At 37.5% G+C, this 72089-nt stretch overlaps 2 protein-coding genes and 1 long non-coding RNA gene across 4 annotated transcripts; all 3 read left to right on the top strand.

Annotated features, from left to right (window-relative positions):
* The first annotated feature begins 19490 nt into the window (after positions 1-19490).
* LOC128541030 (uncharacterized) lies at positions 19491-21281 on the top strand. Its single transcript, XR_008365616.1, has 3 exons — positions 19491-19533; positions 19718-19810; positions 20085-21281. It is a non-coding gene; the product is annotated as an uncharacterized LOC128541030 (long non-coding RNA).
* A 26504-nt stretch (positions 21282-47785) lies between these two features.
* Positions 47786-50993, top strand: rpl38 (ribosomal protein L38). 2 transcript variants are annotated; one of them, XM_053511107.1, is made up of 5 exons: positions 47786-47832; positions 48023-48039; positions 48664-48724; positions 49180-49302; positions 50920-50993. In XM_053511107.1, the coding sequence occupies exons 2-5, from the start codon at positions 48037-48039 to the stop codon at positions 50943-50945; spliced, it is 213 nt and encodes a 70-aa protein (XP_053367082.1). In that variant the 5' UTR covers positions 47786-47832; positions 48023-48036; the 3' UTR covers positions 50946-50993. The 2 variants fall into 2 exon arrangements, with proteins under 2 accessions (XP_053367082.1, XP_053367083.1); XM_053511108.1 differs by having other exon boundaries at positions 47820-47937.
* Positions 50994-54895: 3902 nt separating this feature from the next.
* On the top strand, positions 54896-61569 carry LOC128541028 (uncharacterized). The gene is made up of 2 exons (XM_053511106.1): positions 54896-54998; positions 57271-61569. The coding sequence occupies exon 2, from the start codon at positions 57408-57410 to the stop codon at positions 59217-59219; it is 1812 nt and encodes a 603-aa protein (XP_053367081.1). The 5' UTR covers positions 54896-54998; positions 57271-57407; the 3' UTR covers positions 59220-61569.
* Positions 61570-72089: the final 10520 nt, after the last annotated feature.

The following is a 72089-nucleotide window of genomic DNA, read 5'->3' as shown; positions in this document are numbered from 1 at the left end:
TTGGGTGCTGTTACCATCTTTTACAACTCTGTTGAATGTAGATTCCTTGGTGATGTTTGGTTGCGCTGATTGCAGGATCCTTTCCTTGTTGCACTTTGTCTCCCTATACTATTCTCCTTTAACTTCCTGATTTGGACAGGTGTTTATGTAAACATGTAGAGTGGCGTTTAGAGCAGAAGTCACAGACCATCTGGTTGCTACAGCTCTTAGATTGATGGCTGGGACTCAAACATCCAAAGCACAATTTCTCATTCTAAATAAATTTGACTCTATCAGTAACTGGGTTTCCAAGTAATTTACGGCACTTGTATAAGACATGACCTGGTTTCTTACAGAACAAACATGTGACTATGGCTTTGTCAGCAGTGTTACCTATAATTTTTTTTAAGGGTGGTCCAACCAGTTACTAGGTTCAGGGGGCAATTACTTTTTCACACAGGGCCATGTAGGTTTGGATTTTTTTTCTCCCCAAATAATAAAAACCATCATTTAAAAACTGCATTTTGTGTTTACTTGTGTTATCTTTGACTAATAGTTAAATCTGTTTGATGATCAAAAACATTTTGTGTGACAAACATGCAAAAGAATAAGAAATCAGGAAGAGGGCAAATAGTTGTTCACACCACTGTATTTCTGAACAAAAAACAATTTCTCTGAGGTTGGAATATTTTTCCTTTTAATTAATGTCTCAAAGGATGTCTTCCAATGATTGAACCTAAGTGGATTCCACTAAAGATTGTAGGTTCAGAAATCGGTCGTCTGTTTGCTGATATAGCCGAAGCCAAGACTTTAACAAGCTCCTACTTCTCATCTTGTGGTTCACTAGGTGCATACAGTATGGGCATTGGTGCTTAGCATTCACCCAAATGGCCCAGCATTCTACCCAGGTAGCTTAAAGCTCTGTGGAGCATGCTGATTCACATCTTCAAATTTAAACACTTTGTAAACTTTAATACAAAGGTATATAACAGGTAACAAAATAACAAGTAGTTCAGTTCTTCACATTCAAATCAGAAATCAATTATGAATTTGCATGTAACGTTTATTAACTGCAAAGTGCAGCTTATCTGTGAGTCTCGAAGGGCTGTCCGGTTAGGGCATGTTCGAGCATGTCTGCTGTTTACTTCACTTCGCATGCCATTAGCTCCACATCTGACAGCACTTTTGACCATCACTCCCCCTAGGAAATACTCAACACCGTAGTTGTTATTACTGATGGATTTAATCTTTACTTATAGCCCTTCACGGTCAAATCCACCATCAAATTATACAAATGAACAAAATACACATAATAAGCACACATTTGTTCACATAAACAGCTTTTAAACTAAATATAAATATTAACAATAATAAAATAAAATAAACATACATCGCTGGCTGCACATAACCAAGAGCGAATGAGTACACTTAAAAAAAACTTACAAATACAGTGGAACCTCGGATTAACGCGGTTTACGAGTGTTCCGCAAAGATTTTTAATAATTTTGACTTAAAAACGAGCATTGTCTTGGTTTATTAGCACTGAGTATCATGTATCACGCATGCGCTTCTTGTTTTGACGCGCGTAACGTGATCACAACTGAGTTAATGATTTTTCTCTCTCTTGTGCTGCGGAATTGTAGGTAATCGTCTCCCCTGCTGGGTCTTAGTGCTCGTCTCTTAATGGTATACTCAACATCCGTGCACGTGTGTACTGTTTATTATAACACTGTGACCACATGTGTGTGTAAAACATATTTTATACCATATTTTAACCCTAAGCCGAGAGGAGGAGGGGGTGTTAGGGGGTTGTAAAGACAAGAGTGTGTGTGTGTTTGGAATATGAGCCCGCTTCTTTAACAAATTATGCTCGTAATCCTAGGTTCCACTGTAGCTTCCTTAACTTGTCGCGACCCAACTTCACTTAAGAACACTCACTTCCCTTTAACTTGTTTACCCATTTCACGTGGTTCTTAGCAGCGTCATAACAAAAAAAAAAGGTGCAACATAGCCAGCGGAACGTAATAATAGTTTCTTTTCGTGAAAATACAAGGAATATTCATCAACAGAACAAAATAAAACAAAATCAATATAAATTTTACATATACAATCATTTACAATCATACATTTTAAATAATGACATAAATAATGTGTTTGTCAGCTAAAGGGGTGCATGCCATCTCAGGACACTGCATACTGGAGTTCCTGCCCTGGATTAAGTAAACCAACCTTCATCATGCACAGATCTGTCTCCCTTCCAATGTTGATTGGGTTACCAACCACCCTTGTTTCCTTACCTAGAGGAGAATGTAGAAGTTTCATTATTATTTTGATTCATACAAATTCACATTTCATACAAACTTAAATAATTCTTTTGACTGTGTAAAGCTGCTTTGCGGCAATGAAAATTGCTAAAAGCGCTATACAAATAAAATTGAATTGAATTGAATTGGAATTGAAAATTATTAACACCACACTTTACATCCTGCAGTTGCTTCATTTTGCCTCATGCTCACTATCTCATCGTATCTCCACTGTCAATCCCCTGCGACGGGATTCCTTACGCCAATTCCAATTGAAGCTGAACCCTGAGTGTTTAAAAAATCCTAAAACACAAACAGTGTAATCAGAACGTGACTGTTGTATTCAGATTCTATAAGATTTTTACAAGCTTTATGGGAGATTTATAGTGTTTATAAAAAAATGTTTAATAACAAAAGTCTTTATCTGTTCTTTAGATCAAGCAGAAACTGAAGGATCATGATTTACAAAGAGAAAGAAACAAACATCCAGTCTGCTGACGAATAGTGCTCAAACATTAAACCTTTTTTTTTTTTTTACTCAGGTTAGTTTAAGTTTATTTAGTGAAAAACTTTGCACAATTTAACTAATAAACTGTAAATACAGTTAAACCTTGAATTGTGAGCAAAATTCGTTCTGGAAGCATGCTTGTATATCAAATCACTCATATATCAAAGTGAATTTCCTCATAAGAAATAATGAAATCTCAGATGATTCATTTCAAAAGTATTAATTTCAAAAATAATATTCAAATAAAAATAATTAATACAAAATGTAAAGTAAAAATAAAACAAATTAACCTGCACTAAAAAGTGCATAAAAAAAACCTGCATTAAAAAGAATCCTGACAAAGCAGTGTGTGTTTGTGTGCGCCTGCACAAGTGTTTGGACGACTTTCACACACACTAGTGGAATCGCTGCTCTCTAACTGTGTGTGTGTGTGTGTTTGTCTAACAGAGTGAGACTCTGGAAACTGGATCTTTAACAAAAAAACTCTCTAATGACACATGCTTTTGCTTTATGCATGCAAAAACGGACCAACCAGACATTCTTGAGATGAGGGCATGAATCTCTTCTTCTATCTCTCATTTAATTGGAAAGACAAACAGGGGCGAGGGAAGAATGCTCTCAGAAAGCTCCAGAGTTTCTTCCATTTCGTGGTGACGAGAAAGAGCATCAGCCTTTACATTTTTTGTTTCTGGTCTTTCAATTTTTTGGTACTGATTCCTATTAGACCCCTAAATGCAGATGTTCTAGATGAAGTGACTAACAGCATGGGCACAATTCTTACCAGTACATTAGACACTGTTGCTCCCATCAGATTAAAAAAGTCAGAGATGAAACACTTGCACCATGGTACAATAGTTATACTCGTGCCCTAAAAAAAAGGGGGTAGGGCATTTTCATATTTAGTTTTAAAGCTTTGGAATAGCCTTCCAGACAATGTTTGGGGCTCAGACACAGTTCCCCAGTTCAAAAGTAGACTCAAGACACATCTCTTTTAATCTGGCATACACGTAACCCATCCCATAACCTCATACTCCATTACATCTATCCTGAATGGCAACTACGCTAATTCCTTCCATATGTTCTTTATTTTTCTACCCATCCTGGGGCATCTGGAGATTGTGCCAGCTTCAGAAGACAAAGGCCAACCCCAAGGATCCTGAGGCATACAGAGAAGGACCAGCTCCAGCTGGATTTTGGTCTGAAGCTACACATGCTGTTCCTGTGCTTCCAGTGATCCAGACCTCATCTGCCCTTTGCTTCTGCTGACTTGTCCCTGTGCCGAACTGGACTTCATGTTAATTTAAATAACTTCTGTCATATTGAACTTTTTCAGCTGCATAACACACATTATGTTACAGTGAAACCTCGGATTACAAGTAACACGGTTTATGAGTGTTCCGTGAAACAAGAAAAGATTTTTATTAAATTTAACTTGAAAAACGAGTATTGTCTTGGTGTATGAGCACCGAGTATCATGTTTTACGCATGCGCTTCTTGTTTTGACGCCGAGTGTCACGTGATCACAACTGAGCCAACAATTTTTCTCTCTCTTGCGCTGCGGAATCGTCTCCCCTGCTGGGTCTTAGTGTTCGTCTCTTACTGGTATAATTAACATCTGTGCAGGTGTGTACTGTTTACTATAACACTGGGAATACATGTGTGTGTGAAACATATTTTATTTTGTGTTTGGAAGCGCGTGTGTACAGCGCGTGTACTGTTTCTTATAACACATGTGTGTGCGCGCGAGTAAGGCAAAAGAAATTCTCAATACAGAGGTTAAAAGTCTATTTTCTTCCTCATCGCCGTGTGTGTGTATGTGTGTGTGCGCGCGCGAGCGTAATTAGACACTGTGCCGGCTGTGTTTGTGTGTGTGTGTGTGTGTGTGTGTGTGAAACCATCCATTCACAAAAACACACACGCGCACAGAAATGAAGGCCAGACACACACACACTGCTCTCCAGGAAAAACTCTTCGCAAATCTTTTCAGAGGTGAGGTGCTGGGTCATTTGTTTGTTTGTTTTACTTTACAGCAGTGATTCTGTTAGTCTGCACTCACACGAGTGTCTTTAGCAATGTTCATCCCTTTTTTTAGATAAAACAGTGTAGCGGGAGAGAGACGTTGATTTATGACCGCTGTTTACGGAAGTGTAGTCCAGTGCGGGAGATGCATTGTGGGTAATGCAGTCCGGTGTGTGTGAACACGAAGGCGAGATCTAAGCTTTTTTTTTGTTGGATTTAAGTGCGGGATCCACCTAAAAGTTTGTACTATAACCTGACAATGCAGCAAATAAAAGAACGGGCATCGACCAGTTTGTGTTTCTCTTCATTACACGAGCATGAATTAACGGGCTGTTAAGCTGTACATTAAAATGAAGCAGAGAAGCTTTAATTATTTAAGGGAGAACAACAGTCTTTCCGTTAATGTGTGTGTGAGTGTGTTTAAACGAGAGAAGAAAGTTTTAATGTGTAAGATGAGGAGGGAAAGACTGGAGGGGTTGAAAGCAAGAGTCTCCACTTACTCTAGCCACGCACACTTACACACACATACACAGCGCCTGCGTGCACAAAGGGAAACGCTTATCTGCTGGGATTTATTTTTTTACTTTTTTGAAAGGTAAAGTGCAGGTTAATTTGTTGTATTTTTACTTAATATTTTGTATTACTTATTTTTATGTATTTATTTTTTTGGGCTGTAGAACAAATAATTTAAGTTTCCATTATTTCTTATGGGAAAATTTAATTTGGTTTATGAGTGTTTTGGAATACGAGCTCACTTCCGGAACGAATTGTGCTCGTAATCCGAGGTTCCACTGTGCTCAGAACTCGGGTGATTAGGAACAGAGACTGATAGTGGAGCCTGGTGTTTCTGTGACAATGTATAGTGTACAATATTTACATGTGTATGTATATTTGTTGTATGGGTACAAATATATGTGTATATGTATGTGTATGTATGTTTCTATATGTACTGTACATGTATGTATGTATACATATATAGTATTTTTGTGTAGGTCCATATGTTTGTATGGGTATGTATGTATGTATGTACAGTATGTATGTATGTATGTATGTATGAGTATGTATATATGTTGTAATGATCAGCTTTGTTAAAAAACCTAGTTACACTATAACGGGGTCTAGAATATAACTTCTGGTGTGGTGTAGGCCTAGCGGTAAAAAGACAAACAACAACAATTCAACCAAAACCCAAAGTGTATTAAGTGACAAACAAAACCAGAATGGTGCAACAAAAAACACAATATTTACAAAATATATATAAAATACAAAAAATGGATGTTTTGTGTGTGGATGGAGTGAAATGTCCAAGGTCCATGTTATTACTGAGTGTGTTTGGCGGGAGAGATGGCTTGGTCTTACCAGTGTGTGTGTGTGTATATACCGGTGTGTGTGTGTGTATATATATATGAACTCAAAGATTTGAAACATTTTCTACATACACATTGAAACATTTTCTACATACACAAAATAACCATATCTCTCAAATATTGTACACAAATCTGTCAAAATCTGTGATAGTGAGCACTTCTCCTTTGCCGAGATAATCCATCCCACCTCACAGGTGTGCCATATCAAGATGCTGATTAGACAGCATGATTATTGCACAGGTGTGCCTTAGACTGGCCACCTGTAAAAGGCCACTTTGAAAGGTCCAGTTGAATCACACAGCACAATGCCACAGATGTCGCACGTTTTGAGGGAGCGTGCAATTGGGATGCTGACAGCAGGAATGTCCACCAGAGCTGTTGCTCGTAAATTGAATGTTCATTTCTCTACCATAAGCCGTCTCCAAAGGTGTTTCAGAGACTTTGGCAGTACATCCAACCAGCCTCACAACCGCAGACCATGTGTAACCACACCAGCCCAGGTCCTCCACATTCAGCATGTTCACCTCCATGATCGTCTGAGACCAGCCACTCAGACAGCTGCTGAAACAATCCGAGTGCATAACCAAAGAATTTCTGCACAAACTGTCAGAAACAGTCTCAGGGAAGCTCATCTGCATGCTCGTCGTCCTCATCGGGGTCTCGACTTGACTCCAGTTCTTCATCGTAACGGATTTTGACAGATTTGTGAACAATATTTGAGAGATATGGTTATTTTGTTTATGTAGAAAACGTTTCAGATCTTTGAGTTCATCTCATTAAAAATGGGAGCAAAAACAAAAGTGTTGCGTTTATATTTTTGTTCAGTGTATATATATATATATATATATATATATATATGTGCATATAAAATATGTATACTATGTGCGGCAAAAATTTACTGAAATTGACTGAAATTGAAATTGTCAAGTAGTCAAAATGGGGTTGGATTAATACGTTTTCTTCCTTCTCCTTATCAAACATATTTATTCTGCTTGTTTATTTAATTTTGTTTGTTATATTGTTTCATGTTTAAAATAAAGTATTCAAATCAAATCAGATTTTAACTGCAGTATGTTTGCAGGGTTCCCTAGAGGTTGGTGTTTCTATGAACATTCAATAACAAAAGTTTTCATCTGTTCTTCAGATCAGGCAGAACCTGGTGGATCATGGGATGGCAGTGAACATCAGAGTGAATTGGAGAGAGCAACCAAATGGAGTGATTTTTCACAAAGAGAAAAAAGAAATAAGAGCAGGAAGCTAATGTGGCCCTGTTGCTCCACAGATCCAGAACTGGGGGGTGCAGATCTTGCCTATGGACTGTGTGTTTGGGGTTTTCATTCTTTGTGGGTCTCCTCTGTGTGCTCTGATTTTGACAGTTTGTTGGTGGAAAGGTCTGAACCCATGACATTCTGTTCTGTAATTCAACACCTTAACTGTTCAGTTATCCCAGCCCCTGCCTAGCAGTTAATCTCTTGTTATAAAATAACAAATACTTACAGTATAAATGTATACTATACAATCTGTCCATATTTTATAGCCAGATTGTATAGTATACATTTATACTGTTAGTATTTGTTATTTTATTTTATTTCCCTTATTTTTATCTTATTTTACTTTATTCTGTTGTTTCTTAATTTTTAACTTTGTACTGAATGTGCCGTGGCAAAACAAATTTCCCACTTGTGGGACTAATAAAGGTTTATCTTATCTTATCTTATCTTATCTTATCTTATCTTATCTTACTATAACTAATAAGTGGCAAAGCGGACATGTGCATGCAGGCTACAGTGGATTTTTAAAAATGTATACAAACATGTTTAAAATGCATGTTATTGAGTTGTACAAATTTAAAGTGACAAAGTGATATTCAAGTAAAGAAACCAAACATTTTAGGAGGTTTTTATATTGAAAAATACAATTTATATAGTATGGAACAATACATGAGGACAGCCTCCAAAAGGATACAGAGAAGATAGCAAGAGATCGAAACTTCTGGCATGTACTAGTCATTTCCTGCATAGACCAACAATCTCTAACTCACTACAAATTATGTGATACATACTGTAAATTACAGTCTGAGGAAATCAGGTTAAAACTTAGTAAAATTATGTATGGTGCAAAAACAAAACATCTCATCCCCAAAGAATGGCATCATCACAGTGGGACAGATGGCTGCATAGCTTTATGAATATCTTCAACTAATTCTACTTTGGTCCAACACTTCAGGCCTCTGCTGGGCAGCTGAAGAGAAAGATATATTAATATTTATATTAATAGGTTCAAGCACAAATCTAAATCAACAAAGCAACAGCTTCAGAAGCAGTCTAGTAATAGCCCGATTTAAATCATTATCAAAACCTGTGGAATTATTTGTAAAGGATAAGGGAAGGTCAAGGAGAAACACTGACTATGAACTGGATTATTTAACGAGAGCTAATGCTAGTACAAGAAACACAACAGATATGAGATAAAAACAAACAGACACCCAGAACCTAAATGCTAAACGTGTAAATAATAATACAATAAAATGTCTAATTAAAAAATACTATTAGATATTTACATGTCGATTAAAATGCATACAATAGATAAATAAATAATTCTACTTGAAAATATTTATTGACATATTATGTATTTAATATCGTCAAATTCCAACTTCCATAGAAACCTGTAACATTTATTTACCATGAATGTTACACATCCTTTCAAAATACCTGCTGTCTTCTATACTAAAGGAAAATTGTAAAGGAGAAAATGTTTAATATAATTTTTGTAATTTGTACATTAGCCTTTACTAAAAAATGTTAATATGTGATTTGACTGTTGCTTGTTTTAAAGCTATGTCCATTATCCAATATATCATTTCTGTCACTTTGCTTTGTGTGATTGTGTGTCGTGTTTTCTTCACACAGAACATCCTGCTGTCCAATTCTGTACTTTGCATTCTAACCCACAGGCATTTAAATTATTTTATTTTATATGCTTTTTTTCTATATGCTTTTTTATTCTTCCATGTGATAAACTTATACCTGTCTTACACCTGCTAACTTTACCTAACTAGCTAGGTAAATTGTAATGTAGCTATGTACGTTAAACAAAGAATAGTTCAGCTACAGCATGAAACTGCTTATACAAATATTAGGTAACAAATTTAATGCTAACCATGCAAGCTTCATGGTGAGTTGAAATAAACCAAGAGCTGTTCAGATTTCATCTGGAGCAAATATGCCATGGCCCCTTCCATATACGTAGTATTATAATATTAGCATAGATTGAGACAAAGGTCCGCTGTGGGGAACTATAATGGAAGCAGCCAGAAGAAGAAGAAGAAGAAGAGGAAGTTGCAGCATATTACTGTGTTTAAACGTTTATTTTATTTATTTTATTAACAAAGAGGTTCTTTGCATTTTTAGAGTATAATCATGTTCACCTGGTGATGTTACCAGAAGTTGTTCTGTAACTTCTTCTTAACTTAAAATTTTGATTATTGGAAACAGCTAATAAACTGCATTCAATACCAGTATCATAGCTCTTTTAACCAATAATAAAAGAAGCATTATAATCTAACATTATAAAATTTTAAAATACTATATTATGGCCCAGTGAGAACTCAAATAATGCTAGAGGGTTTGTAAAGTGCACATAGTCCTCACTTCCCAAACAAAACAAGCAAAAAGAAATGCAAATAATTACCGAACAGTCCCTGTGCATAATTTTTTGAACATCAGTAAGTGCTTTGCTTTAATAATTTGTTTAGATACTTAACATTGATGCATCCCTGCACATTTCTTAAACAAAGCTTAAAGTAAAGGGAACAGATAAGAATTTTTTACAAGCATGTGAAAGACTGGTTTATTTTTAGCATTTGTAAAATACAAAATTTTATATTGTGAATTAAATAAACAAGTTTTTAATTGCTTTTGTAATCACATTTTAATTATGGATTAAGTCTAATCTTTGTAGTAATTGTAGAAACTATGGAAGCTTTACACCTGTCTGCTAACACATAGGAAGACGAGGCTAAGAATAGAACAGAAACAAATTGATTGTAGTTGCCACTGAATAAATAATGAGGTGAAAACATTTGGTCGGAGTCAGATAAGGAAAGTCATGAGCTTAAATACAGGAACATCATGTACAGGGCGCAGATTATGTTATCAGAGATGTTTGTGTATAAAATGGGAGAGCTGAGAGGAAGAGATCACCTTTCTCCATCCTGCAACTGAGACTGGTCCTTCTGCATACAGTTAGTTATAATAAAAGATGTTGTACTTTGCTCCTATCCAGTGTATGAATTACTCATCTTTATAGTGTCTCCAGGATAAATATTATTAGCTATTTTGCACTACTTATTATAGCATATGTGAGCACACAGGGCTCCTTGCACCTACCTTGCACAAACATTTTAATCAGGAGCCCTAGTTTGTGGGTCGATTAACCTTGGTGGTTCCCTAATTCTGATTTGTGTACTGTACAAAGCAGGCTAATGCTGGGGAAGGTCTCTCACTCAGAACCGAAGTAGAGGGGAGACATGCCAGATAGACGTCTGTACCCGTATTCATAAAAACTCTTACTGCAAAGAGTTGCTCCTAGTGACAAAATTATGAATTGTGGCCATTTCATAAGAAATCTACTTAAAATTAAAAAGTAGATTCTAAAAAGGTAAGCCATTTGTGAAGGTGAAAAATGTAAAAAAAAAAAAAAACATTAGGAGAAGTTAGAAGAACATTTTAGAAGGAGTGTTTTAAGCAGAGGAGAAAATGGTGGAAAAACAAAAGATAATGTATTTGATCAAGTAGGACAGGATAAGTCCTGAGCAGAAAATAATGGGCATGATAAATCACGGCAATGGCTGAAAACTGAGAACAAAATTAGAGACCTCCCAGCCTCACAAGTTCCAAGGCACTGGTAAAACATTTGTTCCATCACAACAAGGTGAGAAGTCGACTGATCACATTCATCTCTGCCCAATGGACTACAAATGTACAACCAGCTAAGAGCCTTAAATGAGGTACGATACATTTCTTCATTTACCACCCTCGCCCAAGCCAAGGTATCTCGGCCAGATCACCGGAGTCCTAAACAAGACACACCGGCCAACAATTACACATGTGTACTAATAAATGATCTTACTAAGCCTTATCTATTTTACTGCCTTACAGCAGTGGTTCTCAAAGTGTGTGGCGCCCCACTAGTGGGGAATACAGATATGACAGGTGGGGCACAATGAACAGGAGGGATTTAGTGGAAAATAATAGGAAAGTACATATTCTAATTCATGCTTTTCTTTATTGATTTATTTAATCTTTATTTTCTTTATCGGACACTCGAAACTAAATAATGACACACAAAGAAATGGATCATTAATACACATAAATTAAAATAACATCAGAGAAAAAGTGGAACCATAGAGCAACAATAACGGTTTAACATCAGCATGTTAATTGCAGAGGAACGATATATAAGGAAACATTCGGTATTATATATGTCATTTTATTTATTCCAGTGTGTATGCTGATGTTTATGTATTTTTGTTAAACATTAATATTTTATCAGGCAGTACTAGTCTGGCGTTTCTAGTTTCCAGTGCGGTAACAAAGTTACTTTTTGATCCTTCAGGCGCTGAACAGAAGGGAAGATCAATATCGTTCTACGCTTCTTGTTGCTGTGCGGCATTTTGCGATGATCCCTAAATCATTCGTTGCGCCGTAGAGAATAATGGTGTTTATGCTTTTAAACATGTATAATTTAAGGCGGATGTAGATTAAAGACAATGTAGAGAGTCAATATATCTGGGTATCTTATTCACCGGTTTATTTACGCAGCTATTGAATTCGGAGATGTGCATATCAAACTAACTTTACCGCGGACACAAACACGTGTTATTCGCTAAAGTGCCACCCCCCCAACACACACACACGTAATCTCTATCAAATATTATATTAGGACATACATTCAAAGGTTTATTTTTATCAAATATATTATTACTATTTTAATTAACCCTAGGCACGAAAAATTATAGGAAACGATTTTTATTATAAAATAAGTAATATAAAAATATACATGTTGTATATGAACAAAAATATATAATTTATATATTTTGCCCCCTATACAACCTTTTTTTTTATATTGCTTACTTTATAATCAAATTCATTTGTTATGATTTGTAATTTGTAAACCATAAACCTATGAATTTAGGTGGGCAATCCGTGGCCTAGGTTTTAGACCATAACACAGTAGCGTACTGTATGTAGTGAGCATAATAACATCAATGGATACATTTGTTACATGGACCTCAAAAAAGCAGGTGATTCAGCATCATCAGCCTAATCAACCAAAAATCCAGCCGAAAGGAAAACATGATGAAGCCTACTGTATGTTGCGCTTGGATTCATGGTGGGGATGGTGGGGGCAGAGGAGAGACCTCTGTGTGTTTTGTGTCTTAAACCGCTGGCAGCAGACAGCATGAGACAAAGTAGGAAGACACTTAGAGACAACACACCCCAGTCACGTTAATAAGCCACTTAACTTTTTTGAAAGAAAGCTCTAGATAAGTGACGTAGTAAGCCTGTTATAACAATTGCACGTGTATTTTATCTGTTTTGAACTTGGTGTTATTTGATCTTATTGGTTTAGAAATTTATTTTTCAATAAATAGTACACTTGGCCGTTTTCGTTATCATTTTGTTGACAAGTGGGGCTTGAAAATTCGCCCACCACCTTAAGTGGGGAATGACAGAAAATGTTTGAGAACCACTGCATTAGAGTCACGTGTTTGACTACTGACTGGCCACATTGTTTGCTGAACGACTGACCTTTATCTGTCTCTCTGACTTTGTTATTGGTTATTATTATTAAACAATTATTATTGTAGACCATAGTCACATCGGTACAGAATGCTTAACGTTATTAGTTAATTGGTTTGAACGGTGACTCCATGAGTCAATTTAAGATTCAAATCAATTCAATTTTATTTGTATAGCGCTTTTATTTAAGTTTGTATGGAATGTGAATGTGTATGAATCAAAATGATAAGACTGAGATGGAAATCAGTGTTGGCCGTTCAGAGTTAAACCTCCTGTAAGCACTTGATTCTATTATGTGGGTGAGAAAAGCAGCTATTTTGCATGAGACTGCTTGCATAATCAGGTGAGAGTAGAAGTTGTACAAAATAAACAGAGCATAAGCTACACATCAGGGATGAAGAATCTTCTGTTTCTGTTAGTGTTTTTCACAGGTAAGATGAATATTAAAAATGTGTGTGTATGTGTGTGTGTGTGTGTGAAGTAGTGAGCATGAATGTGATAGTCGTAACCTACTGTGTGATATTTTACACTTCAAGCCATAGAGATAGAAATGTTAGTGAGATAAATAAATGATCCAAACTCCCGCCCTCAGAGGTAACTTTACAAAAACAAATGAGCAGGTGATCATCATTAACACTTAAATTACTATAATTAACAGCCAACAAATAATGTTTAATGACTTAGGAAGCATGAATGATGTAGTTTAATGAAAATTAAACAGTAATTATTGATACTGGATTTCTCTGTCAGAACTACTGACTCCCGTTATTTCTTTTATATTCATACTTAATTAATAATGGAGTGTGTAATATTACCCCAGGTATTAATGATTACCTTTCTCCTAAAGTTCTGATAACTAGGATACAGTAGGCACTGGACTCCACCTGTGAATGCATTTATTTGGTATTATCCATAAAGTCTATTTATTGATGACTCCTAAATTACTGATTGCAGTAACATGAATATGAAGTTTAGCAGATGTAGAATAATCTCAGAAATGTCTGGTTTACCATTTAAGGGTAATAAAGTGACATGAAAATGATCAGTGGCATTCCTTTATGGAAATCCTTCTCTCATAATTTATAAATGTCTGTTGTGAATTGGATCACAGTGGTTTGTCATTTTTAAACAGTGAGTTCAGACAAAAATGTTTGAGAGGCTGCAAACATAAGACATTTCAACTGCTAGAAATGTGGTTATGGATTAGCCACCTCCAAACCTAAATCTATTGGCTGCAATTTTGGACAAAATATTCCTGTGGTGTTATTTTTCTGTCGCAATCTTGACCAAACAATTTATGTATTTTTCGTTTCTTTTTTTATTCTCAAAATCGCTCTCATGCTTGTTAGTTTTCTTCATTTTTTTGTGTACTTGACTGATTGTTTATGCTGTTATTATGTGTGTTAAGGAAGATTGAAAATGTCTAGGATTGAGAGGGGAGGGACACAGATGGTCGCATACACAGAAGGCACATTTATGGCATAAATATGGCCATGCAGACACATTCAGGATCAAACAGTGCAAACAGGAACAGTGCACGATGAAAAATCGTTGTTACGTTTGTAAAGATATAAGAGAACATGGCATACCTGACATTTCCATTAGTATTAGTGGAGTTTCGGTTCATTTTAGTGATGCTTTTCAGAAAGATATTGACAGAGACTGAGACAGCTGAAAGCGCACTTTGTTTATTTATTTATTTATTTATTTATTTTCATTTTACAAAAGCACAATGTTTTGTGGATATTGGGAATGTACATAAATAAAAGTGGACCCTTTACAGATGTAAATGATTTACTACACTTATGTATATGATCAGAAATCGTGGGGCATTTTAAATTCTTTTTATTGTTAACAAAAAAAAATCCAAGTAAACCCTCCAGCAGTACCGCCAACCCCTAAGGCGTTTAAGTGCGCAGACACTTTTACAAATGTGCAGTACGCTGTCAAAACGTCCATTTTAGAATCTGCTACATAACTGCTAATAATTCGTGATTGGTTTAATTTATAACACAGGTTTAACTTCAGGCAAATACCAAAGTAATGCCCAAGTTCATTAAATGATGTTTAAGTGATGTTGTGAAAAATTCTGGATGAATAGACACACTACGATCAATGCACCAGGTTTAAATACCACTGTATATTTCAGTTAGAATTGTAAATAAGATAAGATATACCTTTATTCATCCCACAGTGGATATCTCTGTTTAGACAATACTGTAGTTTATATTTTTGTTTGTCTGTGTTGTGTGTTCAACTTGTAAATGATTTTGAGAAATACAACAACAATGCTTCTACTATGGACAGGTTTTATCAGCTGAACTATTTATTGCACTTCAGCAGAACTGATTTCCCTGAAGGCTTTTGGGTACAGGAACATTCACACCAGAACCATCAGGTTTAGCTCCTTAAATTATTTTTCATCACACTACAACGCACATCCAATTACACAACCATCACGCTACTAAACCTTACACTACACCATTAAACCACTTAAATCATGTGTGCCTTATTACTTGTAATACATCTTACAACTCTATTATTCTGTACAATTTCCCTCATCTATTGTCCACATATATAACATATATGTGGGGACATATATATGTGTTTATACTCTCTTTATATACACTTTATACAAATTATACAAATTATACTGTCAAATACCCAGAAGATTATCTTGTCTATCCTTGCAAACTTTGCCTCCTATCTAGAAGATTGGTCTTATGAGGTGACATGGAAGGGATCCAAATCTGCTCCACGCAGACTCTCCACTGGTGTCCCACAAGGCTTAGTACTTGGTCCTTTTCTGTTCTACTGCTATACCCAATCTCTTGTTGAGGTCATATCCTCACACAGCTTTTCATACCATTTTTTATGTGAATGACACTCAACTCATTCACTTCCTTCCTCCCTCAGACACACAGGTTTGCACCCAGATCTTAGCATATCTGCTATCCTGGATGGCAGCTCATCAATTGAAAGTTAATTTCAGTTAAACTCTCAGTTAAACTGCTGTTCATTCCAGATGATTCATGCCCCTGTCAGAATCATATGATCTCATTAGACAAAACTCATAGCATTCCTTCAGTCACTGCCCTTAACCTTGAATTAACCCCGGAAAATAAACTGTCATTTTCCTGTCCCTACGCTAACCTTTTTAGCACTTGGTGATTTCTTTTTTAGAACATTTTTAAGGTTTTTTAGACCATTAGAAGAATTCTAAATTTTTCTCCACACAGGCAAAAATTCTGGATGAATAGACACACTACGATCAATGCACCAGGTTTAAATACCACTGTACACTGTAAAAAATGTCAGTAAATTTAACGGTAAAATACGGTATAAATGCTACAGAATAAAACCGTATTCCACAAAACATGTGATAACCGTAAAATTTACAGTCAAAAAACGTAATTAGTTTTACAGAAGTAATACCTTACATTTAACAGTTAAAAAACATATGAAAATACGGTTAATTGCAGTAAAACCAACAATATACTGTATTATCCCTTACAGAAAATACATGAATTTTACATGTTTTTACATGTGTAAAAATGTGTTTTTGGAACATTTTTGTGTGAAACCATGGGATCACATGTGAAAACCATGAGATAAACATGATGTTATTATTTTGTTAAAAATTAAACCTGCTTGTGTTGATTTCAGTCAATGCTCTCTAAAAAACATCCTGGAGAAAAGCGTTTCAACATATTTTTGCTTAGAATTTTTGTAATCTGTACAAATTAGAAAAGAATTTAGTTGAAAAATATTTAGTTGTTATCATAAAATATTGTATTGTAGTGTTTAAAAAAAAACAGTAAACACAAAAAAAATTACAAGACAGGTTGTGAACTTTACATAATATATTTACTTTCATATACTTAAAATAATAGTATTTGTTGACGTAAAGTGTTTTTTTTTTCGATTTAGGGTAAAGTAATTTTGTAATTACGGTCAATTCGACCGTACAAATTCTTAATACGTTGTCTAATCACAAACCATTCATGTTAAGTCAACATTTCATACAGTACAGCAGGGGGCAGTAGCGAGACCGCAGCTGTCATGAACCGCTAATGAAACAGAAGAACGAGACAATTCAAACTACACCTGCGCTGGAGTTAATTGACTCTCCGCCCGTGCGCGCGTTACCCCCTGCAGTTCTGTCCGTTTTAACAGAGGAGGTCAACACACGAAAAAGGTAAGATATTAGATTTATTTTTCTCCAGTACATATTTTTATATGTGATAATATATATATGGTATTTATCTTTGACCTGCTTCTGTAGTTTTAGAGAGTGCTAGTGTTTTAGACTGAAGTAAGCTAACGGATTTAGCCACGTGTCACAGACGAGGCTACAGTTAGCTCCTTATTCGCCTCGTTACTAACGGGAGTGTTCACGTTGGCGAAAGCTGCGCAGTTTATCAATAAAACGTTATTTTGGTGGCTTAAACCATTCTGGCCAAGCGAATATGTACTATACCATACCTAGCAGGTACCCAACTATATAGTAAAGGTGAAATTGTCCTGGCCCAGATTGATTTTACACTTTAAAAAGGATGAAAATATTTTACTTTAATTTAATTGTATTATTAAATCGACTTTTTAATTAAATATTCGTTTTATTTAATTTTTTTCATTTTTTTTAATGGTAGTGATTTTAATGTCAATTAAACTTAAGAACAGAATTTTTCAGTGTATCGAGCGCTCTGACTGATTAATGGATATGTATTAATTATTCAGCAATCACTATATTTTTACTATTTGCCTATCCCTTACTTGCTATATACACTCGCTTAATTATAAGTAGGAGAGTATGCTACTATTCAAACTGATAAATGTTAATTATTTTATACAGCCCATTAATGATTGTAAAAATGTTGCACATAGCAATGATAACTAATAATATTTATTAAAAAATTACCCAAACGGGTATTAATAATACAGAGATGCACATCCAAAATGCAATGACAAACTATATGGGATTTTCCTAAAAAAAATTTTTACAGTAAACTAATTTAATTTTCATTATCTCTTACATTTTCCAAAAACACCAGCATGAGGTGGCGCAATGAAAATAAACAGCTTTTCTGGTGGAAATGTTGCTTCACCTCTTGTACATGAACAAGGATGAAGCAGAGACGGCCCTGTGTAAATTTGACACACTAGAAAGTTGGAGAAGATGAAAAGGAAGATATTCTAGTGAATTTTTCATTTGTCTTCTCTAAAATGAAGGACATGCTGGTGTTTTTGGAAAATGTAAAAGATACAATGAAAATTAAATTAGTTTACTGTAAAAAAAATTTTAGGATAATCTCATATAGTTTGTCATTGCATTTTGGATGTGCATCTCTGTATTGTTAATATCTGTTTGGGTAATTTTTTAAATAAATTTTATGATTAGTTATCATTGCTATGTGCAACATTTTTACAATCATTAATGTCCTGTATAAAATAATTAAAATTATTAGTTTGAATAGTAGCATACTCTCCTACTTATAATTTAGCGAGTGTATATAGCAAGTAAGGGATAGGCAAATAGTCAAAATATAGTGATTGCTGAATAATTAATACATATCCATTAATCAGTCAGAGCGCTCGATACACTGGAAAATTCTGTTCTTAAGTTTGACATTAAAATCACTACCATTTGAAAAAAACAAACAATGAGAAATTAAATAAAACGAATATTTAATTTAAAAGTTGATTTAATAATACAATTAAATGGTCAAATAATTCCATCCTTTTTAAAGTGTAAAATTAATCTGGGCCAGGACAATTTCACCTTTACTATATAGTTGGGTACCTGCTAGATGTTATATAGTTCATATTTGCCTGGCCCAGAGAGATTTAAGCTACTAAAATGGACTTGGAAATCTGGCTTCTTATTCACACCATTGTGCATAATAGAATGACATATTTCCATTTAATTTTTAAAGTGTAAAATCAATCTGGGCCAGGACAATTTCACTTTTACTATATAGTTGGGTACCTGCTAAAATAACGTTTTATTGATTAAACTGCGCAGCTTTCGCCAACGTGAACACTCCCGTTAGTAACGAGGCAAATAAGGAGCTAACTTCAGCCGCAGAGTGAGACGCTGCGCAATAAGAAGCCAAACGAATCGGAAGCTGCGAATAAGGAGCTAACTTCAGCCTCGTGTGTCACAGGTCCACTGCATATATTTCCATTATTTGGCAAAAAGTATATAATTATATATAGTAATAATTATGTTATCTTAACTTATCTGTGGTTTGAACAAAACAACATTGTAATAAGATGCTTGATAAAAGGGCTGGTGGTATAATTACCAAATTTTAAGATACCATGAATTAAACATTGGCCTGTTTTTACTTTTTTTTTTATTTTTTTTACAAATGCTAAAATAATGGTGTACAATATGAAAATGGTCTTGCAATAAAGTATATTTTTGTGTGTAGTGGGCAAATTTTTATACTTGATGTTAACCTAATTAAAATGTTAACGTCTTTATAATTTTTTTTTTTCCTTTGCAGTTTTTCTGGTCCTTAATAAAAGGTGTGCTTTACTCGCAACAGGTAAGATCTATGTCTACCAATGGAAATCCTGTTTCTTACATGACAATTCATTTGTTAGTTCTGAGTAGCTTGTTACTTTTTATTTAGTTTTATTTACAACATGTCCCTAATTTTATAGTGAAATGTTACTCACTTAATAGGATTGTATTAAGTATATTGAGTTTTTTTTTTTTTTTTTTTTAAGAATGCAACTGTTGAGAAGAAGAGGGAGTGCCTTATCAAGGCACTTTGTGTCTACCTAAATGAAGAACTGGACAGTCTCTTCAAAGAATATCTGGTAGGTAATGCTAATGATTACTGCAGAAGTAATGGTATCATTGGGCTCTTCAGAATATCACAATATCCATTCAGTCTTCTTAAATTATAAGTTAAAGCTGCTATTAAATGGCATCAGATCACAGGTGTACTTGAGAAAGGAATGTGAGAAATCAGTGTGGACCAAATGTTAGTGATTTAAAGACTAGAAAAACAACTACCGGGAAAAAAAACAGGCTCCTTGGAATTCTGTATTAGTCTAGTGATTTCATTTTTGCTTTTTTGTGTATCAATAGGATACAGATGGCTGTGCTGCAGAGAGGATCTTAAACATGTTGTATTTGGCATCTACAGCATCAATGTTGGAGGTGATGCCACTACCTCTCGAGCTGATGTTGGAATTGTTATTAAGGGGGTTGAAGTGCTTCATGACTTGGGAGACATCGCTACTGCATGTACGGTCTTAATGTCTCTAGTTATTCTCAGGAACTGAAAACATTCTCTGAGGTACTGCAGAAGATCTTCCTCCAGCTGGATGCTACCAGACTTTCACCAAAAGTACAGATGCTTAAAAACAAACTTTAAGTATAAACCAACATCAAGCACCTGAGTTGAGTTCCCAATGAAGGCCTTTTTTGCACTTTTTTGAAAATGTTTGGATGTTTTGTTTTGGATGCAATATATTTGGGCTTTGTTTGTATTTGATAGAAAAAATAGGGGTAAATGATCTTAATTTTGTTAATATGGTAAAAAATTGTTTAGTTGATGTTATTGACATTAAGGACAGGGTTGTGCATTTTCCTTAAAAAAAAACAAAAAAACTTTTTTTTAAAGATTCATACAGTGAGCTTGTCACGTCAAAATACATGCCCGCTGCAGACATCTCGAAAAGGTTTAGGATAAGAGATGATCGCCTTTACAATATACTGGAAAGACACCTGCTTAACTCTGATTTCACAATAATATTAAGCGAGTATACAGCAAACTCAAGTGTCTCTTTTATCATAAACCCCTTTGATGGATCTGCAGACATGTAGCAATGTAACTTCTATTTTTCCTTGCTCCCATCTTATGTGATAAAATAGTGCTTTGACAGAATTGCTGAATGACTTCACTTATGTTTAATTTATTTATATTAAAAATACGTTTTTTCCTCAGTTTAAATGGTTTTCTGTCTGCTTTGTGAAGTTATTATAGGTTTTAACTGTATGTAGTACAATATAAACCTTTAAATTAGACAGTTCTGAACTGTAAAAAAGATGTTCATGAACCGTAAATATTACAGTGTAAACCCTGGAATTTGACGGGTATAAACAGTTTTTTAGCAACATAAGTATGTTAATTAGACAGTTATGAACTGTAAAAAACTATTAAATAATCCGTAAAATATACAGTACAGTGGTTGCAATCCCGTAAAACTAATAACGTTGCTACCGTATTTTTGACGGTAAAGTTCTGGCAACCACAGCTGCCAGTTTTTTACCGTAAAATTTACGGCTTATTTTTTACAGTGTATATTTCAGTTAGAATTGTAAATAAGAAAAAAAGGATGCCTGCTTATTCTTATGTTATTTGAAGGATGGACTACTGCATCTCTGTGCACTATTCGCCCCATCGAGAATGCAGCTGCAAAGCTTGTTTTCAACCTTCCTAAGTTCACATCACTCCACTTCTCCACTCCCTACTCTGGCATCCTGTAGTTGCACATCAAATCCACACTCCACATTGTAACACATTCCCTCCAATCCTCCAGCACTGAATGTCTGGTCCCACCATCTCTCAAAGATCAAGAAAGTAGTGATGGGTCGTTCATGAATGATTAGTCCTTTTTGAATTAATCTTTAACATGACTTTAACATGAAAAACGAGTAGTCTCGGAAAGTGATTTGTTCATTTTCTCCCGGGCGCGAATGCGCAAATCATAGCAAAACCTCCGTAGGTTATGTACAGGTAACAGAAATGAGTAGTTACTTCTTGAGTCTTCTAGTCCGAGTCATTCGTTCTTTTGTCACGTGACTCCCATGGACGCTATGCGGTGCAATAAATTCAAAAGAACGAACGATTTTGACTGAAAGATATGATGGTGAGCTCCTTATTCTATTTATTATAATATGTCCTTAGCTGTAATATTTTAATTACAGAAACTATAGCCAAAAGTTGTGTATGTAGACATATTGGGGGACTTTTTTATTGAAAATGCAACATGTCATTGTATTTTTGATCAAAAAAATTAAATGACCTAAAATGACTCCAAAAAAGATTAATTCATTTTGATGAATGAGATTCAAAGAACCAAGTCACCACAATGATTCAACCTTTTTGTCACTACAAGAAAGACATCATTTCTGTTCTGGCACCTAGGCAGTGGAATGAACTACCTCTTGATGTCCATAGAGCTCAGTCTCTGGCAATCTAATCTAAAGATGACTAAACAGGCTAAAATCTGTTTGAGGTATTTGGGTTAACTTCCCTCCCCTCACCCCCTATTGGCTTCATTTTTTTAAATAAATATTTGCATGTTGTTGTTTGTCCGAGGCTGTATGTATCAATTTGATACTAAAACCTGCTATGATCAGATGACTTTTTTATGTTTTTACACAAATAGACATAGGATTAAAAGAGGGTAACTAACTTTTAAACATTATCACTGTTAGTACACTGTGAAATTACACTTTGTCTTATTTCAATTCAATTAAATTTTATTTGTATAGCGCTTTTAGCAATTTTCATTGCCGCAAAGCAGCTTTACACAGTCAAAAGAATTATTTAAGTTTGTATGAAATGTGAATTTGTATGAATCAAAATGGTCAGTTTGTCCCTGGTGAGCAAGCCGAGGGCGACAGTGGCAAGGAAAAACTCCCTGAGATGGTAATAGGAAGAAACCTTGAGAGGAACCAGACTCAACAGGGAACCCATCCTCATCTGGGTGAAACAGAAAGCAGTAAATGATCTGCATTTATACAGTGTGTAGGGTGGGAGGCAGTTCAGCTATAATAGCTGATGTTAATTGATGTTAATATGGAGTCCAGGTAGTTATTGAAGACCCAGGTAGACTTGTAAGAAGTTCCAGTCCTGAACTATCGAACTGTATTATTTCTTACACTCAACCCTAAACTACTATCATGCACAATATTAGCCATTCCATTTCAGTTTAGGTTCATGTCACTGTAAACCAAAACTGTAACCTGTGATCCTCACTTGTATAATTTCTTTTTTTCCTAACATTTCCTGTAATTGTAATTGTGTTGATGTGGTTCCTTTAACTTGAGCAACTGTAAGAATGCAAAGCATTTTCCCTTTTGGTATTTTTAAAGTTCATTGACTTTTGAAAGCAAACACTTTAACCAGTAAAAACAGTAGTGACAACTGGCTGTAAATAGACCAACTAATCAGAGTGTAACAAAACAGAGATCAAGATCATGTAATTATTAGCATGTGTGGTGTAATGTATGCTGAGAACTGAAGTCAAATGGTTTGAGTGCAACAGAAGAGAAAGTAAACAAAACACAAAGAATGGAAAGAAACCAGAAGAAAACCAATAAATTTCCATTTTAATTCATCTTTATATTTTCTTCTTATTGGATAGATAGGTTTATATATATATATATTTCTTGTATATATTTTTTAAATATTTTTTATATATTTTTTTTATTTCTTGTTAACTGTTTTTTTACATTTTTAAGGTCACGGGCGGTTGTTTAAGCATTTCACTGCATATCGTACTGTGTATGACTGTGTATGTGACAAATAAAATTTGAATTTAAATTTAAATAAATATACTGGATGTTAAAATGATGGTGAAAAAGTAAATTTTACAGTTTTGGACCTCCCGATACTGGATATATCTTGTACATTTCATCTCCACAGGAGCCGTCCCCATCATCCTGTCCGCTTCCTTTAAGTACTACCTGATCCAGCAGGAGAAAACATGGAGTGATGCTCAGGCGTACTGCCAGGCCACGTATACTGACCTGGCTCTCGCTAAAAGTAATGATGACATGGAACAACTACAGAATGAAGCAGACAAACAAAACTTCACCTCCAGGGCTTGGATAGGGATGTACAATGATGTCACAAGCTGGCGCTGGTCCTTTCAAAATGAGCCACTGGGAAATATGATACAATGGTGTCAAGGGCAACCTGACAATTATCAGGGACATGAATCATGTGGTGTGAAAAAAAAATGTGGTTTGAATGATGCACATTGTGGATTGCCATGTCCCTTTGTTTGCTTTGATGGTAAGAACCTGCATTTGTTTCACATCATTGTATCTAAAATACATTTTTCTGATGGAAAACTTTCCGTGAAAAGTGCTATAGTAGATAAAATGGGACTGTAGTGACATACTGTAACTGTGCCTTAAAGTATACAACAACCAAAAATATCCAATCTTCATTTACCTTGACACTTGATGCATTTAGCAATTGGAAATGGTTGTAATGGTTCTTAGTCTTAACAACATTTAGTAACATATGTATCTTTTTCTACCTGAAGACAATAGATCATTTGGATAATCTTTTAAAGCATCTTTTTATTATTATTCAAGACAGTAACTATGGATCTGGAAGGTACATTTATATGTCTAAGCCAATGACATGGCTTGATGCGCAGAGTTACTGTAGACAGTACCATACAGACCTGGCCATTGCGAGAAACACAACAGAAAACTCAGTTATAGTAGGACTGATTGAGCGGTTTGCTTGGATTGGTCTATTCAGAGACACATGGAAGTGGGTAGACCACAGCGATGTCTCTAACACCATCTGGATGCCTGAAAAACCTGATAATGCCCTGGGCAATGAAAACTGTGGTTATCTTAATAACAGTCATGCTGCTGATGCACAGTGTGCAGACATAATGCCTTTCTTCTGTTACGCAGGTGAGTTAAAGTTTTATTCAGTTTTTATTTAGACAAATTTAACTGATAGACTGATAAACTTCAGTTTAATTCTGTGTTCTAGATTGAATTTGTATGTTTCTTTGCAATTCTACATCCAGACATAACAAAACAATACATAATAAGAATGAGGATTCAGTCTAATCGGGATGTGAACAATCTGACTGTGAAGGTGACAATCATAGAGCAGGTGAGTCTCATCCTCCACAAACTGCATTTATACTGCACATTCCCCTGCTGATGGACCTTTCCCCATCTGTCAATCACACATAGGATATTAGCCAGTCCAATCTCCTGATTCTCATAAGACCTACCCTTGCATGAGTCTGGCCAACACACATAGGTACGTCTAGTATTTAGAAAAGTTTAAAATGGTCCCATAACAAGTCCTAAAACCTGTAATAAAGTCACATGCAATATTGTGTGTTGGCAAACTTTTTTTATGTTCAGTTACACCTCTCTTAGTGCGTTCTCTGAGCTTGTATCTGTTCCATCGCATGTAGGGACTGAATGCTGAAAATCTGAAAATCCCAGAACAGTATTATTTCACACAGCTCACCCACTTTGCATGTTCAGTATGATGCCACTAACTTGTCCTAATCTGTAGCTATTTCTCTCTGCTTTCCTTCTGCAGTGTCAGGGTTTTTCTATTTAAACGCCAATACTGACTGCTCCCTAAAACATACTCTGGTTTACCGCTGTCCAATATTTTCATTGTGCGTATAAGTCTTATTATACATCAGGGCAGTTGAGGGTTAAGAGCCTTGATCAAGGGGGCCCAACAGCAGAGGTGGGTAGCATAGCCAAAAAATGTACTCAAGTAAGAGTAGCTGTACTTCAAAATAATATTACTCAAGTAGAAGTAAAAAGTAGTCATCCAAAATATTACTCAAATCTCGAGTAACTGTTTCATCATAATGTCCAATTAATTTTCTTTTAGAAATTATGTAAGCAGTCAGACAAAATGATAAAATAATGTACAAACTGCGACATTTCCATATAATAAAAAAATAAAATAAATTTAGTAAAATAAATTAATAAAACTAAATATCTTTACAAAATAGCAAATTGAGGAATTAATAGGAAACACAAATTTTCCTTTTCTTACAAAAACTTGGGTGAAAGAGATCCACTGCATCCATCTGTCTCAGTGTCCATTTCGGAATAACTTGTGGGACCTAGTAACAGTAACACAGTAATATAGCCAAACCCTGAGTGTGTAAAAAGTCTAAAACGTGTAAAACACAGAGTAATCAGAACATTAAACATGTGTAATTAGAACCTGGCGGTTGGATTCAGATTCTGTAATATTTCAAAAAGCTCTATGGAAGGTTAATGTCTCTATTCTGCATCATTTAATAACAAAAATCTGTTCTTCAGCTCAAGCAGAAACTGAAGGATCATGGTTTGACAGAGAACATCACAGTGAATTGGAGAGTGCAAAAAAATGGAGTGATTTTTCACAAAGAGAAAGAAATAAACATCCAGTCTGCTGATGAACAGTGCTCAAACATTAAACCTTTCTTTCTGTACTCGGGTTAGTTTATGTTTATTCAGTTTGGAATTTAGACACAATTTTGACAATAGTTTGTCTGTTAAACGTGTTTGTTGATTATTTTGTAATTCTGCATCCAGAATTCACCAAAAAAACAATTTTTAAAAGTGAAAATCCAGTCTAATCGGGATGTGAATGACCGGGGAGTAAAGGCAGCCACCTTAGAGCAGGTGAGTCTCATCAATCACAAAGCCCACTTTTACTAAAAAAAATTCCCCTCCTAATTACTGCAGTCAGACCCTGAGTCCTTATAAAAGTCTAAAACACAGACACAGTATTTATTATCTGATTTTAACTGCAGTATGTTTGCAGGGTTCCCTAAAGGTTGGTCTCTCTATGCACATTTAATAACAAAAGTTTTCATCTGTTCTTCAGATCAGGCAGAACCTGGTGGATCATGGGATGGCAGTGAACATCAGAGTGAATTGGAGAGAGCAACCAAATGGAGTGATTTTTCACAAAGAGAAAAAAGAAATGAGAGCAGGAAGCTCATGTAGCCCTGTTGCTCCACAGATCCAGAACTGGGGGGTGCGGATCTTGCCTATGGAGTGTGTTTGGGGTTTGCATGTTCTTCTCCTTCTTTGTGGGTCTCCTCTGATACATGTCTGGTATCCTCTTTATTATTGAGACATACAAATAAACAAGAAACACTGACTATTTTAAATATTCATTATATAACGGTGCATTTAATTAATTCTGCTTTAAAATATTTACTTTATGGTATGTTTCTTTTAAGTTTAAATAAATCTATTACAGATCCTCAAAAAATACCTGCTGTCTTTTAGATGGGAAGATAACTGTAAAGTAGTAAATGTTTATAGCAATTTCTGTAATTGGTACATCAACATGTAATATAAAAAAGTATGTTATTTGACTGTTCCTTATGTTTAAGCGATGTCCATTATGTCAATAACCTGGCTAAGGGACATCTCAATATCACATTCACGTTTAGTTTCCTGCACACACAACATTCTGCTGTCCAGTTCCCTTTGGGTTCTCCAACATGTATAACAACATTTGGATTATTTTATTCTATATTGGTCTGTAATCTATATAAATAAAATGTTTTGTCTGTACATGTTCATCTGTGGTTTCAGTTATATTTGTACATTTCATACATTGGAAGACCTGAAAGGTCTGATTTTGTCACAGCATCACTCAAAAATGGCAGAACAGAATGTAAAGAAACTTTTCCATCACTTCGGAAGTTAAAACCATAGAAGAATCAAATGGTTGAGTAGAGGTGAAGCAGTTATGTGGGTTCGGTCTCCTCTGTACCTCCTCCCGCACTGCTGCTCCTGTTTCCTGGCCGGGTCGCCCCCTAACTCCCCGGCTGCACACTCCGTGCAGACAGCTCAGTCTTTTGTGTCCCATGTCCCCACACTCAAAACACCTCAACCGCTGCGTGGTGGCAAAAACTGTGTAACTGCTTTTCCCTCTTTACACATCAATTTCACATTTAAGGTCTGTTCTTGTTTATTTAAAACCATTAAAATTTTATGGCGGAAAGACAGGATGTGTCGCATGTTGGAGCTTTTGCACCCGAGCGGGATAGCTCTCATGGGGCACACCCGACCTGTTCTCCCACTGCTAACAACACGTCTTCCATCCATACGCCGTCCTCCAGCACACACCTAACGCCATGCTGGAGAGACAGGGTTTCCCCACTGGGAATAACTATGACATCATAACTAAAAGGGAGGAGCCAAAAGGAAACACAAACATGAGGGGGAACTGAGATGTAAAGCGACCGATCACCTCACCGTCAACAAACCTGAGTGATCAATGAGAGTGGGGAAGACAGCATCTAAACATACCAGTTCACCATAATACTCTACGTCCATGAGTCCCCCAGATCTGCTCCTTTACCTAAGGCTAATCTATTTATAAAAATGCTTGGCTAAATAAATAGGTTTTTAGCCTGGACTTAAACACTGAGACTGTGTCTGAGTCCCGAACACTATTTGGAAGACTATTCCATAATTTTGGGGCTTTGTAAGAAAAAGCTCCGCCCCCTGCTGTAGTTTTAATAATACGCGGTACTGACAAGCAGCCTGCATCCTTTGACTGAAGTAGGCGTAGCGGCGCAAAATCATTTAATGCTTTAATCAGAATCATCAAAGAGTTTTATTGCCAAGTACGTTCGCACGTACAAGAAATTTGTTTTAGTGACAGAGCTTTAAACAAAACAATGACAAAACAAACCAAAACGACAAAAAAAAAAAAGTTAACAACAAATGGAGTAGGGTGTGGGATTTTATTAAATAAGTAAAATAAATATTTGTGGTATTGCACAGTATATCACCCAGATGAGGATGGGTTCCCTGTTGAGTCTGGTTCCTCTCAAGGTTTCTTCCTATTCAAGTTCAAGTTCAAGTTCAAGTAGGCTTTATTGTCATTACAACCATATACAGTTAGTACACAGTGAAACGAAACAACGTTCCTCCAGGACCAAGGTGCTACATGCAACATAAACTTACAACATAAATTAACAGAGACACTAAACTAGCTAACCAAGAGGCCTAGTTAACTGGCTAGCATAGACAGGACAGAGAGACCTAACATAAATTACAACATAAATTAACAAAAACTAACTAGCTAAGTAACATTTTTACAGACAACATAAAGTGCACGTGCAAATGTGCAAACAAGAGCAACAACAAAGCAACAACAAAGTGACAGTGCGCAACCACGACATAACAGAACATAAAATATGGTGTTGAGGTAGTGGGGAAACATAAACATTCCTTAAAACAGCAGCAAGATTTGAGGAATTAGTGCAAAAATGTAGTCCAGTGATGATCATTGTGCAAAAAGATTGTTAAAAACAGTGAAGCATTTACAGGTTGGTGTGTACGATAATTTGGTGGTGTAGGTCAGTGTGTCTGCACTTGTGTTGATTAGTCAGCACCTGACTAATTAGTATTACCATCTCAGGGAGTTTTTCCTTGTGTGCGTGTTTCCGTCTTCCTCAGCTTGTTTATCAGGGACGATATGATCATTTTGATTCATACACATTCACATTTTATACAAACTTAAATAATTCTTTAATTGTGTAAAGCTGCTTTACAACAATGACAATTGTTAAACTGTTCGTGCATCAAGCGCATCTTAAATCAACTGTCTGTACAGACGTTACTGAACCTCCTGCAGTCCTTAGATCTCTGTCTGAAGTTTAATCTGCACCATCAGTGAATCTAAATGTGGAGTAAAAGTGATGTTATGAACAGTTATGTGTGGGATTTAATAATCTACTGTAAAATAATCTACTAATGCACTACTGTCTCAATGTAAACAAACACCTGCACCAATAGATATTAATTAGAAAAGATAAAGTGAATATTTTTACTGGGATTAGTTCATATTTTCACTTTGGCTGAAATAACAGCGCTGAAGTGGTATAAGTGAATTTTAACACGCTGGAGTGGTTTTAAGACAAAACTTCATCTTTATCCTTTTATCTACTTTTTCCATTTCTCATCTGTGATTCACTCTCCTTTTATTAACAAATAGATTATTAACATTTTTAGAGGATAATCATGTTTGTCATAATATTTATGTAAATAGAACATATAAAAAACTGTATTTAAAAACATGATAATTTGGTTCTTTCAACCAATAACAAAATAAGCATTATAATCTAATGTTATAAAAATTATTATTATGGCCCAGTGAGAACTCTTCTGATGCACATGTAAGAGGGTTGTAATCGTTAAAAGCACTATACAAATAAAATAAAATTGAATTGAATTGTAAAGTGCACATAGTCCTCATTTCCCAAACAAAAAATGGAATGCAAATAAGTACTGAACAGTCCCTGTGCGTCATTTTCTGAACATCAGCAAGTGCTTTGCTTTAATAATTTGTTTAGAAACTTTGCATGGATGCAACTTTTCACCATGTCTGAAACAAAGCCTTGGGTAAAGAGAATAAAGACCATTTTTACAAACATGAAAGACACTTTAATTTTTAGCATTTGTAATTTATAAAATTATTTTCGTTTTTTTTGTGAGTATTTATACTTTTATTTAATTATTAATATTTTTTTGGCATAAATGAAATATTTTTTATGTTGGTTAAAAATAGTGCACAAGTTTGATGACTTGTTGTCTAAGATGAGTGTGGTACCCGTACACCGTTTATATGGATAAACTATTTAATAAAAAACTTGAATAGGTAATGGAATATTAACAAAGTTATAATGTAATTGTACAGTACATGATAAACCGAAAGCCTATATAGAGTTACGGTGTGATCAAAAAGCTCAGTACCAGAACTTCTGTCTTGTCAGGATTAAGCAAAAGTTAAAATCAATTACCACTCAGTCTCTTATATTCTTTATATAGTCCTCAACTTTATTAAGCACAATTCTTGCCTTCTGTCTAAAACACCGGCCTCCCAGGAATTCTTTTAATGGCTTAAACATGTGGATATGATAAGATAATAATCTGAGATAACTTCAGACATTGGAAATGTTGCTGTGTTTTCTGGACTCAAGCCAAATGACCTTATGTCTTATGAGTTGGTCCTTGACTTGACTTGTTATCTTAGTAACTTCACTTGCATTGAATTTGTGTCCATGTTTTTGTACAGTAGTCAGATTATCATTATAAATAACTGCCATGCTTCCTCATCTACCAGTTAGACCGAGACGATGAGCTATACTACAGGAAATGAGAGCAGCACCTTCCCAAGAGAATTGGACACCGTCACGCCCTAACAGGCCAGCTTTGCCCTCAAAGTTAAATTAGTAAGTTAATTTATTTATATTTAAAACAACTGATAGTTGACCAAAGCGCTTTACATAGCAAAGCCGAAAGAAAGAAAAAAAGTTACTCCAATTGTTTATACAGTAAATCCCACATTATCTTCGGAACACCGCCGGGACATCAGCGGTTCAGTGACTATAACCTGCTGTAAACTACGTCGTCCTGCACTCCAACCCACATCTGCAGTGAGGGACTGGTTTTGGGATCACACACCTGTACCAGGGTGTCTGAACACCTAATGACTCCACATAACATCCTGTAGATGTGTCCAAGTCTTTGATCAGACAATAACTCATCAGTCCTACACACTTTACTCAACTGACCATAATAAAACCATTTCCAGTCAGTATTTCATCAAGTTATTACGAAACCAAATGTTAATTCTATTACTTAATTATTATGAAAATATATATGTTACCAATTCTAAATAAGAACCTTTATTTCAGATGCTTTAAGACTTTAAAGGTCATTTCTTCATGTAGCAGGTCTGTTTTAAGTCAAGGATTACTGAAATGTGCCGTGAAGCATCCATGCAAAGTGTTTAAGCAAAGAACCAAACAAATGCCTGACTGACTCATTCACTCTTCACAAACATATCAGTAGCAATTTGAATTTCATACTTTGGCTTTTTTCCCTCCACATGAGCAAACGTTCCTTGTACGTGGTATGTGTCTGCTACAGCGCTGTTGCCCCTCCATCAGCTCAACCACCGCACTGTCTCACAAGGACGTTGAGTCCGTGCTGTAAGTGTGTGTCGCCTTCCTGTCTATAACTTCTTCACCAACATTTACTTAAATCTCGGTCAATGGTTTATGTTCTACAAATGCTGTAAAACAGGAATACAGCTTTTAAAGATTTGTAAGTTTTGCAGTATAACTGTTCCCAGTGATGTTAAGCTTGGTGTAAGACACAATAAAACGTACAGTAAAGCATCCATGCAAAGTGTTTAAACAAACTAACAAAGCAAATAAATCATTGGTGTTCAGATACTGAAGCACAGGAAAGGCAATTTGCATTTTTTTCCATTTGTTTGTAGAGGAGTAAATGTGGCCTCTGTTTGCACTCGATTCGTTGATCTGTCATATCTATATTAGTCACGCTTTCAGAGAAAAAGAAACAAGACCTAGACATTAACAAATTGAAGTAAGAGCTCATTGGGTAAAAGTGTGTTCATTAATCATCTAATGTTTAATTGCAGTGGGATTTGCTCCTGGGACTTAAGTGTTCTCATTGGGCTGTAATTGATGAAGCAAAGTTTAAAATCACCATTTAATGCTTTATACATCAAAAGTAGTAATTTCACAGGGAGCCAATAAAGTGAAGATAAGATAGGGGTGATGTGCTCATATCTTCTGGTTCTAGTGAGGACTCTCGCTGCTGCATTCTGGACTAGCTGAAGCTTTATGCATCTAAAACCAGGGGTCAGCAACCTTTAAAGAGCCGTTTGGACCCGTTTCCTACAGAAAAGAAAACATCAGGAACTACGAAACCCTTAGAAATCTGAAGAGAACACTGCATATATCGTTTTTTACCTTTATACTATATATGAAAAAACTTTAGTGTGATGCTTTTATGAAATCATTAAACTGCTACAGAGAAAATTCGATCTTATTCCTGCATATAACAATATCAAACAATATATCAATATTAACTTTTTGAACTTGCTGGGTTGAAGGTTACTTTTAATTAAAATACTCAATGTCATTTTGTCCTTCTCGTATTTATGAAATAAAAAGCCGAACTTAAATTATCGGCTATATGTGTGACATCCTTTTATCGCGTGTTCTGGAGTGTTCAGTCAGTGGCCAACCAAGCTTAAATAAAGATTCATCATATCCTTATCAAAGATTCAACAAATTCACAAATTCAAATTTTATTTGTCACATACACAGTCATACACAGTACGATATGCAGTGTAATGCTTAGACAACTGCTCGTGACCTAAGAATAAAATAATAGGAATAGAAAATAAATATGAAAATTAAAATAAAGGGTAAGTTTAACTAGGGAAGAATAAAATAAAAATATACAAATAAAAGTTAAAAATAAAATAACTGTACACAAAAATACACAATATAGAAAATATATGAAGAATATATAAAAAAATTTAAAACAATAAGAGCAGCCGAATAAATGGTAATAAAAGAATGGTAATGTCCATGGTTCTGCAATCCACATATTAAAAGTGACTTGTGCAGTGCAAATATGCTTAAAGTGATTTGTGCTGGAGTGATTTGAGTGATTTGATGACCACGAAGTGTAGTTGTGCAGTGGCCAATAGTGTAAACAAATGTCCAGAAAGTCCAGTGTGTGTGTAAAAACCATATGTGTGGGTCAGTACTGTGTGTTGGTGTGATTGAGAGACCTTATTGCCTGTGGGAAGAAGCTCCTCCTCAGTCTCTCTGTGTTGGCCTTCAGGGAGCGGAATCGCTTCCCAGACCGTAACAGAGAGAACAGTCCATTGTTGGGGTGGCTGAGGTCCTTCACAATCTTCCTGGCCTTGGTCCAGCACCGCTTGCTGTAGATCGAGTGCAGGTCAGGGAGCTCGATGCGGATGATGCGCTCAGCTGATCGCACCTCCCTCTGTAGAGCTCGTCTGTCCTGCATGATGCCGTTCCCGAACCAGGTTAAGATGTTTCCCGTCAGGATGCTCTCTATGGTGCAGGAGTAAAAGTTCCTGAGCACCTTGGAGGGCAGTCTGAAGTCTCTCAAGCGTCTGAGGTGGTAGAGACGCTGTTGGGCCTTTTTCACCACGGTGTTGATGTGACAGGACCATGACAGGTTCTGCGTGATGTGAACACCGAGGTATTTGAAGCTGTCCACTCTCTCCACTGGGCTCTCGTTGATGATGGGGGTCTGGTAGTTCCTCTCCCGCTTGGTGCTGAAGTGCACTATCAACTCCTTTGTCTTACTGACGTTTAGAAGGAGGTTGTTCCTCTGGCACCAGTTCTCCAGATTCCCAATCTCCTTCAGGTAGGCCGTCTCGTTGTTATCAGAAATCAGGCCCACCACGAGCTGGTAGTGGCCACACAGTCATATGTGATTCATCAAAATTCATCAAAATGACGTCATATTAATATGACAGAATCATTTAAACTTCAATTAAAAAAAAAAATTTAAAATTATATAGTAATCTATAAAATCAATCCTAAATCTCTGTACATCTTTAATCAGTTATTATCAATAATGTTATCAGATGTTTTGAATGGTGTTTTGTTGAGGGAAGTTCCCTTTACTGACATTCACTGAAAACGGAGCAGGGAGTACCTGTGAAGTGCACTTCGGAAAGGAACACTGCTCGGGCTCGAAAGGTTCACTAAATTGTGTGCCAACAGTCGTCACACATGGGAAGTTGTGATGCATATTTTAAGCGACAAAAAAATAAGACTTTTGACCTTTGACTTTTATTTTAATGTTACAAGATCACCATAATCTTTAAATTTAGATTTACTTTTGAAAAAGATAACAACCTAAAATAAAATAATTTTTTAATAATTATTTATTTTCCAAAGCCACAGGGAGCTGCAGCAGGGGATGAAAGATCCACGGGTTAGGGTTAGAAACACTGACCTGTAGAACATCCAGACAGTAAGGCGTTACTATAGTCCAACCTAGAGTCCATAAAATCATAAACTCATTTTTCTGCATCATTTAGTGACAATATATTCCTTATCTTGGCACTATTTCTGAGATGAAAGAATGCTATTGTCACGATGTGGTTGTCTGCACGTGTGTCGTGGCATAAATGCAGAAGCAGAGATCTTGTCAAGGAGTTCCTTTTAATAGTATATATTAAAGTATAACGAAACAAACAAGCTCCTTTCTTTGAGCACCTTGGAGACTTTAATATGTTACTTTTACACAAAACAAAACAACCATAATTACAGAAACTATAAAGACAATTAATGCTAGACGCATGACTGAACTTCAGTCAGGCTATTTATAATGATTAACCTAATTACTCATCCTCGGCTCAGGTGTGTGCTCCCCTCACCTGACCAAGGTGCAGTCTGGGACATGAAGTCCAACTCCAACAAAACCACAACACAACAAACACAATGAAACAGTCTTTGGGCACTTTGGCGCCCTCTAGGGGTTAACCCTTACAGCTATCCTGCTCTGAGAAAAGGTTCTACCTTGATGGTGTCCAAGCATAGTAAAACATTGGGATAAGTGCATTAGTAAATCAGGGGATTATATAGAGAAATAAAGTTTTTACTCTCAGGAGTGTGTTCTGTTGTTCTGTACAATTAAAAGTCATTCTGTGGCATAAGCACTGTGACCCGGTCTGATAGCGGTGTGTGTCACATTTGTGTGGTTGGAGCAGGCTAAGCGTAATCACAGAGGTTAAGACTTAATGTTTTTTTGTTAAATAAAAATAAACAAACAAATACAAAACAAGAACAAACTAAACATGAAGTATGACAATGCAGCGTGACAGAAAACAGCAAAATTCTAATGGTACTGTATGACAACAGGTGCAAGACAAAGACAAACTCAAAACATCACTACTTATAGTCAAACTGATTAGTCAGCTCGGTGCCCCCATCACCTGACAGAGGTGCATTCTGGGAAATGAAGTCTAAAAATCGAAAAGTCTTTAGGCACAAGGCGCCCTCTAGGGGTTATCCCTTGTGCAAGTTGCTGTGCTAACGAAGAGACAACAGAAAATTATAACATTTCTAGATGTAAAAATGTTAAGAATAAAATGATGGACAAAAAGGTTAACCAGGAGCAAGGCAAGAATCACAAAATGAAACAACAGCAAAAATGCATTTGCCCTTCAGTGGGAGGAGGAGAGACCTTAGTGATGTACGGTAGCGTAGTGTCCTTGGATTTAGGTCCTGGGATACGTAAGCAGTGATGTAATAAAGCCCTTGTGCTTTTTATTTCCAAAATCAGCCAGCCTTGTTTACATATTTTTCTGCTAACATTCTCCTGAAACAATAATGTTTTTCGACATTTCGGGAAAATCATTGCAGCATGTACATTGAAACTCGCTGCTTCACCTTGAAATTTAATATGATGTAAATTTGCCCTCACTGTGAGAAAAGAACAAAATAACATTTTCTTGCGAGGCACATTACACTGATTAACATCAACTTAACAAATTATCAGCAGCCTTTTAATTTGAGACTTTGTTATTATTATTTATCTAAATTTCTGTTTTATATAAAGGGCTCTCTTTTCAGGTGTAGAGATGATCGTTGGTGTTTAAAGGTGGAGATCTACACGCTGTAGAACACAATACTATCATGGATGATTTTACTTTAGAATAATCACATTGCTGCTAATTTTAATAACTTGAACTTCTAACATAATTAACTTTTTTTATATTCATTTACCAAATGCAGCCCAAGGAAAAAAATTACTGGTCAAAAGTTTTTACACCCCTTCTAACTCTACTGTATCTCCTGATGTTTATTTCTTTCTACACTGTAAAACACTGCTGAAGGTGTTTCTCCACTGAGATGTTTATCTGCTCCTTCTGCTCTGTAAAGCTTCATAACGGCTCTAATCTGAGGGTCTGCTTGTTCATTTCTGAGGCTGGTGACTCTAAATGAACTTTAAGTTTTGGTCTTGTTTTCCTGGGAAGGTCTTCATGAGAGACAGTTTCTTCATGGAGCTTGATGGGTTTTACAAACACACTCCACACGATACTGTTCTTGTTAAAGTACATAATTCCGTATGTTATTTCATTTTGAAATCTTCAGTGTTGTTCTAAAATGTAGAAAAAAAAAAATAAGCAAAAAACATTTAATTAGAAGGGGTGTCCAAACTTTTGATTGTATTGTAAGTGAAGCTGGAGCTGTGAGGAGGCTGCAAGACCACAATTAAAAATAAAATATTTAATAAGTAAACTTTAACATACTAATCAGCTGGAATTTAATGTTCTCTTATTTCTATTTGTTAATTCCTAATTCTTTTTTTTTCTCTGGAAGCGTGGCTAGCTCAGGCACAACAGATCACAGAATCGAGTGCAAACACTTACTCCTGTACAAACACAAGGCCAAAACACCAGTGATTAATTTGCTTAGTTACCTTTTTAAACACTTTGCATGGATGCTTCACGGCACATTTCAGTAATCCTTGACCTAAAACAGACCTGGTACATGAAGAAATGACCTTTAAAGTCTTAAAGCATGTGAAATAAAGGTTCTTATTTATTGGTAACATATATATTTTCATAATAATTAAATAATAGAATTAACATTTGACTTCGTAATAACTTGATGAAATACTGACTGGAAATGGTTTTATTATGGTCAGTTGAGTAAAGTGTGTAGGACTGATGAGTTATTGTCTGATCAAAGACTTGGACACATCTACAGGATGTTATGTGGAGTCATTAGGTGTTCAGACGCCCTGGTACAGGTGTGTGATCCCTAAACCAGTCCCTCACTGACGTAGTTTACAGCAGGTTATAGTCACTGAACCACTGATGTCCATTTACATTTAGGCATTAAACCGATGCCCTTAGCCAGAGAGACGCACATTTTTATCTCATTATACATTTGAGCAGTTTAGGGTCCTGCTCAAGGGGCCAACAGGGACAACTTGGTGGTTGTAGGACTTTGAAGACCTTTGAGGGCAAAGCTGGCCTGTTAGGACGGGACGGTGTCCATCCCACTCGGGAAGGTGCTGCTCTCATTTCCTGTAGTATAGCTCATAGTCTCAGAAGAGTCCTAGTTAATCGGTGACAATCCAGAGCCCAGGCCAGGGAGCAGACAGACAGGCTAAACCAACCGTCTGCTAGCTGCATAGAGTCGTCACTCAGGGTTCACTCTATTGAGACTGTGTCTGTTCCCCGAGCTAAACAAAAATGTAGAAAGACCCAGAAAGTCTGTTTTAATAGTTTAATTAATATAAAGACCAAAAATTTAAAACACACTGAATACATAACCAGCACCTCTGATCTGAAGCTAGGACTGGTAAGTATAAGATCACTTGTTCCACTCGCTGAAGGTTCATGGGAACGACTGCAATGAGGTCCGAACCACCTCAGTGTGTGGAACGAAATTTCAGCACTGTTTGATCCGATCACCCCTTAAAAATCCCTTAACCAATGTACTTAATAAATAATAAATCATGCATGTTTATCAATTAAACCAATTGCTTTAAAGAAACTTAAATCCTATTTTTGAGTTTTTATTACTTAAATAGGACGTCCTGATCTCTAAGATATTTCTGATTGTTAGTTTACTGATGTACTGAACAACAGGTTCGAGTTCTGAGATGTTCATAATGCAGACAAGTGTGGCAAGTGTGTGTGTGTGTGTGTGTGTGTGTGTGTGTGTGTGTGTAGTTTAATAAAACAATCTACATGTCTTCTGACTGACAGGAGGAACTGCTTGTTCTAAAGTCATCATGATACGTTTAAGGGTCTTTAATGCTAAGTGTAACGAGTGTGAGAAGGAGGTGTGTTCAAACTACAAAACAATAGGAGTTGTACAGACAATACAGTGTTTTTGTCATGATTCCTAAATCGGCGTCTGTGTTTGGGTGGCATAAGTGCAGGAGGCGAGCTGGCGGTTTGATCAAGGTTTTTTAATGAAGAACACATAAAGCAACACCGACATAAATCATACAATAATTAGAACAAAAGCTAGAGGCCTGACTGCGCTCCAGTCAGGCTATTTATAATAAACTTAATTAGCTTACCTCGGTTCAGGTGAATCCTTATGTCACCTGACCGAGGTGCAGTCTGGGACACGAAGTCCAAACTAAACAAAACTACAACATAAAAAGAACAAACCCAGGCGCTTTGGCACCCTCTAGGGGTTAACCATTACAGTACCCCCCCCTAAAAAACGCTCCTCCGGAGCGTTACCGGAGGACCGGGACTCCCTCCCCAGCGGTCCCAGTCTGGACCTCCAATACTAAGGCGGTCGATCCCCTCTCGCGAGCAGGGCTGCCAAGCCTGCGCCATCCAAGCCCGCATGCGAGGCTGAGGGGCTACAGCGACGTCCACCGCTCTCGGCGGAGGCTGGGGAGCTGGAGCGACGCTCGGCGGCGGCTGGGGAGCTGGAGCGACGCTCGGCGGCGGCTGGGGAGCTGGAGCGACGCTCGGCGGCGGCGGCGGAGCTGGAGCGACGCTCGGCGCCGGCGGAGCTGGAGCGACGCTCGCTGAGCTGGGCGGCGGCGACGGAGCTGGAGCGATGTCCTCAAAGCCGGGAGGCGGAGGAAGCAGCGGGCCGTCCTCGAAGCCCGGCTGAGGAGCCGGAGCGTCGTTCGCTGCGTCCGGCGGCGGCTGAGGAACTGGCGCGATGTCCTCAAAGCCGGGAGGCGGAGGAAGAAGCGTGCCGTCCTCGCAGCCAGGCTGAGGAGCTAGAGCGACGTGCGCTACACAGGGCGGCTGTGGAGCGGGAGCGACGTCCCCCATGTCGGGCAGAGGCGGCGCCGGTGGTGGAAACGTGTCCTCGTTGCTGTGCAGCCGCGGCGCGTAGACTTCCGCGTCGACCACAGGCGGGGGCGGGAGAGGGAGCGCGTCTTCCAGATTAGGGAGAGGGAGAACCTCCGGGACTACTGCGTGGCTCTCCCGAACCTGGATGAGCAGCATTTGGAGCTGCGCTACCTGCTCCCGCAGGTCTGAAATGCGCTCCCTATTTTGGTGCGCCAAAACCGCGTAGTCATTTCCCGGTTGATCCTCGCCACCGTCCTGCCAGACCTCCTCGGCCCGTGCCTCTTGGTCGGTGCTTTGGACCATGTAGCTCCCCGCTGCCTCACCTTTGAACGGCGTCCGCCGAATGGCGAGTCTGCAGCCTTCCCAGCTCTGTCGCGCCCTTGTCTCTCTCTGTTCTCCGCTGACTTGCAGCCAGTCCGCCGGTTCGGCGAGCCTGCAGCCTTCCCAGCTTTGATACAGTTCCCTCTCATCTTCCTCCTCGCTGCCGTCCAGCCATTCCGCCAGCTCGGGCGAGATGGTAATAGCGCCCCCCCCCCAAAAAACATCTGGGGGAGCGACCTCCGCTATGCCACTTTTACGGTCTAGCTTTCTGTCATGATTCCCAAATCGGCGTCTGTGTTTGGGTGGCATAAGTGCAGGAGGCGAGCTGTCGGTGTTGCTTTATGAGTTCTTCAATAAAAAACCTTGATCAAACCGCCAGCTCGCCTCCTGCACTTATGCCACCCAAACACAGACGCTGATTTAGGAATCATGACAGTTTTAAAACTTTTGTTTTGTTTTGTTTGATATAAATTTACACACTTGGCCTGTTGTAGCTCCTATAGGTGACAATCATTCGCTTACTTACTTGACTGGTGTTGGCAACTGTTTCTCTGGGGACTTGACAGTTCGATAGTTCATAACTGGAACTTCTTACAAGTCTACCTGGGTCTTCAATAACTACCTGGACTCCATATTAACATCAATTAACATCAGCTATTATAGCTGAACTGCCTCCCACCCTACACACTGTATAAATGCAGATCATTTACTGCTTTCTGTTTCACCCAAATGAGGATGGGTTCCCTGTTGAGTCTGGTTCCTCTCAAGGTTTCTTCCTATTATCATCTCAGGGAGTTTTTCCTTGCCACTGTCGCCCTCAGCTTGCTCACTAGGGACAAACTGACCATTTTGATTCATACACATTCACATTTCATACAAACTTAAATAATTCTTTTGATTGTGTAAAGCTGCTTTGCGGCAATGAAAATTGCTAAAAGCGCTATACAAATAAAATTGAATTGAATTGAATTGAACTTATTAGATTAATGGGTTCGGCAACGTCATCAGCACAGAGAGGCTGTAAAACTGGGTGATTATTATGGGATGCCTTGACATGTCTCTTCAGGTTGGTGGTATTTTTCCCAGCGATTGTGTTCCCCCCTGTTTCCCCTCCGATATTATGACACATAGGCTTTATTTCTCCGGTTCAATATAAAGAAAATTGGCCCAGACATCGTCTCTTGTCTTCGGCCCGAATCCCGCTGTGATGATGATGAGTTAAAGACTGAGGTTGTAACGTCCCGTCACTGCACGCGCAATAAAACACGGGACGGAACTTGAATGTGAACGAAAATAAAGACTGGTGTTTATTAGTTTTTATTTTTCTTTAAACCACATTTTAGTCTCGTCCTTTTTTTTCAACACATAGTGATTTTGTCGCTGCTCACTGATATCCATGATGTCTCGCCATCGTCTCCTCATCGTCTCGTCATCGTCTCGCCATCGTCTCGTCATCGTCACAGGAAAAAAGGTCGTCTAACAATATTTTTCATCATTACTTTTGTTGACAAAATTAACATTGGAAGGAGGAAATACAGGAGGAGGTGTGTGTGTGTGTGTGTGTGTGTGTGTGTGTGTGTGTGAATCTTCATCTTAGTCCTGCTGCTGTCTGAAAACAAACCTTCATCTTTAAATTCTCCAAGAATGAGCTGTGAATTCTGGGTAATAGAGCTAGGTGCCGTTCAAGGGGGTCAGGACTTCTCTGTCTCTACTGACGGCTCCATCAGAAAGAAGCTGCAGGAATTCTGCTCTCCTGACATGGTAATGGAGTTGAGACGTGGATGACGGACAGGACCTCAATTTCCCCGAGGTGATACAGAGAGAGAGAGAGAGAGAGAGAGAGAGAGGATTAAACATGTTCAGATGAAATAAAGAGAATATGATGGTGAACAGAGAGATTAAAGGACAGACCCTGACAGAGGTGAGCAGAAATTATAATAAAATAAAAACACTATTACTTTTAAGAATTTAGCATTAGCAGATAATCAGCTTCATTACCTCATGAGAATAATAATTTCATTAACACACACACACACACACACGCACAGTTAATCCGATGATGAGACACTGAAGGGTGAAACAGATACGTCTGAACTGACACACAGGAAAATCCTCCAACACAGAACTAACACAGCGTGTGTGTGTGTGTGTGTGTGTGTGTGTGTGTGCAGACTGAGCCACACTCTCCTGACACACACTCAGCAGGGAATTCTGGGATGTGATGATGTTAGACGTGTTAAAGGAGATTAAATCATTAAAGCTGCTGTGTGTCTTGACCTGGCTCTCCCCTCGTTCTCGCTCTCCTTCTCTGTTCATTCTCATTTTATCTTCTCTTTTTTGTCCTGTTTTTATTCCAGCTTCTTAAATATTGAATCTGATTTCTGATTCTCGCTCTCCTTCCTGTCCGTGCTCCACTGCTCAGCACTTTGGCTGGTTATAGTTCCAACATTTCCTCTTTATGATTCACTTTTAATCTTTTTAGGTTCTAAGGTTCTCATGCCGGACCTTGTTCTAGTGTGTATTCTAGTGTTTGGTTCTGGTCTTTGCGCCTGAGTGTAAGTTCCTAAGATGCCCGTAGTGTGTAAGTGAGTGTGGGAGTGTGTTTGTGTGCCCTGTGATGGGTTGAAATTTTAAAAAGCCTTTTCTGTTTCCCTTGTGCCCCCACGGAGCGGCTCTGGCCCTCAGGGCGTGGCTCTGGCCCTCAGGGCGTGGCTCTGGCCCTCAGGGCGTGGCTCTGCGGGGCCTCTAGGGGGAGCTGTTCGCTGCCGCGAGTCTCTCTCTCTGTCTCTCTCTCTCTCTCTCTCTCTCTGTCTCTCTCTCTCTCTCTGTCTCTCTCTCTCTCTCTGGGTGAACTTTAAGTCACCTGGTGGTGGTGATAATGTTACGGCTGATCAGTGTATAATTATTATTCTAGATGATTTTATTTTATTCATTATTCCAGTTAAATCATTTAGGAAACTGTTCAATATTTCAGTTTGGTGGGAGTTTCTGTAAATTATCTGTCAGAAATCATTATTACATATTTGTTCAGTGTTTGCCTTCATTGTGTGTATGTGTGTGTGTGTGTGTGTGTGTGTGTGTGTCTGTTCCTGATATCTTGTTCCTTCAGCATGGCTGTGTTACGTGTTTCAGGGCAGTGAATTTACACTCACTTGCACACACACACACACACACCTACACACACACACACACACACACACACACCTGATCCATAATGTATGGGCTGAACACACATTACTTCTAGCTTACATTTACATTTACTTAGGTATTCAGTTTAAACGCGTGTGTGTGCGCGTGCGTGCGTGTGTGTGTGTGTGTACATGCCTGAGGGGAAAATCCTGCAAAAGTATAACATAGGGACGGAAAAAAAACACCAACCCCATTGTCAGGTTTCACAGTGTTTTGACGAGGATGTGTGTGCAGAATGTGAATCGATTTCATGTTAATGTTCACACACACACACACACACACACACACACAGGCTCCTGTGTAATGCTGTTACACTGAGAGACTTGAAGGTAAATAAAATGTTTTAAATGTACAGTGTGATTACAGTACGGTGTGGGTTTTACCCCCTTAAACTTCTTTACACACATAATAATCTAATAATAATCTAATAATAATCTAATAATAATCTAATAATAATCTAATAATCTACACTGGGACTTCACTGTGTGTGTACGGCTCATCAATGTGTGTATATGTGGAAAGTGCTGCGACTAATTATATAAAAGATAAATTCTATAATTCTATACATTTCTTTAGATCATAAACCTTTTGAATTACCTAAATTTTGATTTTTATATAAATAAACCTCCCCGTGATCATCATGTCACCCTCCTGGTGTACATTTTTTATGATGTTTATTAGAGTAACGGTATAAAAGGTACTTTAGGGAACCAAAAACACATCACGTAATGTCCTTTATTTGTTTTGAACTCTACTGATTTTTTTTTTTTTAATAAATAAATAAATTCTGCCTAATCTGAAAACTCAAGACATTTCTGTAAAAACACTTACATTATTTACATTAAGAATACGGTTCAGAGTAACACACGGTCAGGGTATTTTATATTTCATAGTGCTGTGAAGAATCGCTCCAGCAGTTGTCTCGTTCTCACTGATCTTCTGGCTGATGGTTCTGTATCCCATTCGGCCTCGTGCAGGTCTACAGTCTCGTCCCTGACGTCCTCTGACAGCTCTGTGGTCTCGCCCATGGTGGGGAGGTTTGAAAGCAACATAGAGATTGTGTGGACAGTTATACACAAAAGGAGTTGTTGTTGAAGCTTCTTAAATGAACTGTGAAGCAGATGAGCACATGACCAGCCTGTGTGGGCCAGAATTATCGTTGGTTGTTGAGGATCAAATACTTATTTAACTCACTGAGCAACTCAATTCATGACATTTATATAATGTGTCTTTTCTTGATTTTTTAAATGATATTCTGTCTCTATTCTTTATTCCAAACCAAAATGATAGACCCTTCTTTTCTTTAGCAGGCCTTCAGCAGGGTATTGGTGGCTCAGTGTCCCTCACCTGCCATGCGTAAGGTCCGGGTTCAATTTCCCACCCAATGCCCAAACCCCAGCCACAGTCTCGGTCCCAGGCCTGGGAAGGGGATCCGACCTGAATCCTGTGCCAAGTTATGTGGTGACTTCTCAACACGAGCAGCTGAAAGACCTCAGTCCATTGTTGGGATGGCAGAGGTTCTTCACGATCTTCTGTATTTATAGTATATAGTATATACATATGTTATACGGTTCATGGGGCAGTGGTAGGTCAGAGGGTTAAGGCTCAGGGTTAATAATCAGAAGGTCTGTGGTTTAAACCCCAGCTCCACTAAGGTGGCCTTGTGGGCCCTCGAGCAACTCCGGGGGACGCGGTATCATGGCTATCATCTGCCCTCTGGCTCATAATAAGATGGAATATGTGTAATAGGAATTTCATAAATATGAATTATATTTTCCTCATGTTTATTTCCAGTGTGAGTTTACGCAGATTAAACACAGATACTTTACAACCATTTACTTTATACACTTTATCCAGTGTGTCTGTATGTCCTGTACGTGTCTTTCACATGAATCCAAAACTGGATCCTGGACCTGGAAACCTCATGGTGTCCAGAAGGTTATTGTGTGTAAGGAACGATGATGTCCGGAGTGGAGGCGGGTCGAGATGAAGAGACATTATTGATGTTTCAGGACCAGCGGGATTAAACAACAGAATTCATTTAAATATTAATTTCTATTTAACTCAGTTATAATGTATGATGGATTAGTCAGCTTTGATTTATTACAATAATCAAACACTCTCTCTCTCTCACACACACACACACACACACACACACACACACACACACACACACACAGATCATTAATCAGGCCAAATTGCTTGTTTTGATTCTGGATGTAATCGAAGCTGAAGACGGCGAGTCTGCAGACCTGAGACCTGATTCTGATGAAATGCGCATATTTTACTAGAAGTGAGTCTTTGTGAGGTTTGAGACACTCGCCGTAGCCTCATTCCATCATGAAGAGCCTTATTAATGCAGATCTGTGCTCCTTCTGCAGCTCGTTATCCGACCTGAGAAACATTTCCTACTGCAGTAACCTCGGTCCAGGATAATCATCTCTCAGCTCCATCACTACGCATCACACGCTTAATGACTGATTCTTCAGCTCTTAGTGCGCGGGTGTGCTCCTTAAAATCCGGTCCATGATGCCAGGTCATGTGGAGACACAGCGCCCTCTAGTGTTCGCCCAACCTACAGACCTACAGACCTACAGCATCTCAAATCTATATCGCAGGTTCAGGATGGAGGAATAAACCCTATTTAGACAGGATTAGTTTTCCATTTGGAAGTGTGTTATGTTATCACTCCACTTCACCAAAAAACAAAGTCTCTCAAGCATTTTACATTTACATTTGGGCATTTGGCAGACGCTCTTATCCAGAGCGACTTACATTTTTATCTCATTACACATCTGAGCAGTTGAGGGTTAAGGGCAACTTGGTGGTTGTGGGGTTTGAACCTGGGACCTTCCGAACTATTTTCAAGTGTCGAGTTCATGTGTGTAAACGACTCCTCGTGCTCCCAGAGCCACTCTCTGACACTCTGAGTCCTGGAATTTGGTGTGTGGCATCAGGGAAGAAGAAAACCTTCATAGATGTGATGTGATGACATGTTGGTGAAAAGTGTGTCTTGCCCTGCGGGAAGCGAGGTTTATCCATTTACTTCAGCACACAGACACTCATGTTTATATTCGATCTTCCCCAAAACCAAAAGTTAAAAATTCAGAACAAGTAAACATAGCTGATGTTTAAAAGGGGCGTGTGAGTTTTTAGGGAAATCATTGTCTTTCTAGCGATGACAGAGTTTGATTTAATTCAATTTTATTTTATTTTAATAGCGCTTGTAACAACGGACATTGTCTCAAAGCAGCTTCACAAAATAAAAGGAAACAAAAAAAATTATGAAAGAGTGTATGTGTGATATAATGTGATAGATAATAATAAGATAATAATGAGTTTGTCCCTGATGAGCAAGCCAAGGGTGACGGCGACAGTGGCAAGGAAAAACTCCCTGAGATGGTAATAGGAAGAAACCTTGAGAGGAACCAGACTCAACAGGGAACCCATCCTCATCTGGGTGATAACAGATAGAAATAACATCATGTGTGTTGTGCAGGTGAAAGTTCAATATAACAGAGGGCAGATGGGGTCTGGATCACTGGGAGCACAGGAGCAGGATGTGTAGCTCCAACCATCATATAGCAGATTTCAGCTGGAGCTGGTCCTTCTCTGGATGCCTCAGGATCCTCGCAGGGTTGGCCTTTGTCTACTGAAGCTGGTACAATCTCCAGATGCCTCTGGATGGGTAGAAAAGTACAGAACAGATGGAGAGAATTAGTGTAGTTCCCATTCAGGATAGATGTACTGGAGTTTATGGAGTTTGTGGATGTCTTTTGGTGGGATTGGGCTGAAGCCAGCAGATTCCCCATTCTCGTGTGGACAAAATAGTGGAGTACCTGGGAAAGGACTGTTTCATCTCTGCCTTGGACCTGAACAACTGTTGCTGACAGATAACCCTGAAGAGTGAAGTCAGACTCAAATCTGTGATTTTGATCCTCAGCTGTCACTGGTAATACTTGGGTCTTCATCTGGGACTTACAGACATGGAGCACACAGAACCTTTCTAGAGCCCATGAACATCATGCTTCGGCCACACAAGACCTTCACAGCTGTGATTTTAGTCACCTGGATAGACGGCATGTCCCATTAGAGGGGGGCGCTGAGACGGCTCTGTCGCCACAAGCACGAAAGCCTGTCCTCGCCATGCCACATGGAGACAAAACACAGAACCTGGGATTCTGCAATAATTAGAATCTGCTAAACCCCAAGAAAAGCAAAAGATAATCAATAATGAAGAATAATGCTAATTAATATGTAATTTCATTACAAGAAAGGGAAATAACCAGCATTTAATTAATTTAAAGTGTGTTTGATATTGTTTTTAAAATATTTTCACACAATGTGTATATTAAATAAAGAATATTTGCTGCAAATGAATAATAAATTAGTAATAAAAAAATAATCTGTAGAAGTGACTTGTACTCTTGTGACATGACTCTGCAAAAAGGTCAAAATGTGATTTGTCTGAATACTAAAGTCTCAGAAATGTTTATTCTGTTCAAACATAAGACGTTTTAATTATCGTTTAATTCGACACCACAAATTACTGGGAAACTCAGAAATAAATTATTACTGATGTATAAGTTATGATTAGAAACACTATCTGTTTAAATATTCACAATTAATTATTTTTTTAAAGCATATTAAAATGTTTTTTAATAATGTAAAACTGATGATCACACATGAAATATATTTAAACCAATATATTTTAAGATAACGAATCATCGAGTTAAAGAATCGACTAAATGACTCGGATCATCAGGTGTAGTTTTCTCGCTTCGCCGCGAGATGTCGCTCACTTTTACGTTTACGTATTACAATGTCGCTCGTGCGCCGCCGTAGCGAAGCTATAAGTACCGCGGAAGCGGAAGTCCCGCCCCTTTTCCTTCCTCGTTCACAGGCTGTGTGAGTATTAGCGCTGAACATGTCTGAGATCATCTGTACAAATCTAAAATAATCCTCCCGTGTGTTTATAATTACACGAAATTCTGACAGTTATTAAGTGTTTAGGTATTGATTTAAGTTATTATTTTTAAATATCGAGTTATATTACGGTTTTAATGTGATTTTTTTTCTCTGTGTGTGTGTGTTACAGGATCCGCCGGGAAAATGGTGAGGAACCGCGTTTGTGAGGCTTCAGCTTTTCTCATAATAAAACTACATTTTTGCGGAGTGAACCGGTTTAATACATTCTATTCTGTCTTTAGTTTGTCAGTTTGTCGGTGTGTTAGCGACCCGCTAGTCGTGTGTGTTAGCGACCCGCTAGTCGTGTGTGTTAGCGACCTGCTAGTCGTCTGTGCTAGCCGGAGAAATAAAACATTCACTTCAGTTAACAGTTTAATATGTTCGGTATAACATTATTGACGGTGTTTGTTTATTCACACCATCTAATTTATTTCCTCTAATACGGAATAAACATGTTTATGCTAGCTGAGGGCTAATCGTGCACGTTATGTAAATCTCTCTGTTCTGATTGGCTGTCGTAGCATCGCGACTGATTGTGATTGGTTAGTTTTCCTTCATTGTTTCTGCTCTGGTTGGTCAGAAGCCGTTAATTAATTTAACAGCAGTTCAGGTTTATTAGTAACTTTGTGGTAATTAAATGTGTACCTGAGTCGGTTGTGACGTCACACACTGAAGGCTCAATGTGTATGGTGGTTTAAGTTGTTGTGCTGTTAGAGAAAATGAATAAACCCTGAGACAGTGATGTTAATGATTCACACTGTTCTGTTACAGCCGCGCAAAATCGAAGAGATTAAAGATTTCCTGCTGACGGCCAGGAGGAAGGACGCCAAGTGTAAGTTTAATCGGTTTCTCTGAATTGTTTTAATCACGTTGCTTAATTAGAGCTGAGTGATGCGACTGATCGACTCAGTACTCGCTTTTTAGTTATAAACATAGTTTAGATTTATTCCTGTCTTTTAAAGTTTACTTTAAGTAGGTGATGTTAGTCTTTGTAATATAAACTGAAGCGCAATAAAGAAATGTACCATTTTGTATTTAAATGTATTTGTCTAGCCAGAAACCACAAATAAGGGATTTTGTCAAGAGGATAATTGTCACTATTGGTCACCATAACATTATTCATGGAAAAGCAAATTTTAGTTATTTTATAAGCAATAAATTTCTTATACATTTAATTGTGCATCTGTAGATAAATCGAAACTATAGTCGTATGATTATTGTCTCACAATAAGTGTATCACTTGAGTGTGTAATGGAATGTAAGAGTTGATTGTATGTGTTTGTGTAGCTGTTAAGATCAAGAAGAACAAGGACAATGTGAAGTTTAAGGTGCGCTGCAGTAGGTACCTGTACACGCTCGTCATCACAGACAAGGAGAAGGCTGAGAAGCTCAAACAGTCTCTGCCACCTGGTAAACACACACACACACTTCATGTCTGAATGAGCTCCTGGTCAGTTTTAAATGTAAAAGTCGCTACAGCAGTTTTTCCAGTTCAGCCTCAGTAGAGGTGCAGAAATTACCTTCTGCACTGTTGTTTGAAATTTAACTTAATCTGAGAATAATCAGTATTTGCTTAAATTAACTGGTAGTCCCGGTGTGTTGTCAGCGTGCAGCATAGTGCTGGAGAGTGCTACAGCGTTTCACTGTGAAAATGACTCGCATTAAAAATATTTTAGAACACTGATTGAGCCTCCTGTACGATCACCTAAATATTTTCTTATTCCTTAGACCATTTCTTTGTATGAAGTACATGTAAGCGCTTAGACAAACATTTGTATGGAATATTATTAAATGTAAACAGGGTTCTGTGTCATTGTGCTTTTCATATGGAGTGTTTATCTGTTAAGGACTAATGTAGAGCAAGGTGGACATGATCTTGTTTAAATGAGCCTTTGGAGTGTTGATGGATAGATCAGAGTTAGGTTTGTACTAATGTATTTGTCAAGCGTGTTTCAATAATTACACTAATGTTTTTCAGCGAACACAAATTTACATTTATGTGCAGTCTAATGTTGTGTTCACAAACCGCATGATTTTCATGAGCGTCCCTGCGTGTGGGGATTTGAAATGTTCCTGATGTAATAAGATTTACTGCTCTACTTCCTGCAGCCAATCAGAGTCCTTCTACAATTTCAGCCAATCACATAAATGTGTACCACATGACTGACTGCCCTATTTAACAGTGATTAAGTGTGTGTAGTTGTGAGTAGTTCTGTCTGTGCTGCTGTAATGTGATCAGCTTCACTCTACACTCAGATTGGCAAAAGTTTGCTGAAACTCTAGAAGGCGTCTAATAGGTTGCAGGGTAAATGGAAAATGCACCTCTAATGTCTCAGAAATACACACTCAAAACCAACATCACCGAATTGTTGTGGTTTGTGAATGTACCCTCATCAGGTTGCAAATAAATAATTAGTTGTACATAGATGTTTGTCATGAGAGATTTGTGAATCACGGTGTGCCTTAGACTTTTTCTTGGTAAATTGCATCTGTTTTGTTGCTCATTGTCTTATTGAAAAGTCACTGAAACACGCTGATCCTCCTCACACCCTGCAGCAGGGTTGGTTACTGACCACATCACATTTAGATGGTCCAGAATTTCCATCGGGCTGTAACTGCCCCTGGTCTTGTCTCGGTGTGTATTAAGGTCTGAGTGATGGAGATGAAGTCAGTTCCCTTTGCAAGTTGTCCAAACACCCTGGGCCTGTCCAGTGCTCTTGGTGCATTTACACGCTTGCTAGAACAAAAGACGAACCAAGTGCTGGGTTTCTGCTTCTCCATAGAAACTTCAGTTCCACCAGTTCATCAACATTTAAACTTAAAACACAAGACTAGTTTAATCTGTAGTGTACTGTAGGGACACTCCTACTATTGTGTGTAAGGTTTTGCTTACTCTTAGTAATGGTCCTTAACAGATTTAAACTCACTGATCACGGTTAGTTTTTCAAACTGATGAAAACCTAATTTACAGCAGACATGAACTGAATGTTAATTTGTAGCCATAATCTCTCCCTCTCTCTCTCTCAGGTCTGGCTGTGAAGGAGCTGAAGTAAACACTTCACTTGTACAAAAAAATAAATAATAAAAATTTGTAAAATCAACACATGCTGCATTTTGTCTTATTTCCATTTTTAGTGTTTTAAAGAAAGCTGGGTTTTGGTGTAATATAATACTGTTATCTCTGAAGTAGTGCTGCACGATTAATCATATCGCGATGTCAGCCTATGCGATTACATTACAGCAAATGTTGCGATTATATTAAATAAACAAATGCGTTCGCGGACGTAACAAGACATTCGTTCTAAGAGCTGTATGGCCATTTCTTATGTCAGAAAAAAAAACAGTTAGACTCGTGTAGCGCGCGTGCTGGTGGTCACGTGACTTTCCGCAGCGCAGTGTGGAGACGGAAGAAAATAGATACAGTAGAGACCGACGCTGAACTTGTGCCCAGAAAAAATGCAAGCTCTGTTATTTGGCGATATTTTGGTTTCAGGATATCGGACACTAAGCAGAAAGAGGTACTGCGCAAAATTGCTAAAACTAAAGTCGCTACATCAGGTGGCGACACGACAAATTTATATCAGCACCTGAAGCAACACAGAAAAGTATGATAAATGCATGGCGGTAAAAGCCAAGAGTAGTAAAAAGACCAAACAAAGCAGAATCCAGTGTGAGCAGAACAAAACAACACATTATTACAGATGTGTTTGTAAGTCTCAGTAAGTGACGTAGCGACGTTCAACTTGAAATAACTGCAGTGAAATTATTTTTAACTCCTACGGACCTTTGGTCAAGCAGGACGACGGAGACATATATTAGCCTAACCGCGCACAATGAGTTTGAACTGAAAAGCCGTTGCCTGCAAACATGGTATTTCCCTGACGATCACACCGGAGAGAACATACTGTATCCGCGGGTTTGAGAGGGGCAGTGGCTGCATGGGACCTCTGTAAGGATGGTTTGGTCGCAGTCGCAACAGACAACGGCACGAACATCGCCAAAGCGGGGGGGTTAATCACTGGACTAGGTTACAGTGCTTCGGGCATAGACTTTATTTGGCCATCGGTAATAAAAATTAATTTAATCTTCATATTTAAAGCTACTTAACTGTACGTTAGAGAGGACAGCTATTACCAGATTTATTTAAGAATAAATGGAAATACAGTGTAGAAATCTGTGTCACAAAGAACACTAGAAATGTCTCATTTAAATTATTTTCATGATTATTAGCATGACTCTAAAATTAATATGTTTAAAGGACACTTTTCTTTCCTTTAATCTGTTCTTTATCATTAGATTAAAAATGGTGAGTGATTTAATAAGAATACCAATAAAGTATGTTACATCCTCCTTAAATGTCCCTGTTTTGGGACAAAATGTAAAAAATATTTTTTAAATGGGTATTTGTTTTATTTATCTGTACTTTTGACTTTTTTATTTTATTTTAAAGTTAATTTAATGTAATTTAATTCAATAATGTAAAGATGTTACTCTTATTTAAATTTGTACAAATTTGTGTTAATTAGAAAACATTGTTCATTTCTAGTTGCTAGATTGCACTGTACACTATATCTCAGTTGAGAAATTAAAATTTCAGCATTATTAGTAATGTGGGGGCATTTTCCTTGATAAGCAAGTTGAGTCATACCACTTGTTTATCGTATCGCAATCGTAAATCGCAATTTTGACATTTTTCCCAAATCGTGCAGCCCTACTCTGAAGCTGTGGAGTTAATGTGCAGTGTGTGGAGTGACAACTATAGGACCTTTAGAGTGCTGAGCTGAACAGAACTAACTCAGGTCTACGTCTGCCTTACCTGGATAAAGTCCTAAATAGTGTAACTTCTGGAATATTACAGTATCTAAATGTTTTCAGATCAGATTGTATGAATACCATGCATTGTGCAGAATAAACTCAAGCCTGTCCAACTGTTCAGTGATCAAATTACAGGAATTAGCAATTATTTAAAAATGTTGGCTCAATACATAAAATGTGTTTAGAAAACTAATGTATTAATGTTAATCCATGCACAGTGCGCTCAAAACTTTTTTTCCTCATTGAGATTCTTCATTAGTGACTGAGTGTGGAGTCTTGTGAAATAAGGAACAAGCAGATGGAGAATGTTTTCGGTCAATTTCTTTGTCTCAGGATTTTGATAAAACTTGAAATCTTGTATTGTAAATATCACTTAGCTGCAGATGTATTTTAGTGCTAAATTTGCTAAAGTAGCAAATTGGAATGTTTAAGCCGGAGTTTCTCTTTAAGATCAAGTTCTCAGGTCACAATGCACCTGCATTTTATCTGCTAAATTTGTCATTCAATTTTATTAATATACTGCTTTTAACAGGGGTCATTGTCTCAAAGCAGCTTCACAAAAATAATGGAAGTGTATGTGTGAGAAAAATGTGTCTAAATAATGAGATTGTCCCTGATGAGCAAGCCAAGGGTGACAGTGACGAGGAAAACTCCTTGAGAGGAACCAGACTCAACAGGGAACCCCATCTTTATCTGGGTGATAACAGATAGAAATTATATAACGTGTTTATGCAGCTGAAAGTTCAATATTACAAGTTAATTAAAATAACATGAAGTCCCGTTCAGCACAGGGAGTCAGTACAGATGGAGAGAATTAGCGTAGTTGCCATTCAGGATAGGTGTACTGAAGTATGAAGTTATGGGATGAGTTACGCGTATGCCAGATTAAAGAGATGCGTCTTGAGTCTACTTTTAAACTGGGAAACTGTGTCTGAGCCCCGAACACTGTCTGGAAGGCTATTTCAAAGCTTTGGAGCTAAATATGAAAAAGCCCTACCCCCTTTTGTAGATTTTGAAATTCTGTGAATTACCAGAAGTCCAGAGTTTTGTGATCTTAAGAAATGTGGTGGATTATAGCGTATCAGAAGACTGGTTAGGTATGTGGGAGCTAAACCATTTAAAGCCTTTTATGTAAGTAGTACTATTTTGTAATTAATTCTAAACTGAACAGGTAGCCAGTGCAGGAATGATAATATTGGGGTTATATGATCATATTTTCTAGATCTAGTGAGAACCCTGGCGGCTGCATTTTGGACTAACTGTAGCTTGTTTATTGAGGATGCAGGACAACCACCTAGTAATGCATTACAATAGTCCAGTCTGGAGGTCGTGAATGCATGAACTAGCTTTTCTGCAACAGATACGGATAGGATACTCCTAAGTTTGGCAATATTTCTAAGATGGAAAAAGGCTGTTTTTGTGATATTGGAAATATGATTTTCAAAGGACAAGTTACTGTCTAATATTACGCCCAGGTCTTTTACTGTTGAGCTGGTAGTAACAGTACATCCTTCTAAACACAGGCTGAATTGTGAGAGTTGTTGTGTGCTGGTTTTGGGGTCAATAAGTAATATCTTTGTTTTATTTAAGTTTAGTAAAAGAAAGTTATCAGTCATTTATTTTTTTTTATATCCTGGACACACTCGGTTAATCTAGACAACTTGGATATTTCATCTGGTTTTGTTGAGATATATAATTGGGTAATGATGTTACCCAAGGGAAGCATGTATATTGAAAACAGCAGAAGTCCTAAAACTGACCCTTGTGGGACCCCATATTTCACTGGCATTACACCAGACGGGTTTTCATTTACATCTACAAAATGGTATGATCTTAAACCATTTTAATGCCTGCCTCTGAATAACTGTGATTTTGTAAGCGATCTATGAGAATATTATGATCTATAGTGTCGAATGCAGCATTAAGATCAAGTAAGACTAGTATTGAGATGCAGCCTTGGTCTGAAGCTAAAAACAAGTCGTTTGCAATCTTAACTAGTGCAGTTTCTGTACTATGATGGGGCCTAAAACCTGACTGAAATTCTTCGAGGATGTTGTTTTCCTTTTTTAATATATTTTTGATTTTATTATTTTTACTTTTTATATAAACGGCTCATGAAGTCGGTTTCACCACATTTTCTCAGGAGTGTTAAACCAACCCTAAAATTCACAGATGATTCTCCTGTGATGCTGGGCAACAGGCAAAGGCAGGTTTTATCCTTGTGTGCGATTCTGCCAGTAGAGGATGCCATTTGTCTATAAAATACTTTATTGCCTTCTAGAGAAATGAAGGTGAGTTGTAATCTTAATACAGATGCTTTAAATTTTGTTACTCTTTTCAGGATTTACCGGTTCCTACCTCATTTTATTGATGGTGAGATGAAGCCTCAGTTAGGCCTCGTTTGACATTGTCACATGATATTCAGGAAAACGTCCCTTTCGCTCAACACAAGTTTCCGCGCTTTAGTGTCGTAATATGAATCATTACCTCATTTTACTGTAAACTGGTCTTGTACTTTATGAGCGGTGCTTGTTGTAGGGGGCGTGGCCAACCAGTAATACATCACGTGTTCATAACATGTCTGTACATTTACATTTAGTCATTCGGCACACTCTCTAATCCAGAGCGACTTACAAAAAGTGCTTTAAAGTTAACATCACTGGATAGAGACTTACACTGGGTTAACTAGGTTAATAACTAAGTGCCATCAGTCAAACACAACTGGGAAGAGGTGTTTTTTTTGTACAAAGTGCTGTTTCCCTGAAATCCTTTTAATCATCTGTTATGTCCTTTTTAAACTCAAGTTCATTTTAGTGTCCGTATGGTGAAGAACAAAGTGCAAAACCTCTTTACTCATGAGACAGAACAGTGTTCACCCACATGTCCATTCAGAGGGCAAACAGATCCACGGACCACTTTATTAGGAACACTTGGTCATGCAATACAATCAGACTGGATAAAGAGCAGGTGATGTTTTTTCAGTCTGTGTCCTCTGTAGCTCAGATTCCTGTCTCTCATGTCAGTTGTGTATTGAGGTGATTTTCTGCTTACCACGCTTGATGACTAGTGATTATTTGAGTTACTGTAGCCTTTCTGTTGTTTCCATTTCTGTGTGTAGAACTGCCTTCATTAGAGTAATAAAATAATCTGACAGTTCAGTACTATACTATACCGGGAGATAGTAAACACCTGACCCCAAAAACGTCAAAAAGGAGAAAAGGTCCTCGCTGTTAATAACGTATGATTGCGTACACAAATGAGCCATAACATTAGGACCGCTGAAAGGTGAAGTGAATAACATTATCAGTTATATCAGTAGAATGGGCACCGAGCCTCCCCCATCCCAAAGGCCCGGTGGTCCAGTCCCATCTTACAAAAACACAATGCTGGCTGTTAAAGAAAGGCATCAGAAAACTGTGAAATCAAGGTACAGCTCTTTATATCTCAAGATATAAATTTTTTTAACAGTATTTTTTAACACTTTCCAGGGCATGTGACCTTGTGACCCCAAACTAGTATCAAAATAATCATCTTACTTCATGATCACCTGAAGGTACAACTCTTCCAAGGATAATTCTCACCCCCAACTTAAAGATTCTAACAAATAAAAACCCTTTCCAACAGTGTGTGACTGGTGGTACTTATAGTTGGCGACCCAGTGTAAAGATTTATCTAATGACTGAAACTTCAAAACACTTTTTGTAAGTCGCTCTGGATAAGAGAGTGTGCTGAATGACTAACTGTAAATGTCCTTACTGATTGTTATTGATTTATTTATTTGTAAACAGTGAAGAATTATTTTGAAATATCAAGATTTGTACCTTCACCAAGTATTATTATTTTATTATTGAGGTAGTTTTTAGTCACATGACCTGGATGGTATTTAAAGAAGTTCATTAAATTTATATTAATGTCCTAAAAATTAATTCCTATTATTTGTGTATGAATAATTAATAATTATTAATAGTACATAATTTTTGTATGCTTTTTTGAGTCATTTCGTTCTTTTAATCAGAAATAAATTAAAATTTTGCGTTTTTTAATAATAAAAAGACCCCCAACACGTCTACATACACTCATGTAGTCTATAGTTCCAGTTGTGAAAATATTACAATGCAGCTAAGGACATATTATAATAAACAGAATGAGTAACTCACCATCATATCTTCAGTCGGAGTCGTTCGTTCTTTTGAATCTATCGCACCGCATAGCGTCTATGGGAGTCACGTGACAAAAGAACGAACGACTCCGGACCGAAAAGACTCAAATGTAACTATTCATTACCGTTAACTATATAACACACACGGGGGTTTTGCGATGATTTGCGCATGCGCGCCCAATAGAAAATAACCGAGCCAGCACTCAATGAGTTTCGGTTTAAACTTGGCGGGAAATGTTTCGCGGTTTAAACTTTACAGTTTATTCATTCTTTATTTATTAACATTATTTTAATTATGTTGCATAATTTGTAATGATTAGTTTTTAACCATAATTAAAGCACTTTTAAAGTTTTAATTTCAGTGTAATTTCACTTTTCCATTCTTGACACACCTTTTTTTTAAGCGCTTTTCCTCCGTATAAAAGGATCGAACAGGAAGAGAATACCTCAGTGTTTTCCCGCTGAAATCGCCGCACGGACCTGAAGACCAGAGCGCGAGACATAACTCACATACAGATAAGTCATTAAACAACTAATTGTTATGGGTCAGCTTAAATATAATCAGCCTGATGTTATAAATGCTCTACCAGAACAGCCTGATCGATTCGTGTGTAAAGACTTTAGGAAAGTCCACACTGATGACATTGAAGCTTTAGCCTGGGGTTTTTTTAATAGGCCTGAAGATGAAGCGTCGAATCGCCTTAAACACGCTGTTAAAACTAACAGCAGATACATTATATATGATTTAGAGATACTTTGGGCTGATAAAGAGTATAAATGGATAAAAAATGAATTGTTTAATTCTGAGGATGATATAAATGGTGTTTTGAAGGACTGTTATGTGATTCAGTGTGGTGAAGATATCCTAAATGTGATTCTACACTACGCAAGTGTTGGTGAAAGTCATCCTAAATACATCATGATCAATAACTGGATTTATAAACTGTATCCGAACAAGCTTTATGGTTTTCTCGTTGGAAAACGACTCAGAACAAATGAAGATGTGGATGAAATCATAACCATTATCGAAGGACAGTATCAGAAGAATAGTTATAAAGACATTCGAGAAGGGATTAATGAGTGTAAAGGAATTAATCAAGACCTGTATGATCACTATACTGATCTTGCTCAGTACTTCAGAGGCGCTTTACAGGGTGTTTACACGCATGAAGACTTTCCCCTAAATAAGGTAGCTTGGTTCACAACATACTTTTTCGTCACAGTAATTTGTGAGTCAATAAGAAATTTTAGGTCGTTAGTCATCATGCTGATGGCTTCAGACCTGAGTCTTCACCAAACCCCTGAAAAGAGAAAGGAGATTCTTTTAGTAAAGCTTCCGATGGCGAAAGGGGGAACCTGGATAGACACAAAAAAACGGGGATTTCATGGAGCCAGCATTCCAGTACGTAATAAAAAATCTAAACTCAAAAAGCTAATAGAGGAAGAGGACGAAATCTGTAAGACATGGCTTTTAGTCCATGGAAAAACAGATATTGATACAGACATGATTAAACGTCTCCTCCTGTTATTATACGGAGAACCCAGACTCAGTAAAAATACTTCTATTCTGGAAACCTTCATTACAAACCATGCACAATTTAAAAAGAAAATAAATTGTTCATCAAGTCCGATTGTGTCTACCAGACCCAGTCCGATTTTAACGATTGAGGACAAACGTGTTTTAAAACCCACATCTATCTCTCCATCTGTGATGTTTAACTCTACATTAGAATATTTTCAGAAAGAGGTGGTGTACCTAAATTTTCAGGATTTGGACTGGTGTAGGGCTAAAGGCCTCTTGTCCATTTGGAGTCTGTTTCCCCATCGCTTTATTACAGACCCTCTAGCTTTACGCTCATTCCTTCATAAGAGGAAGTATTTACTTCACTTTACAAAACTGTTTAAAGCTGACACATTAATCCCATCACATTTAAATCAGGACTTCTCCAAATTTACCCCACTGAAATTCCTATGTGTCTATGGACACACTGTAACACAGAAGAAGTTAATTTTCTCGCCTCCCCCACCTGAACTTCTGCTAAGCAGTTTAGTGAAGCGCCCATGCAGCACCAAACACTCTAGATCTACCGCAAGACATAAAATAACACGAGTTACATCTCTGAATCAATCAGGCTGCTTCTCTCCTCATATCGTCTCAGAATGCTGGCAGAAGAGTAACATGACTTTTGTACATACATGCTGGGAGAAAAAGTTTCCATTACACAATTCCTTCAGCTTTACAGAGTTTATCAGGATCCATCAGCTCTCTGACTGTCAGCTGCCAAATTATTCCAGCACGTATCGAAAGAGACTTAATTACAGTCCGTATGGAAATAACATTAGCAGGGATTGAAACTGAAATTTCTGCAGTGTGTACTCCTCTTCAGGCTTTGACGGCTGTTCATTGGCAGTCACACTCCTCAATCAAGCTGTACAATTTATATTTTATAATCTGTTTATTCTGAATATATTTACAGAATAAACAAGTATTTAGAAAAGTCTAAACAAATCTCTCTCTCTCTCCTTCTATATATCAAAATTTCTAATTCAAATTTACAATTTTATTTGTTACATACACAGTCATATAAAGTATTTAAACATTTGAAAATGTTGTTAAATTGTTTATTCCAATTAACTGAATCAATGGAAAAAATTGCACGGCTGCGAGATGCCCAGATGTGATCAGCGCCCCCTGCCCTTAATGATTCAAATTCGGATATAGTGGAAGATTGAAGGCACAAGCCCATAATGAAGTAATCTGCCTTCCAACTCACTCACTAAACATAAATTATCTCTGTCAAAGAAGAGATCAGCATGGATGAAGACTTCCATATTCACACCTTACCACATACACACATAGTAAACTCTGTATTAGCATGAAAACTCACTTTATACATAAAAAATACATACAGTGTACAAATACGGAACATAAAAATATCTTGTGTTTGCTGGAACCCTTTTGTTTAGCCAGAAAACGCCAATGTGTTTATCATCTGTCTGCCTCTCTCTATGACTGACATGTTAATGACTTGTTCTTTTGATGTATGAGATGTATGTGACAATGGGCACCTGACCAAAAGTCCATATTTGTTTTCTTTGCTGATAATAAACAGAGAACTTTATGCACATTGTGTATGCGTGTGTGTTTGTCAGTCCAATCCCTTTTTATTGAGGAGATGGAGTGTGTGAATGGGATGGGGTGTTGGTGGATGGAATAAACCAGTAATAGGACAAACAACAATTTAATTTATTCTGCATGTTCTTAAGTGAAGTTTGGTGTTCTATAGGGTTCGGTTTTAGGCCCACTGCTTTTTTCTTTTTACATGCTTCCTCTGTAAAATAATTAGTGAAAATAGCAATAGTTTTCACTTTCATACTGATGACACAGTTATACGTATCAGCTCAGCCAGATGAGAAAAGACAGCTTAATGAAGTTGAACAATGTATGAAGGACATAAGAGACTGGATGTTAATTAACTTCCTTCTGCTTTATATCATCAGAATGATGATAATTATACTTATTAACTTATATACTTATAATTATACCATCCGAGGGATAATTTTTTAACATTAATTAACATCAACTGTTATAGCTGAACTGCCTGCCGGTCTAACACACCATATTTATTCACTGTATTTATGTAGTTATTGGTCATCCATTTTTTTAATATCCTGGACACACTCAGTTAGTCTAGACAACTTGGGTATTTCGTCTGGTTTTGTTGAGATATATAATTGTGTATTATCAGCATAACAATAGAAACTAATCCCATGCCTTCTAATGATGTTTCCCAAGGGAAGCATGTATATTGAGAACAGCAGAGATCCTAAAACTGACCCTTGTGGGACCCCATATTTCACTGGCATTACACCAGACAGTTCTCCATTTAGATCTACAAAATGGTATCGATCAGACAGGTATGATCTAAACCATTTAAATGCCTGTCCCTGAATACCTATATGATTTTGTAGGTGATCTATAAGAATATTATGATCTATGGTGGTGAATGCAGCATTAAGATCAAGTAAGACTAGTATTGAGATGCAGCCTTGGTCTGAAGCTAAAAACAAGTCGTTTGCAATCTTAACTAGTGCAGTTTTTGTACTATGATGGGGCCTGAAACCTGACTGAAATTCTTTGAGGATGTTGTTTTCCTTTTTTAATATATTTTTGATTTTATTATTTTTACTTTTTATATAAACGGCTCATGAAGTCCGTTTCACCACATTTTCTCAGGAGTGTTAAACCAACCCTAACATTCACAGATGATTCTCCTGTGATGCTGGGCAACAGGCAAAGGCAGGTTTTATCTTTGTGTGCGATTCTGCCAGTAGAGGATGCCATTTGTCTATAAAATACTTCATTGCCTTCTAGAGAAATGAAGGTGAGTTGTAATCTTAATACAGATGCTTTAAATTTTGTTACTCTTTTCAGGATTTACCGGTTCCTACCTCATTTTATTGATGGTGAGATGAAGCCTCAGTTAGGCCTCGTTTGACATTGTCACATGATATTCAGGAAAACGGCACTTTCGATCAACACAAGTTTCTGCGCTTTAGTGTCGTAATATGAATCATTACCTCATTTTACTGTAAACTGGTCTTGTACTTTATGAGCGGTGCTTGTTGTAGGGGGCGTGGCCAACCAGTAATACATCACGTGTTCATAACATGTCTGTACATTTACATTTAGTCATTCGGCTCTCTTTCAGGTCTGGCTGTGAAGGAGCTGAAGTAATTCAATTCAATTCAATTTTATTTGTATAGCGCTTTTAGCAATTTTTATTGCCGCAAAGCAGCTTTACACAGTCAAAAAAATTATTTAAGTTTGTATGAAATATGAATTTGTATGAATCAAAATGGTCAGTTTGTCCCTGGGGAGCAAGCCGAGGGCAACAGTGGCAAGGAAAAACTCCCTGAGATGGTAATAGGAAGAAACCTTGAGAGGAACCAGACTCAACAGGGAACCCATCCTCATTTGGGTGAAACAGAAAGCAGTAAATGATCTGCATTTATACAGTGTGTAGGGTGAGAGGCAGTTCAGCTATAATAGCTGATGTTAATTGATGTTAATATGGAGTCCAGGTAGTTATTGAAGACCCAGGTAGACTTGTAAGAACTTCCAGTCATGAACTATCGAACTGTCAAGTCCCCAGAGAAACAGTTGCCAACACCAGTCAAGGCCAGAACCATTTTCTAGGCAGAGAGAATCATTCCCAGACACCAGACGCATCCCAGAGAGACACACGGGGCATCCATGTGACGAGATCTTCAGCCAGAAGCGGGGCACCAGGATGGGTCAGACAGGTCCGGAGGGCAGAGGGAGTCTGGATCACTGGCAGCTCAGGAACGACATGTGTAGCTCGACAGAGAGAGAGAAAGAGTGAAAGGGGGAGACAGGAGGAGAGAAGAAAGAGAAAGACGGGGGGGAAGAGAAGAAGAGGAGAGATAACAGTTAGGTCTGGTCACAGTCACACAATGTATAATGTGAATGTATATTAACTGTAGAGTGCAAGCAGAGACTCCGGCAGGACTAACTATGACATCATAACTAAAAGGGAGAGCCAGAAGGAAACACAGACATGAGGGCTTCCTGACATGTAAAGCAACCAATCACCTCACCGTCAACAAACCTGAGTGATCAATGAGAGTGAGGAAGACAGCATCCAAACATACCAGTTCACCATAATACTCTACGTCCATGAGTCCCCCAAATCTGCTCCTTTACCTATGGCTAATCTATTTATAAAAATGCTTGGCTAAATAAATAGGTTTTTAGCCTGGACTTAAACACTGAGACTGTGTCTGAGTCCGGAACACTATTTGGAAGACTATTCCATAACTTTGGGGCTTTGTAAGAAAAAGCTCCGCCCCCAGCTGTAAGTAGCTCTGCCCCCAGCTGTAAGTGAAGTAAACACTTCACTTGTACAAAAAAAAAAATAAAAATTTGTAAAATCAACACATGCTGCATTTTCTTATTTCCCTTTTTACAGTGTTTTAAATAAAGCTGGGTTTTGGTGTAATATAATACTGTTATATCTGAAGCTGTGGAGTTAATGTGCAGTGTGTGGAGTGACAACTATAGGACCTTCAGAGTGCTGAGCTGAACAGAACTAACTCAGGTCTACGTCTGCTTCACCTGGATAAAGTCCTAAATAGTGTAACTACTGGAATGTTACAGTATCTAAATGTTTTCAGATCAGATTGTATGAATACCATGCATTGTGCAGAATAAACTCAAGCCTGTCCAACTGTTCAGTGATCAAATTACAGGAATTAACAAGTATTTTAAAATATTACTCAATACAAAAAATTGTTTAGAAAACTAATGTATTAATGTTGATCCATGCACAGTGCGCTCAAAACTTTTTTTCCTCAGTGAGATTCTCCACTAGTGACTGAGTGTGGAGTCTTGTGAAATAAGAAACAAGCAGATGGAGAATGTTTTCGGTCAATTTCTTTGTCTCAGGATTTTGATAAAACTTGAAATATTGTATTGTAGATAGCACTTAGCTGCAGATGTATTTTAGTGCTAAATTTGCTAAAGTAGCAAGTTGGAATGTTTAAGCCGGAGTTTCTCTTAAAGATCAAGTTCTCAGGTCATAATCCACCTGCATTTTATCTGCTAAATTTGTCCTTCAATTTTATTAATATACTGCTTTTAACAGGGGTCATTGTCTCAAAGCAGCTTCACAAAAATTATGGAAGTGTATGTGAGAAAAATGTGTCTAGATAATGAGATTGTCCCTGATGAGCAAGGCAAGGGTGACAGTGACGAGGAAAACTCCTTGAGAGGAACCAGACTCAACAGGGAACCCCATCCTCATCTGGGTGATAACAAATAGAAATTATATAACGTTTATGCAGCTGAAAGTTCAATATAACAAGTTAATTAAAATAACATGAAGTCCCGTTCAGCACAGGGAGTCAGTACAGATGGAGAGAATTAGCGTAGTTGCCATTCAGGATAGGTGTATTGAAGTTATGAGATGAGTTACGCATATGCCAGATTAAAGAGATGCGTCTTGAGTCTACTTTTAAACTGGGAAACTGTGTCTGAGCCCCGAACACTGTCTGGAAGGCTATTCCAAAGCTTTAGAGATAAATATGAAAAAGCCCTACCCCCTTTTGTAGATTTTAAAATTCTGTGAATTATCAGAAGTCCAGAGTTTTGTGATCTTAAGGAGCGTGGTGGATTATAGCGTATCAGAAGACTGGTTAGGTATGTGGGAGCTAAACCATTTAAAGCCTTGTATGTAAGTAATACTATTTTGTAATTAATTCTAAACTGAACAGGTAGCCAGTGCAGGGATGATAATATTGGGGTTATATGATATTTTCTGGATCTAGTGAGAACCCTGGCGGCTGCATTTTGGACTAACTGAAGCTTGTTTATTGAGGATGCAGGACAACCACCTAGTAATGCATTACAATAATCCAGTCTGGAGGTCATGAATGCATGAACTAGCTTTTCTGCATCAGATACGGATAAGATGCTCCTAAGTTTGGCGATATTTCTAAGATGGAAAAAGGCTGTTTTTGTGATATTGGAAATATGATTTTCAAAGGACAAGTTACTGTCTAATATTACGCCCAGGTTTTTTACTGTTGAGCTGGTAGTAACAGTACATCCTTCTAAACGCAGGCTGAATTGTGAGAGTTGTTGTGTGCTGGTTTTTGAGTCAATAAGTAATATCTTTGTTTTATCTGAGTTTAGTAAAAGAAAGTTATCAGTCATCTATTTTTTTTATATCCTGGACACACTCAGTTAATCTAGACAACTTGGGTATTTCGTCTGGTTTTGTTGAGATATATAATTGGGTAATGATGTTACCCAAGGGAAGCATGTATATTGAGAACAGCAGAGGTCCTAAAACTGACCCTTGTGGGACACCATATTTCACTGGCATTACACCAGACGGTTCTCCATTTAGATCTACAAAATGGTGTCGATCAGACAGGTATGATCTAAACCATTTTAATGCCTGTCCCTGAATACCTATGTGATTGTGTAAGCGATCTATGAGAATATTATGATCTATAGTGTCGAATGCAGCACTAAGATCAAGTAAGACTAGTATTGAGATGCAGCCTTGGTCCGAAGCTAAGAACAAGTCGTTTGCAATCTTAACTAGTGCAGTTTCTGTACTATGATGGGGCCTGAAACCTGACTGAAATTCTTCGAGGATGTTGTTTTCCTTTTTTAATATATTTTTGATTTTATTATTTTTATTTTTTATATAAACGGCTCATGAAGTCAAGTTCACCACATTTTCTCAGGAGTGTTAAACCAACCCTAACGTTCACAGATGATTCTCCTGTGATGCTGGGCAACAGGCAAAGGCAGGTTTTATCCATGTGTGCGATTCTGCCAGTAGAGGATGCCATTTGTCTATAAAATACTTCATTGCCTTTTAGAGAAATAAAGGTGAGTTGTAATCTTAATACAGATGCTTTAAATTTAGTTTTTTCTTTTCAGGATTTACCAGTTCCTACCTCATTTTATTGGTGGTGAGATGAAGCCTCAGTAAGGCCTCGTTTGACATTGTCACATGATATTCAGGAAAACGGCTGAACACAAGTCAACACAAGTTTTCGCTCAACACAAGTTTCCGTGCTTTAGTGTCGTAATATGAATCATTACCTCATTTTACTGTAAACTGGTCTTGTACTTTATGAGCGGTGCTTGTTGTAGGGGGCGTGGCCAACCAGTAATACATCACGTGTTCATAACATGTCTGTACATTTACATTTAGTCATTCGGCACACTCTCTAATCCAGAGCGACTTACAAAAAGTGCTTTAAAGTTAACATCACTGGATAGAGACTTACACTGGGTTAACTAGGTTAATAACTAAGTGCCATCAGTCAAACACAACTGGGAAGAGGTCTGTTTTTTTGTACAAAGTGCTGTTTCCCTGAAATCCTTTTAATCATCTGTTCTGTTCTTTTTAAACTCATGTTCATTTTAGTGTCCGTATGGTGAAGAACAAAGTGCAAAACCTCTTTACTTATGAGACAGAACAGTGTTCACCCACATGTCCATTCAGAGGGCAAACAGATCCACTGACCACTTTATTAGGAACACTTGGTCATGCAATACAATCAGACTGGATAAAGAGCAGGTGATGTTTTTTCAGTCTGTGTCCTTTGCAGCTCAGATTCCTGTCTCTCATGGCAGTTGTGTATTGAGGTGATTTTCTGCTTACCACGCTTGATGACTAGTGATTATTTGAGTTACTGTAGCCTTTCTGTTGTTTCCATTTCTGTGTGTAAAACTGCCTTCATTTGAGTAATAAAATAATCTGACAGTTCAGTACTATATTGGACCGGGAGATAGTAAACACCTGACCCCAAAAACGTCAAAAAGGAGAAAAGGTCCTCGCTGTTAATAACGTATGATTGCGTACACAAATGAGCCATAACATTAAGACCGCTGAGAGGTGAAGTCAATAACATTATCAGTTATATCAGTAGAATGGGCACCGAGCCTCCCCCATCCCAAAGGCCCGGTGGTCCAGTCCCATCTTGCAAAAACACAATGACACATGACCAGGATGGTATTTAAAGAAGTTCAGTAAATTTATATTAATGTCCTAAAAATTAATTCCTATTATTTGTGTATGAATAATTAATAATTATTAATAGTACATAATTTTTGTATGCTTTTTTGAGTCATTTCGTTCTTTTAATCAGAAATAAATTAAAATTTTGCGTTTTTTAATAATAAAAAGACCCCCAACACGTCTACATACACTCATGTAGTCTATAGTTCCAGTTGTGAAAATATTACAATGCAGCTAAGGACATATTATAATAAACAGAATGAGTAACTCACCATCATATCTTCAGTCGGAGTCGTTCGTTCTTTTGAATCTATCGCACCGCATAGCGTCTATGGGAGTCACGTGACAAAAGAACGAACGACTCCGGACCGAAAAGACTCAAATGTAACTATTCATTACCGTTAACTATATAACACACACGGGGGTTTTGCAATAGAAAGTAACCGAGCCAGCACTCAATGAGTTTCGGTTTAAACTTGGCGGGAAATGTTTCGCGGTTTAAACTTTACAGTTTATTTTATTCTTTATTTATTAACATTATTTTAATTATGTTGCATAATTTGTAATGATTAGTTTTTAACCATAATTAAAGCACTTTTAAAGTTTTAATTTCAGTGTAATTTCACTTTTCCATTCTTGACACACCTTTTTTTTAAGCGCTTTTCCTCCGTATAAAAGGATCGAACAGGAAGAGAATACCTCAGTGTTTTCCCGCTGAAATCGCCGCACGGACCTGAAGACCAGAGCGCGAGACATAACTCACATACAGATAAGTCATTAAACAACTAATTGTTATGGGTCAGCTTAAATATAATCAGCCTGATGTTATAAATGCTCTACCAGAACAGCCTGATCGATTCGTGTGTAAAGACTTTAGGAAAGTCCACACTGATGACATTGAAGCTTTAGCCTGGGGTTTTTTTAATAGGCCTGAAGATGAAGCGTCGAATCGCCTTAAACACGCTGTTAAAACTTACAGCAGATACATTATATATGATTTAGAGATACTTTGGGCTGATAAAGAGTATAAATGGATAAAAAATGAATTGTTTCATTCTGAGGATATAAATGGTGTTTTGAAGCACTGTTATGTGATTCAGTGTGGTGAAGATATCCTAAATGTGATTCTACACTACGCTAGTGTTGGTGAAAGTCGGCCTAAATACATCATGATCAATAACTGGATCTATAAACTGTATCCGAACAAGCTTTATGTGTTTCTCGTGGGAAAACGACTCAGAACAAATGAAGATGTGGATGAAATCATAACCATTATCGAAGGACAGTATCAGAAGAATAGTTATAAAGACATTCGAGAAGGGATTAATGAGTGTAAAGGAATTAATCAAGACCTGAATGATCACTATACCGATCTTGCTCAGTACTTCAGAGGCGCTTTACAGGGTGTTTACACGCAGGAAGTCTTTCCCCTAAATAAGGAAGCTTGGTTTACAACATACTTTTTCGTCACAGTGATTTGTGAGTCAATAAGAAATTTTAGGTCATTAGTCATCATGCTGATGGCTTCAGACCTGAGTCTTCACCAAACCCCTGAAAAGAGAAAGGAGATTCTTTTAGTAAAGCTTCCGATGGCAAAAGGGGGAACCTGGATAGACACAAAAAAACGGGGATTTCATGGAGCCAGCATTCCAGTACGTAACAAAAAATCTAAACTTAAAAAGCTAATAGAGGAAGAGGACGAAATCTGTAAGACATGGCTTTTAGTCCATGGAAAAACAGATATTGATACAGACATGATTAAACGTCTCCTCCTGTTATTATACGGAGAACCCAGACTCAGTAAAAATACCTCTATTCTGGAAACCTTCATTACAAACCATGCACAATTTAAAAAGAAAATAAATTGTTCATCAAGTCCGATTGTGTCTACCAGACCCAGTCCGATTTTAACGATTGAGGACAAACGTGTTTTAAAACCCACATCTATCGCTCCATCTGTGATGTTTAACTCTACATTAGAATATTTTCAGAAAGAGGTGGTGTACCTAAATTTTCAGGATTTGGACTGGTGTAGGGCTAAAGGCCTCTTGTCCATTTGGAGTCTGTTTCCCCATCGCTTTATTACAGACCCTCTAGCTTTACTCTCATTTCTTCATAAGAGGAAGTATTTACTTCACTTTACAAAACTGTTTAAAGCTGACACATTAATCCCATCACATTTAAATCAGGACTTCTCCAAATTTACCCCACTGAAATTCCTATGTGTCTATGGACACACTGTAACACAGAAGAAGTTAATTTTCTCGCCTCCCCCACCTGAACTTCTGCTAAGCAGTTTAGTGAAGCGCCCATGCAGCACCAAACACTCTAGATCTACCGCAAGACATAAAATAACACGAGTTACATCTCTGAATCAATCAGGCTGCTTCTCTCCTCATATCGTCTCAGAATGCTGGCAGAAGAGTAACATGACTTTTGTACATACATGCTGGGAGAAAAAGTTTCCATTACACAATTCCTTCAGCTTTACAGAGTTTATCAGGATCCATCAGCTCTCTGACTGTCAGCTGCCAAATTATTCCAGCACGTATCGAAAGAGACTTAATTACAGTCCGTATGGAAATAACATTAGCAGGGATTGAAACTGAAATTTCTGCAGTGTGTACTCCTCTTCAGGCTTTGACGGCTGTTCATTGGCAGTCACACTCCTCAATCAAGCTGTACAATTTATATTTTATAATCCGTTTATTCTGATATATATTTACAGAATAAACAAGTATTTAGAAAAGTCTAAACAAATCTCTCTCTCTCCTTCTATATATCAAAATTTCTCATTCAAATTTTTAATTTTATTTGTTACATACACAGTCATATAAAGTATTTAAACATTGAAAATGTTGTTAAATTGTTCATTCCAATTAACTGAATCAATGGAAAAAATTGCACGGCTGCGAGATGCCCAGATGTGATCAGCGCCCCCTGCCCTTAATGATTCAAACTCGGACATAGCGGAAGATTGAAGGCACAAGCCCATAATGAAGTAATCTGCCTTCCAACTCACTCACTAAACATAAATTATCTCAGATAATCAGCATGGATGAAGACTTCCATATTCACACCTTACCACATATACACATAGTAAACTCTGTATTAGCATGAAAACTTACTTTATACATATAAAATACATACAGTGTACAAATACGGAACATAAAACTAGCTTGTGTTTGCTGTAACCCTTTTGTTTAGCCAGAAAAACGCCAATGTGTTTATCATCTGTCTGCCTCTCTCTATGACTGACATGTTAATGACTTGTTCTTTTGATGTATGAGATGTATGTGACAATGGGCACCTGACCAAAAGTCCATATTTGTTTTCTTTGCTGATAATAAACAGAGAACTTTATGCACATCGTGTATGCGTGTATGTTTGTCAGTCCAATCCAACTTTTTTGAAGCGAATGAGTTTATCTGTGTGTGTGTGTGTGTGTGTGTGTGTGTGTGTGTGTGTTTATCCATCCATTCCCTTTTTATTGACGAGATAGAGAGTGTGAATGGGATGGGGTGTTGGTGGATGGAATAAACCAGTAATAGGACAAACAACAATTTAATTTATTCCGCATGTTCTTAAGTGAAGTTTGGTGTTCTATAGGGTTCGGTTTTAGGCCCACTGCTTTTTTCTTTTTACATGCTTCCTCTGTAAAATAATTAGTAAAAATAGCAATAGTTTTCACTTTCATACTGATGACACAGTTATACGTATCAGCTCAGCCAGATGAGAAAAGACAGCTTAATAAAGTTGAACAATGTATGAAGGACATAAGAGACTGGATGTTAATTAACTTCCTCCTGCTTTATATCATCCGAATGATGATAATTATACTTATTAACTTATATACTTATAATTATACCATCCGAGGGATAATTTTTTAACATTAATTAACATCAACTGTTATAGCTGAACTGCCTGCCGGTCTAACACACCGTATTTATTCACTGTATTTATGTAGTTATTGGTCATCCATTTTTTTATATCCTGGACACACTCAGTTAGTCTAGACAACTTGGGTATTTCGTCTGGTTTTGTTGAGATATATAATTGTGTATCATCAGCATAACAATAGAAACTAATCCCATGCCTTCTAATGATGTTTCCCAAGGGAAGCATGTATATTGAGAACAGCAGAGATCCTAAAACTGACCGTTGTGGGACCCCATATTTCACTGGCATTACACCAGACAGTTCTCCATTTAGATCTACAAAATGGTATCGATCAGACAGGTATGATCTTAAACCATTTTAATGCCTGTCCTTGAATAACTATGTGATTTTGCGAACGATGTATAAGAATATTATGATCTATAGTGTCGAATGCAGCATTAAGATCAAGTAAGACTAGTATTGAGATGCAGCCTTGGTCTGAAGCTAAAAACAAGTCGTTTGCAATCTTAACTAGTGCAGTTTCTGTACTATGATGGGGCCTGAAACCTGACTGAAATTCTTCGAGGATGTTGTTTTCCTTTTTTAATATATTTTTGATTTTATTATTTTTACTTTTTATATAAACGGCTCATGAAGTCGGTTTCACCACATTTTCTCAGGAGTGTTAAACCAACCCTAACATTCACAGATGATTCTCCTGTGATGCTGGGCAACAGGCAAAGGCAGGTTTTATCTTTGTGTGCGATTCTGCCAGTAGAGGATGCCATTTGTCTATAAAATACTTCATTGCCTTCTAGAGAAATGAAGGTGAGTTGTAATCTTAATACAGATGCTTTAAATTTTGTTACTCTTTTCAGGATTTACCAGTTCCTACCTCATTTTATTGGTGGTGAGATGAAGCCTCAGTTAGGCCTCGTTTGACATTGTCACATGATATTCAGGAAAACGGCACTTTCGATCAACACAAGTTTCCGCGCTTTAGTGTCGTAATATGAATCATTACCTCATTTTACTATTAACTGGTCTTGTACTTTATGAGCGGTGCTTGTTGTAGGGGGCGTGGCCAACCAGTAATACATCACGTGTTCATAACATGTCTGTACATTTACATTTAGTCATTCGGCACACTCTCTAATCCAGAGAGACTTACAAAAAGTGCTTTAAAAACACACTAAATCTGTCTTTTTTTTGTATGGTTGCAGGGTTAAACACTAACTAGAATATGTGTGTGTATGTGTGTGTATGTGTGCGTGCAGTGCCGGCCGGTGGGGTTGTGAGGCCAGAGGTGAGATCATGTCAACTGGACTCACTGGTGTAATGGTGTTTGTCATTTCAGCGTCTGTGATTCAGAATGTCAGTTAGTTGTTTTTTTTTTTTTTTGCTTAAATTAAATAATAAATGGAATCAAAGACGCATTCACATTTGTTTTTTCTTAACTTATTTATATTTAATATAATAAATATAAATAGGTTAAAACAATCTCCCGCCGCTGTCAGCTAGCGTCCAGGTAAGGTAGCAACACCCAATGACAGAGAACACTCACACTCACGAGCGCGCGCACAGAGACACGCACGTTTAAGTTCACTCTTTAATTCAGTACGTGTTCATACCGCTACCATGCACAGGCATTAACTTAACGGCACCGAGACAGACAACACTGTGAGAGGCAACACACAAATTAGTTGAACTCATATTACTGTAAAGATGAAAACATCAGGAACTTTAAATTATCAGGAACTTTATTTTTGCACCTTTCC

Source organism: Clarias gariepinus, chromosome 14 (genome assembly GCF_024256425.1).
Source record: "Clarias gariepinus isolate MV-2021 ecotype Netherlands chromosome 14, CGAR_prim_01v2, whole genome shotgun sequence".
In the NCBI taxonomy this organism is placed as follows: Eukaryota; Metazoa; Chordata; class Actinopteri; order Siluriformes; family Clariidae; genus Clarias; species Clarias gariepinus.
The sequence above is the reverse complement of the archived record's forward strand: the minus strand, read 5'-3'. Positions and strand labels throughout refer to the sequence as shown.

Bases quoted from the DNA above. Each gene is read 5' to 3' on its own strand.
- rpl38 (XM_053511107.1), top strand. The intron at 48,725-49,179 runs GTAAGTTTAATC...GTGTTTGTGTAG, and splicing joins CAGGAGGAAGGACGCCAAGT to CTGTTAAGATCAAGAAGAAC. The intron at 49,303-50,919 runs GTAAACACACAC...TCTCTCTCTCAG, and splicing joins CAAACAGTCTCTGCCACCTG to GTCTGGCTGTGAAGGAGCTG.
- LOC128541028 (XM_053511106.1), top strand. From the start codon at position 57,408: ATGGGTCAGCTTAAATATAATCAGCCTGATGTTATAAATGCTCTACCA.